The sequence below is a fragment of the Chlorocebus sabaeus genome, chromosome 7 (genome assembly GCF_047675955.1).
Source record: "Chlorocebus sabaeus isolate Y175 chromosome 7, mChlSab1.0.hap1, whole genome shotgun sequence".
In the NCBI taxonomy this organism is placed as follows: domain Eukaryota; kingdom Metazoa; phylum Chordata; class Mammalia; order Primates; family Cercopithecidae; genus Chlorocebus; species Chlorocebus sabaeus.
The window spans coordinates 14882406-14954494 of NC_132910.1; the positions used below are offsets into that span (position 1 = coordinate 14882406).

General features: G+C 41.9%; 1 long non-coding RNA gene across 1 annotated transcript; it reads right to left on the minus strand.

Moving 5' to 3' along the window:
• Positions 1 to 24828: 24828 nt before the first annotated feature.
• LOC140712067 (uncharacterized) lies at positions 24829 to 54379 on the minus strand. The gene is made up of 2 exons (XR_012093528.1): positions 54339 to 54379; positions 24829 to 25409 (listed from the first exon to the last, which is right to left on the minus strand). It is a non-coding gene; the product is annotated as an uncharacterized lncRNA (long non-coding RNA).
• Between the last annotated feature and the right edge of the window lie 17710 nt (positions 54380 to 72089).

The following is a 72089-nucleotide window of genomic DNA, read 5'->3' on the forward strand; positions in this document are numbered from 1 at the left end:
ATTTATAGCACTAAATGCCCACAAGAGAAAGCAGGAAAGATCTAAAATTGACACTCTAACATCGCAATTAAAAGAACTAGAGAAGCAAGAGCAAACACATTCGAAAGCTAGCAGAAGGCAAGAAATAACTAAGATCAGAGCAGAACTGAAGGAGATAGAGACACAAAAAACCCTCCAAAAAATCAATGAATCCATGAGTTGGTTTTTTGAAAAGATCAACAAAATTGACAGACCACTAGCAAGACTAATAAAGAAGAAAAGAGAGAAGAATCAAATCGACGCAATTAAAAATGATAAAGGGGATATCACCACCGACCCCACAGAAATACAAACTACCATCAGAGAATACTATAAACACCTCTACGCAAATAAACTGGAAAATCTAGAAGAAATGGATAATTTCCTGGACACTTACACTCTTCCAAGACTAAACCAGGAAGAAGTTGAATCCCTGAATAGACCAATAGCAGGCTCTGAAATTGAGGCAATAATTAATAGCCTACCAACCAAAAAAAGTCCAGGACCAGATGGATTCACAGCTGAATTCTACCAGAGGTACAAGGAGGAGCTGGTACCATTCCTTCTGAAACTATTCCAATCAATAGAAAAAGAGGGAATCCTCCCTAACTCATTTTATGAGGCCAACATCATCCTGATACCAAAGCCTGGCAGAGACACAACAAAAAAAGAGAATTTTAGACCAATATCCCTGATGAACATCGATGCAAAAATCCTCAATAAAATACTGGCAAACCGGATTCAGCAACACATCAAAAAGCTTATCCACCATGATCAAGTGGGCTTCATCCCTGGGATGCAAGGCTGGTTCAACATTTGCAAATCAATAAACATAATCCAGCATATAAACAGAACCAAAGACAAGAACCACATCATTATCTCAATAGATGCAGAAAAGGCTTTTGACAAAATTCAACAGCCCTTCATGCTAAAAATGCTCAATAAATTTGGTATTGATGGAACGTACCTCAAAATAATAAGAGCTATTTATGACAAACCCACAGCCAATATCATACTGAATGGGCAAAAACTGGAAAAATTCCCTTTGAAAACTGGCACAAGACAGGGATGCCCTCTCTCACCACTCCTATTCAACATAGTGTTGGAAGTTCTGGCTAGGGCAATCAGGCAAGAGAAAGAAATCAAGGGGATTCAGTTAGGAAAAGAAGAAGTCAAGTTGTCCCTGTTTGCAGATGACATGATTGTATATTTAGAAAACCCCATTGTCTCAGCCCAAAATCTCCTTAAGCTGATAAGCAACTTCAGCAAAGTCTCAGGATACAAAATCAATGTGCAAAAATCACAAGCATTCTTATACACCAGTAACAGTCAAACAGAGAGCCAAATCAGGAATGAACTTCCATTCACAATTGCTTCAAAGAGAATAAAATACCTAGGAATCCAACTTACAAGGGATGTAAAGGACCTCTTCAAGGAGAACTACAAACCACTGCTCAGTGAAATCAAAGAGGACACAAACAAATGGAAGAACATACCATGCTCATGGATAGGAAGAATCAATATCGTGAAAATGGCCATACTGCCCAAGGTAATTTATAGATTCAATGCCATCCCCATCAAGCTACCAATGAGCTTCTTCACAGAATTGGAAAAAACTGCTTTAAAGTTCATATGGAACCAAAAAAGAGCCCGCATCTCCAAGACAATCCTAAGTCAAAAGAACAAAGCTGGAGGCATCACGCTACCTGACTTCCAACTATACTACAAGGCTACAGTAACCAAAACAGCATGGTACTGGTACCAAAACAGAGATATAGCCCAATGGAACAGAACAGAGTCCTCAGAAATAATACCACACATCTACAGCCATCTGATCTTTGACAAACCTGAGAGAAACAAGAAATGGGGAAAGGATTCCCTATTTAATAAATGGTGCTGGGAAAATTGGCTAGCCATAAGTAGAAAGCTGAAACTGGATCCTTTCCTTACTCCTTATACGAAAATTAATTGAAGATGGATTAGAGACTTAAATGTTAGACCTAATACCATAAAAATCCTAGAGGAAAACCTAGGTAGTACCATTCAGGACATAGGCATGGGCAAAGACTTCATGTCTAAAACACCAAAAGCAACGGCAGCAAAAGCCAAAATTGACAAATGGGATCTCATTAAACTAAAGAGCTTCTGCACAGCAAAAGAAACTACCATCAGAGTGAACAGGCAACCTACAGAATGGGAGAAAATTTTTGCAATCTACTCATCTGACAAAGGGCTAATATCCAGAACCTACAAAGAACTCAAACAAATTTACAAGAAAAAAACAAACAACCCCATCAAAAAGTGGGCAAAGGATATGAACAGACATTTCTCAAAAGAAGACATTCATACAGCCAACAGACACATGAAAAAATGCTCATCATCACTGGCCATCAGAGAAATGCAAATCAAAACCACAATGAGATACCATCTCACACCAGTTAGAATGGCGATCATTCAAAAGTCAGGAAACAACAGGTGCTGGAGAGGATGTGGAGAAATAGGAACACTTTTACACTGTTGGTGGGATTGTAAACCAGTTCAACCATTATGGAAAACAGTATGGCGATTCCTCAAGGATCTAGAACTAGATGTACCATATGACCCAGCCATCCCATTACTGGGTATATACCCAAAGGATTATAAATTATGCTGCTATAAAGACACATGCACACGTATGTTTATTGCAGCACTATTCACAATAGCAAAGACTTGGAATCAACCCAAATGTCCATCAGTGACAGATTGGATTAAGAAAATGTGGCACATATACATCATGGAATACTATGCAGCCATAAAAAAGGATGAGTTTGTGTCCTTTGTAGGGACATGGATGCAGCTGGAAACCATCATTCTTAGCAAACTATCACAAGAACAGAAAACCAAACACCGCATGTTCTCACTCATAGGCGGGAACTGAACAATGAGATCACTTGGACTCGGGAAGGGGAACATCACACACCGGGGCCTATCATGGGGAGGGGGGAGGGGGGAGGGATTGCATTGGGAGTTATACCTGATGTAAATGACGAGTTGATGGGTGCAGCACACCAACATGGCACAAGTATACATATGTAGCAAACCTGCACGTTGTGCACATGTACCCTACAACTTAAAGTTTAATAATAATAAATAAATTAAAAAGTAAATAAATAAATAAATAAATAAATAAATAAATAAATAGTCGATTTACTAGGAATCTAAGGATATTGAAAGAAAATGCATCATGGGGGGGCGGGAAATAAGAATATACAACGTGGCAGGGTCAACCAAAGAAGAACTTCTGGATGGAAAGTTTGGGGAAGGGAATGCAATGGAGAACAGAAGGGATGGGTGTGGTCTCTCTCTAGCCTTGGTAAGTGTCATGAGGCAGAGTGGCGTATACCCATGCTGGGATCATCCAAATTATCCCAGAGTCTACAGCTTCTTGCCCACGTAGGCAGGGAGCAAAAGTCGACCATGGAAGCACTTCAGCAATTCACAGCCTTCCTATGATGCATGTCCTGAGCTTACAGGTTCTGGATGAGAGTTGAGGATTTCCTGTAATCATTGGGATTGTCTCTACTGCTGCAAGGACTGTGCTTAGAATGACACTGCCTGCAACCTTGGAAATGTCTCCTTCATCTGTGAGTAATAGCCAAACCCAAAAGGGTCATTCAAGCCATGTACACACTTATATTTTTCTATAGAAAAGAAAACAAAAGATAGACACATGAGTCAGACAGATGGGGATCCCTGATCCAAAGCTATGCTGGAGGATGTGGCCCCAGTGTCTGACCAAGTGGGTCAGCTAATGGACTCTGCTTCCTTGAATTCAACCAATGCACCAGCCATGGGTAGTGATGGGGCACTCAGTATCCTTTACATGGACAGGACTTGCTTTGCCACACTTTCCTGTGGCTGTGCATGCATAGTTGAGTGTACCTGCTCAGCAGGCAGATGGAGCCCAAGAGAGAAGAGCCTGTTCCCAGACTCACCACTCACATGGAGCAGAGAGGAGTTAGGTCTGCTATTCGAGGAAAACAGTATCCTCGAGTCAGTGTTGTTTCCACTTCCACGAGGTGGTGCCCCAGTAACCACCTACCACTGCTCCTTTAGGGACCCTCCTAGGTCTACAGGTGAAAGTGCAGATTTACGCACCGCAAGGTTCACAAGTAGATCTAACTTGCACGTGAATCAAAATCCCAAATAGACCATTAATCTAAGGCTGAAAATTCACTCTCTCTTGTGTTTTCCATACCAAAATATGTCATCCAATACGGCTCATCAGAGGTTCTGAAATTAGATTTACTGACAACATGAACATATTCCAATAATAAAAATGATTCTTTATTATTAAATTCTTGAGGAAAAATTTAAGCCCGAGGACTAAATCCTCTTGTAAATGAAAGTCGAAAGGAAACAAATTTTTAAAACAAATGAAGTTGCCTAAAACAAATGAAGTTTGCCAAGTCCAAAATTCTTAAGTCGAAATTAGAGAGTTCTTGATTCAAAAAACAAAAACACGGGTGAGGGGCAGGGAGGGGATTCAGGTTCTCTCTGCAGCGATCCCACCTTCCTCTCATTGGGATGGATACAGTTTCTTCAAGCCTTGAAGTCTCACATAAATGCTCTCTTTTTAGAGAATCCAAAGATGTAATATGACATATAGTTATTATAGCACAGGCTTCCTACCCACAAAATTTGGAAAACAAAAGCACTCTCAGGGATTCCTGGAAAAAAATTAGGTTCCTAGAATTAGTGTGTCATGTTGGCAAAGACGATAGCAGAGACTTGGGGGGTATCCGAGAGGAAAAAAAAATTGCAGTTAGTCTTCCCAGGATCTGCACTAAAGGCCCAGAGCTGGAATTTAAGCTCAGCTGAGATATGCTTCCATGCAGGGTATAATGGTGACACAGCTCATTCACCACGTCTAGGGAGGAAGTATCTCCACTCTGAGCGAGGCCTTGTTAGAAATGTGCAGTGGTGGTGGTAGCCTTAGGCACTGGGTCTTATTTGAGAAATTTCTTTTCCTTCCAGCATGTCTCAAATTTTCATTTCCCTTTGAGTGCTGTGTTTCTGACATCTCAGACATGAATGGAGTGTAGGCTCTTAGGGACACTGAGCCCTAGATTCTTTCTGAACAGTGAGTAGGGAGTTAGTACTGGACCACAATGGTGCTTCACATGTCTCTCACTACAGAACTGCTGAGGCCAGAAAATCTGCTTCCCAGGAGATCCCATTCACCTTTATGTTTGCCAGAGTTGAGACTTGGACTAGGGGATTCCTGCCCCTAATAGCTCAGGGATGTATCAACTCTGTGGACCTAGGATTTAACCAGATGACCTCTGAGATCTCCTCAAGAACCAATGATTCTATGGCTGCCAAAGTAACAGGTCCCTTCTGTTTTGCTCTCCAGGCTTGAGCTATTTCCAAGTCTCAACTTTTGCCAGGTAATTCCTAAAGCTCCAAAGGCCCCTATCCAACCAGCTTCCATTCAGAAAACTTCACACCTTCCACCTCTAACTCCTGTTGCTGGCCATCCCATGGTAACTCAGCCTCACTCGTTTTTCACTGACTCCTTACTGCCTTTCCTCACCTTTCACAGGCGTCTCTGGCCTCTGGAGCCTGGTCTCCTTTTAACTTGAAATCCTGGCAATCTCAGATCCTACTGCTCCACTTCAGGAGCCCCTATTGCTTCCCCATCCCTTCCTCGGGTCACATAAACATCACAGAGCATCTCCAGGCCTCAGGACAGAAAAGGGATTAACCAAAATCCACATATTACACATGCCACTCATAGAAAGACATTTCTTTTTAATCCATAAGCCTGCCTAACACTGCTTTGTCCCCTCTCTGATGGCTTGCCCTGGGGATAAAACTGCCAGCTTTTCCAGTGAGGGCAGTTAAACTTTAAAGATCCTTTCATCTGCAGTGGCGTTGTGACCTGGAGGAAGCTATTATTATTTAACATGAATCAGGGGCCTTCAGCTCCCTCATGCTTCCCACTGATCTCACTCTCACTAGTTACAGGCTTTGTACATCCCCTGCTGGCATTTCTGTATGATATCGCTGCCATACAGATGCTGATAAATGCTATATAAAAGTCTATTAAATTAATCTAATGGCTGCCATGCTGGTCCCCTAATGACACAGCAGATAGGAGGGTCTTTAAATGTAAGTGCTTCTAGGAAGGCTCAAAATTGTTTCCTCCACTGGACAGTGGTTTAAATAAGCAACGTATAGCTCTTAAGGGGATTTGCTCAAAACTTCAATTTTCTCTGCCCAAACTAGAGGCTCCATGTAGGAAACCACTTTGCCAGGTTCCTGAAGACAAGCTTGAAAAATATTCAGATTTATTAGTTAAATTTTCCCTTTTATGGTTTTTCATCCCCCCTCACTGTGTCCTTCTCACCTGTGTCATTTTCTCCTTCTATTCTGCCTTTTTATTAATCTACTTTCTGACTCTATAGATTTGCCTATTCTGGACATTTCATATATGTGGAATCATACAATATATGGTCTTTTGTGCCTGGCTTCTTCCACTTCATATATTTTCAAGGTCAAGCCATGTTGTAGCATATATCAATGCTTTATTCCTTTTAATTTCTGTATAATATCTCACTGTATAATTATACCATATTTTATCTATCCACTTTTCAGTTGATGGACATTCAGATTGTTACCATTTTTGGCTATTATGAATAATGTAGCTATGAACATTTCTGTACAACTGCTTGTGTAGACATCTGTTTGTGTACAACTGCTTGTGTAGACATCTGTTTGTGTACAACTGCTTGTTTAGACATCTGTTTTCATTTCTCTGCAGTGTATACCTAGGAGCAGAATTGCTGAGTCATGTGGCAACTCAATGTTGAACATTTTGAGGCACTGCCAGATGGCTTTCCAAAGTGGCTGCATCATTACACACTCTCACCAGCAGTGTTTGAGGGTTCTAATTTCTCCCTGTCCTCACCAACACTTGTCATAATCTGTCCTTTCGGTTCTACCCATCCAGTGGTTATGAAGTGATCGCTCATTGTGGTTTCGAATTGTATTTCCCTGATGGTTAATGATGTTGAGCATCTTTCCTCGTGCTCATTAGCCATTTGCATAGTTTCTTTGAAGAAATGTCTACTCAGATCCTTTGACCATTTTGCAATTGTCTTTTTTTTTTCTTTGATGCAGGGTTTCACTCTGTCACCCAGGCTGGAGTGTAGTGGCACAGTCTCGGCTCACTGCAACCTCTCCCTCCCGGATTCAAGCAATTGTCCTGCCTCAGCCCCTGGAGTTGCTGGGACTACAGGTGTGTGCCACGACGCCTGGCTAATTTTTGTGTTCTTAGTAGAGACAGGGTTTCACCATGTTGGTCAGGCAGGTCTCAAACTCCTGATCTCAGGTGATCCACCTGCCTCAGCCTCCCAAAGTGCTGGGATTACAGGCATAAGCCACTGTGCCCGGTCTGCAGTTATCTTTTTAGCTAACCTCTTGAGTCCATCCATCTCTTTTCATCTTCCTAGTCAAAGATGCTATCATGTTTTTGCTGGACCACTGCATAAGCAACCCAAATGACCTTCCTGTGCCTACTCCTGCTCCCTTCCAACCTACTCTTCATATAGCAGTCAGAATGTTATTTTTAAACTACAAATCTGATCTCATCACTTTTTATTTAACACCTTTTGGTCAGTTCCCATGGCTCTTGAAATAGAGCCCCAAATCCTTCATGTGGCTCACAAGGCCCAGGGTAACTTTTCCATCCTATTTTGAACTTCTCAACTCCCTATTCTGTGCTCACAAACAATGACCTCCTTTTAGGCTCTCAAATGCTCCAAATTCCTTCTGAGCTTCCACACATGTACATTCAATAGGTTTTAACTGAGACCTCACATGTTCCAGGCACTACTAGGATGGACACTGAACATGTTACAGTAACCGAGTCCAATACACCCCCCGACCTCTTGGAGTGGGTAGTCTGGATGGGGAGAGAGAGAATCAACAAGTAATTAAATAAATGGCAACATAATGCCAGGTACAAAAGGTACCAGGAAGGAAGAGTACAGTGCATTGCTCCCGCTGCTGAAAATGCTCTTCTTTCCCACCCTGTCCTGCGTAACTCTTCAGCTAATGCGTCACATCTTCAGAAAATGCCGCCATGATTTCTAGCTTAGGTCAGTTTCCTATCTAATGCACTTTGTAACTCTTCTTCACAGCATATATCAGAAACATAAATCAATTATTGTACTTTTTATAATCATTTAACATCCTTCTGCCCCACTGCATCATAAGTCTTTTTCCCTACTGTGTCCACAGTACTTAGCACAGTCTCTGGAATGAATGTTAAAGCTTTTGAACAGATATGGGTTGAATGAATAAATGAATGCAATAACAGAATAAGTGAATGACAGCTAGAACCCTAAGTGCCCAACAACCCTCCAACAGGACATCTGTTGTCTTAGACCCCCCTGCTTCTTTCACTGCCACTGCTCAAGTTCTGGAAAGTGCCTTCTTTAACTTAGTCACTGTAATTCAGATTGTTCCTTTTTATTCTCTCATTCCTAATATGTGCCCAAGGCAGAACAGTTCATCTGCCCTTTCGGAGATGACTCAATAGTAACATCACACTCAGACATCCATTGGAGTGTAGGATCAAGGACAGCACTGCCAGACTGGGACAGACACTATGTATAGCATTAATTGCAGTTGGAGATCCCAGTATGTTCCAGGGACAGTCATGAACGTGCCCTGGGCTTCCATCAGCCTGGCTGGCCAACGGGTCATTAGCCTCTTAATCTCTTATTTCCCCTTTATTCTAGGTCCAACCCAGAACCCACTGTTGGCAACTATGTAAATAAAAAAGCTGAGATCCTTCCTGCCTAGGTGTCCAGGCATAATTCTTAGGCCAAGACAAACTGGAACCTGAGTACTTATGACCTTCTCTAGGTTCTCCCATCCTCATGCCCTGAATCCTTCCTGTAGCAGCTCTTCCCAGGCCTTCACCATCCTAACCCATTTAAGGCCACCATGTAATGCCCCTAGCTGGAGCCTCCCCATCCACTTATCCCCGACTAACCCCCAGTTCCTCTTGTTCCCATTTCTCTGTTTCTTCATGGCTTCTCTCACTCCATTTTTGGGATTTCAGAGTCATCAATCTTTCATTAAATTTTTTTGATAAACCTTACTGGGCTACTTTTGATGAATATTTTGGTGAGTTTTAGCATACAAGAAAAATGAGATCGGGCAAAAATAGATACCCGAGATATGAATATATTTTTTCATTGGGCACTGACTGCATACCTGTTCTTCCTACAACCTGTCATTGTCATCCCAACTTTTGCTGGTTCCTAGAGTTGGTTTTGGTTTTTCTTTGCTGATTCCTAAAGAGGCTGTATTTAGTCTCTGCTCCCCAGTGCCAAGCTCAGTGCCTGCAGGTGGTAGATACTTAGTGCAGGTTTAAGGGAGGATAGACAGAGGAAGGGAGAGATGAAGGGGAGAGGAAGGGGGAAGGGACAGTCTTAAGCTTATATATAAGAATTCTACTTCTTTAGTACACTGTCTTGAAACAGTGTAGCTAGTATAGCTATCCAATGTGGTGGCCACTAGCCACATGTGGCTATTAATATTAAAATTAATTGAAATAAAAATTCCATTTATCATCAGTCGTATTTCAAATGCTCAATAGCCACAAGTGGCAAGGGCTACTGTGTTAGACAAAGCAGATGTAGAACATTTCCATCATTGCAGCAGGTTCTATTGGGCAGACCCTAGAAACTTCCTTAATGCCCATAAAAGTTTTGTTTTGGGGTAATAGGGAGGTGCTTGGTGGTCGTTTTGTTAAGCATGTGGTGAGAAAATGAAGACCCCAGATCTTAGACCCTGAATATAATATAAGCAATTCTCTTTATTTCTTTGAGAGGATAAGATTTTTGAAAAGAAAAACAAACAGAGAAATAGTGGGCTTATCTAAATTTAAGAAGGTAAAATAAACTTATGATTTCATGGACCTACGGCACAAACTTGAAAAAAAGGTAAGCAAAAAAGAAAAAAAAAAAACCCTTATGATTAATTACTCCTATTACTCTTAATTTTAACCTGTGTTTGAAATACCATCCCCCTGCAGCAGAGACCATATCTGTTAGGCAAATTAGCAAGCCCTGTAACAACAAGGGAGCATCAGGCATAAAACCTCATTGATCTTAATCCACTAACACAGACTTTGTGAAATTGCAATTTTTTTTAATGTACCAATTTAGTTAATTATATAGGAACTCTAAAGGAAATTCTGTTTTTAGGCAATCTTTAAAAAGCACTTAATGTACACATATTATATATTTTTTACACTTATTAAAGTGTATTCCAGCAGAACTTCTGCTTAAATAATTTTTATTAGCTTAGTTTTTGTTGTATTTACTCAAAAGAAATAAAGTAAAAACAAAATTCTTTAGTGCAGAATTTTTATTAATTAAGTCAGGGCCTCTCTCGCTACCTCCTGACCCCTCTCTCCTGCAAGCTACATTGTGAAATAGTGAGATTTTTGGCTGGGCATGGTGCTCACACCTGTAAACCCAGCACTTTGGGAGGCTAAGGCAGGAGAATCGCTTGAGTCCAGGAGTTCAAGGTGGCAGTGAGCTGTGATCACACCACTGCACTCCAGCCTGGGTGACAGACCCTGTCAGAGAGAAGGAGAAAAGGAGAGAGAGAGAGAGAGAGAGAGAGGAGAAGGGAGAAGGAAGAGGAGGAGGAGGAAGAAGAAGAAGAAGAGGAAGAAGAAGAAGAAGAAAGAAGAAGAGGAAGAAGAAGAAGAAGAGAGAAAGGAGAAAGGAGAAGGGAGAAGGGAGGGAGGGGAGGGGAGGGAAGGGAAGAGAAGAGAGAAGAGAAGAGAAGAGAAGAGAAGAGAGAAGAGAAGAGAAGAGAAGAGAAGAGAAGAGAAGAGAAGAGAAGAGGAGAGAAGAGGAGAAGAGAGCAGAAGAGATAGATTTTATTGTTTTCCCAGACATTGAAAAAATCTGCTCATTCAATTGGAAAGCAGTGCGCCATTTTCTTTTAGTCAGTATCTTCAACAATAGTGAAGTAAGAAGAGCCTCCGCTGAAATTTTAGGAAGAGAGGAGCAGCGGAAACCACACACCAAATAGACAGAAACACATTCCCTGCAGAATAGCAAGAGGATCTGTGAGGAGGAAACCAAGAGAACAGTCTTAACAACATATTCCAAACTTCCTGCAGTTGTTTATATCTTCAGACAGAGGAGAAGTTTCTATATATAGCTGTGCTTTAGCAAAATACTTTTCAGCTCCGGCTCTATCCAAAGAATGATAGGTAAAGCACAATGGACTTTTTGCAAATGAAGAAAATGGGTTTTTGTTGTTTTTTTTTTTTTCAGTTTGATAAATCAGGTATGCAAGTCATTTAAGTGTTAGTTTATTCTCCAAACTATGCCTTCCTCTTCCATGGGGTGAAATCAAACATTGAATAATTAAAGCAAATATGAAATCATAAATAATTCCATACAGACCCAAGGCTGTGGACATCAGAAACTTGGCTCCAGCCCATTGCTTTGATTCTAAAGGTCCAGAGACATCCTGTTGACCTCTCTAATAGGAAGAATCTAAAGTGCAGGGTAACCACTGACCCTCATTGAGATAAGACATACATAACCCTGAGTCTCAAACCTGAGAAGACATGACTGCCTAGAATATATCTGTGGCCCCAAGGCCCTCAGAAGTCTTGGCAATGCTTCCTTTCCCTATTGTCATTAAAATACCATTTATATCTCCATGAACTTAGCCATTAGCTCCTTCCTGCCTTTTCTGAAATTACATAAGCAATGTGATACATATACTGAACTCCAGTCCAGAACTCTCATATGAACTCCAGGCTGCCCTGCCCTCAACCTTGTTCCACCAATGGTCTTCCCCATCTCAGTCAGTGAAAGCTCAATCCTTTCCCTCACTCGGGCCAAAAACCTTGAAGTCATCCTTGATTCCTCTCACATCCCTCATGCATAAACTCAACAAATCCTGAATCTGATCACTTCTTACATTTTAACTGCTATCACCCTAGTCCACTTGTTCTCAATCCCATTTGACAATTTTGCATCTCAGTGGACATTTGGCAATATCTGGAGGCATTTTGGTTTGTCACATGGAGAGGGTTCTACTGGCATCTGGTAGAGGTTCTACTGGCATCTAGCAGATAGAGGTCAAGGATGCTGCCAAACATTGTGCAATGCACAGGACAGCACCCTGCAACAAGGAATTAGCCAACATAAACTATTAATAGTGGTGGAGAACTTGCCCTGGTCCAAGTCACTTTCTCTTCCCTGGATTATGTCTGTAGCCTTCTAACAGTTCTCTTTGCTTCCATTCTTGCTTCCTTCTCCATAATTATTCCCTGCATAGCAATAAGAGTTATCCTGTTAAATAAGTCAGGTTTGGGGGAGTGGTAGGAATCTCCATAAATGAAGGAGTGTTGAGGTGCCTAGGGGTTCAGTACTAAGTACTACCAGGCTTCTTAGAGTCTCTCTCATGCAATCCCACCCAATCATGCACCTAGAGCTCTAGTCCCCAAACCCAATCCTAGACTCAGGTACCTTGGCTATTGGAGCCAAACATCATAGCCCCCCCAATCCCAACCATCTGCTCAGAGGAGAAGAAAGAGTCAGATGGTCAGAGAGACTGAAGGGATTGAAGAAGTGACTCTCCTTTAATACTGCTTCATCTTGAATCACTGGGGACCAGGTGAAGCTGGAATGCCCTGAGAATAGAACACTAGAAAGGCCGGGGCACCAAGTCTTCCCCTTCACCCACTACCCCTAGTGCAGACTTGCTAGAGACACTCCAGACAATGTGTTTGCTGCCAGCAAGGCTCTTTAGCTGTCTCTATGAAGAATGTAAAATGGAACATTTCCATTTCCATATCTATCTCTCTACAATTTGCACGCCCTCTTAGGATTATTAAATTTCTTTGAGTTCCTTCAAAATAAAAATGAAAGTCATAGTGTGCATTTGGGGAGTCACTGGAAAATTAGGGAGACCCCTGTAAATGCTGCCACCCTCAGGCAAGTTATAAGAAACACCCAGTAATTACTTATAATAACAAATGCTTGATAAATCTCCCAACTGTTGCATTTTAAAATAGCTTGGAAGAAAAGTAAAAGGGTCCTTTATAAGCTGCTAATGAGTTATTGGCATCTTTCTTAGAGATATTCCCTGGGCAAGTTAACACCCAAATTAAATAGTGAGCTGAGGTAGATGCATAGTAGCCACTCCATCAATATTTTAATTATAAATAATGAGAACAGATGAACTTTCCCATCAACAGGACTTTGAACAAACAAATGAAGAAATCTGCATTCATGGCCCTTCTCTCAGCCTCAGCAAGACCTGGACTTAACATGGTTTGGAGGCTCTGGGCTGCTTTCTCCTTTTCTCCATTTTCCCTCCATGAGCAAGAAATGGAAAAAGAGAAAAAGACACTACCTTCTTCCCCACTCCTGGCCTTTGAGGTGACAATGGGTGTGGCACTCCTGCCACACAATGGTAGAATGATCCTTTTCAGGATTTGCTACCGGAAGGAGCTGACCAACTGCCCACAGCAGCCCAGGGCTCCAGCTGGAGGCAAGGTCCTGAGCCTTCCTTCAGGGAGGCAGTCTGTGCCTCTCCTTAGGTCTTGGAGTGACTGATCCGTAGGGCTCACTTTTTTCCCCAATTCTCATTTTGCTATATGCTTTCTCCTTCCCTTGTCCCAAATGTTATTTGCCAATGCTTGAAGTACATACTTTATATTGTTCATTTTTTTCTCAACGTGTAGGTATAACGAGGGGCTGAGTTACTGTTATTATTACTAATAATAAAAAAACAGCTAACTCTTTTGAACTTTCTCTAAGTGCTAAGCCCTGTTCTAAAGACTCATTGAATCCTTTTACCAATGCTATGAAGTTGGAATGACGTGGTGAGTTTTGAGGAAGTCCAACAATTAACCTCCCTGTTCCCACTGGAGTTGAGAACTAATTGAGAGATAGACATGAGTATCTGGAAAATGAGATCAAAATATCCTTTATTACAATGTAGCCAATAAGGAGAACATGGATTAAGGCTTAGGCTTTCTAATGCTGCAGCCCAGTATTGGACTCCTCACCAAAGCCCCAGCAATAGGGAGTTATCACAGAATTGCTTCCAGATGCCTGGCCCCATAAAACTTAGAGCAGAGCTGAATGTGTCCTTCCTGTGAGCAGCCAGGTTAGGAGCAGGCAGGGGGATGAATGAATAGCGGGCAGAAAGAGGACAGAATTACCTGCTTCATGGAAACTCAAGGCCTGAGTAAAAAACATCCCAACGCTATTGCTATTTCCAGGGCCATATAGCTGATATACTACATGCAATGCACTTTTCCTGGCCAAACGCCATCCTTCCTGAGCCACAAGGGGAATCCGCACTCTCAGTTGCATGGGAGATGAATTAGGATGGTGCCTCCCTACTCTCACCCATCTGGGTGAGAAGCCCTGGGACTTCTGGGCCTGCTCCTGGTCTATGCAAGTCCATAAACATTAAGTACCTCCTGTCATTCTGGAACTGTGTTGCTCGATATTTCAGTCATACTTTTATGAAAGAATGAATCTCATGGAACTCATCATTTCTGTTCCTTCAGTTTTTCTCATTTATTTCAGCACCCTCTGTGCCAAATCTTGTTACCACCGGACTCTGTCTTTGTTGAAGAGCACACCGGGAATACCAGGACTTGCGTGAAATGGAAATGAGAGGAAAGCAACTGAGGCAGCAGCAGAAAGCAAACCTTTCCGGCAGCCCAGATTCAAGGCCAAGGGGTGCAACGAACTCAATTCTGATGTAGTGTAGGACTCAGGTCTGAGCCAAGGGTGCGGGGCATGGAGAGGGCTTCTGGCAAAAATGTGAGTGCTTCATATTTAGCATTGTAAGTCAAGGAAGGATCAGAAAGCTGGGTCCAGCCCTAGGGAAAACAGGCTGAAAGAAGATGAGAAGGTCAAGGCGCCAGCTGACCAGTGGTCTGAGACACCTGGGAGTCCTAGAGGAATTTGGAATGGAACCAGGGACATGAGGATGGACTGAAAGCTAAACAAGTGGGCAAGCCAAGCACTCTGCTAGGGTAGGGAGGGAGGCAGGCTGCAGTGAATTAATGGGAAAGGGGTGCCCCTCTCTGGCCCTCTGAGTGTCCCGCTCTCCTGCATAAATAGGGATGAAGCCAGCTCCTGACCCTGCAGTCTTGGATATCATTGACTTAGAAGATTCCGAGCTCAGGAAGTGATCCCAGCAAGCAGAAGTGAGGGAGTAGAGGAAGTGATTTGGGAAGAGAAAAGTCCATGAAGGGCATATTAATGAGTGAGCTGCTGCTGTGAGCCAGTGGGCTCCATCCCCCAAGGGCTCCCTGGGGGAGCTTCTGCAGCCTTCACAGAGTCACCTATTGACTCTGAAGATTCTTCTTCTTATTCTTTTTTTTTTTTTTTTTTGTTAGTTTTTTTGAGACAGAATCTAGCTCTGTCGACCAGGCTGGAGTGCAGTGGTGCGATCTTGGCTCACTGTATCCTCTGCCTCTGGGTTCAAGCAATTCTCTTGCTTCAGCCTCCCGAGTAGCTGGGATTATAGGCACATACCACCACGCCCAAATAATTTTTGAATTTTTAGTAGAGATAGAGTTTCACCATGTTGGCTAGGCTGGTCTTGAACTCCTGAGCTAAAGTTATCCACTTGCCTTGGCCTCCCAAAGTGCTGGTATTACAGGTATGAGCCACTGCGCCTGACCAGCTTCGAAGATTCTTGGTTCAGGACAGAGGTGGACACAAAACACACGTGCAACAAGCTCTTGGTGATGGGAGTGGGAATGCAAGTGGGTGGGTGTGGTCAGTTATTGTCTAATGGCATTGTGACAATTTTTTGTCCAAAGCAGAACTCTTTGGAGAATGGAGGTGTCATTAATAATTACTAAAACTAATAACTAAAGATAATGACCTTTCTTGCCTCTTCCAAAAATAAATTGTCAAGCCTGCCTCAAAGAGACTGACTCCAGGAGCAGATATTTTTCAATGAAAAACAATGATTTTGTGCTTCCTTCCCCTCCCAATCCCAGAGGCTGGGGTAGCAGAGCCCCTTGCTGCCCAACCCCACCACATTTCGAGTTGCCTGTGTCCACCTGCATCTACCCGCATTCACCTGCGGCAGAGGTGGACAGCTAGCTTCAGCCTGCTGACAGCTTCCCATCTCTGGCCTGTCGCACTCTCTGCTTCTCTGCCTGAGGGCTCCTCACATCCCGGAGCTTGCTCTGATGTCAGGAACAAGCCAGAAGTGTGGCAAATTAAGTCCCCAGGGAGGCAACCTTGTTTATTTATTTATTTATTTATTTATTTATTTTATTTTTGCAACCTTTAACCAATGGGAATGGAGCTGGTGAATTTGCCCAGTCTCCCTGTGTTCTGGTGGGTGACTGTGGAGGCTGCACAACCTTCCCCAGGAACACCTTGACAGGACTGAGCCCACTGGCCCACAGCAGTAACTCACGCAATAACATGCACTTCGTGGACTTTTCTCTCTTCCCAATATCACTTCCTCTACTTCTGCTTCTTGGGATCACATCCTGAACAAGCAACCTGCACCCAAGTCTTGTCCTAGGATCTGCTTTGAGGAGAATCCAAGCTAAGACACTGGATAGCAATGGAAACCCCATTCAACCTTACACTGATTGAGGTCCTGCTTGTGCTGGACTCTGGGGATGCAAAGTCCCTGCTCTCTAGAGAAAAAGGGGGCAGCCAAAGCAAATACACGTGCCAGGACCCAGTCACCAGAGCTGGGTCTCCCAGATGGCCTACAGATGGTCCTGCTCTCGTTTTCTTATCAAAGGGTAGTTATGGTTACAGATGACACTCTTGCTGCTAAGACCCAGCTGCTGTGGGCATCCTTCAGTCCACTTCCTCGGGGAATGCTGGGCAGGTCGTCCATCCACAGGGTGTTCATCACACTCCCACCATGCACAAACAACACTGCTGGCATACAGAGAAAGACAAAACCCAGTCCTGCCTGCAGAGCTCCAGCAGTTAAACACACAAAACAGGTGAAGCCAGTTTGAGCCCAGGCCTCAAGCATGTCTGATGCATGTATGTGCATGAGCCGATTTGCACGGCAGCAGGGGTCTGCTTGGAGGAGATTAAGGATTGGAGAAGACAGCAAGGGGCCCATTTCCCAACCCAGACTCACAAACTATCAAAATCAATGAAAGACTAAGTCTTTTAACAAAATAGGACTTGCAATTGTATGTACCCTAATCACAGCAGTGATGTCCCATCACCTTTGCCATATTCTATTGGTTAAAAGCAAATTCCAGACCAGGTGTAGTGGCTCAGGCCTGCAATCCCAGCACTTTGGGAGGCTGAGGCAGGTGGATCACTTGATCTCAGGAGTTCAAGACCAGTCTGGGCAATGTGGCAAAACTCTCTCTCTACAAAAAAAAAAAAAAAAAAAAAAAAAAAAGCCAGGTGTGCTTATGTGCATCTGTAGTCCTAGCTACTAGCGGGGCTGAGGTGAGAGGATCGCTTGAACCTGGGAGGTCAAGGCTGCAGTGAGCTGAGATCGCGCCACTGCACTTCAACCTGAATGACAAAGTGAGACCCTGCCTCAGAAAAAAAAAAAAAAAAAAGCCAATTCTACATCCCCCACATCCTGCCCACACTCAAAGAGAGGGATTACACCAGAAGACAGCACCAGGAATCATTGGGGTCATTCTACAATCCACCTGCTATGAGGGGTAGGGAGGTAGTGCCTGGGATTTTTACTTATAAATGGTGCCATTTATCAAAAGAGTGAATTAGGCTAGGTGCAGTGGCTCACACCTACAAACCCAGCACTTTGGGAGGCTGAGGCAGGAGGACTGCTTGAGGCCAGAAGGTCTAGACTACAATGAGCTATGATTATGCCATTTCACTCCAGCCTGGGTGACAGGCCAAGACCCTGTCTCTGAATAAATTGATGAATTAATTAATTTATTTATTTTTTTAAAAAGAGGGTCCAATTTGAGGGGCAAAGAGTGCGGTGGTGAATCTTAGAGTCAATGGAGATCAAAATAGGATCTGCAGAGAATTTTGGAATTTATCTCAGTTTAACTGTGGAAAAAGAGACTAGGCTGTGGAAAATGAGACTTGGGTTTCTGGGACAGAGGACAAGAGGAGGCCTCAGGGACTCTGAAGATAGTTCTACTGATTCTGTTCATTTGTTAGAAAAACCAAGTGATAAAATAGACCTGTGATCAAATCTCTGTAGCAAGGATGAAGGGGAGGAAAACACAGTTGTATTTTCAAGAGCAGGAACTGTGTATTTTAATGGATGCATTTCCACGTTTATTGAAAGCAAGAAGCAGACCAATTGTCTCAAGTTCTGAATTTATTCCCTGAAGAAAAGACTTCAGCTTCTTCTGAGAGAAAATGGATAATCACAGGAGGCTTCAGAGGGCATACAAGTGAGGGCTTTGGGTTCAGAGACAAGGCAGCTGGAGCGCTGAGCAGGGTGAGGGGTGAGAGACGCACTGAGATAGGAGAACAGGGAGCCACTGTCCAGTCCCAGCCATGCGGTGTCTTAGCTCTGTGACACCCAGCCTATGACCTGGCCTCCTCCAGCCTCCATCTCTGGGCCTATCCCATGGAAATGTCATGGAATGCTTATTTTTCTGAGCTGTCCTGAGGACCAAACAAGAGCATTCATCCCACAGAATTTTAGAAGTAGCTGCCAAGAGAAATATGACTAAGTCCCATCTTCCTTCAGCTCACAGGCCTGTTGATTTGTGTGAATCAGTTTTATCAACCAGAGTGTGGCCAAAACACATGAGATGTTCCCAAAAGACTACCTGTTCCATAGCACTGATACCATTTCCTACCTTGATACCCAAAGCAGGAGGGGGTGGAAAGTTAACTGAGGTGACCACAGGAGTTCTCTTTACTAGGACAGAGTCTAAAGTGTTCTAACATGACTGCTTTTTTTTTTTTTTTTTTCCAGTACTACCCATTCATTTCACAGATATGTCCTGATATAATTTTTTAAATTGATCTCGCCGTGTGCGGTGGCTCACGCCTGTAATCCAAGCACTTTGGGTAACCAAGACGGGCAAATTACCTGGAGTCGGGAGTGCAAGACCAGCCTGACCATGGAGAAACCTAGTCTCTACTAAAAATACAAAATTAGCCGGGCACGGTGGCACATGCCTGTAATCCTGGCTACTCGGGAGGCTGAGGCAGGAGAATCGCTTGAACCCAGGAGGCGGAGGTTGTGGTGAGCCGAGATCACGCCATTGCACTCCAGACTGGGCAACAAGAGCGAAACTCTGTCCCAAAAAAAAAAAAAAATTGATCTCAATATCATGGAATTAGAGATAGCAGAGAATCACCTATCACTGATGTGTCCTCAAATCATACCCATAATCTCCTTGCATCTCAGTTTTTTCATCTATAAATTGAAAATAATAACAATAATACAATAAGTATCCACCTCAAATGGAGGCTCAAAGGAGAGAATGGCTATACCGTTGTTTCCTAAACTGAAATAAGTATACAAGCAGGAGCGAAGTGTGCTCTCTGCTGTGTGTGTTTCAACTCAGTCTGAGGATCCTGAAGATCCTAGCACCACGCAGCTGTAGTTGACATTTGCAGAGAACTTCATGATTGTTAAAAGTTATTCTTTCCCCCAAATACTGTGGCACCCTGCTCCTTCTGGCCTTAATAATGGAAATGGAATTGGAAGCATGAATGCTGAGGTAATTGAAGTTAGAGTTTATCAATGTGAGAGCTGGAATTAGGAAGCCTAAGGCCTGGCACCCTGGTGCAGATGCTTCACCTGTGACTGTACAACTTTCCATGCAACCACAGACACCATCAAAGGAGCACATGATCCGCATCAGCTTTCAGTTTCTGCACTGACCCTAAAGATGGCCGAGGGTCACAAGGACCTCCTGAGCTGCAACATCTTGTTTCTGAGTTTCAGACAAACTTCAACTGAGTTCTAAAGCAACCTGGATCCAATTATGGAATTATTAGATGGATACAAATGTATGAAACAATTAAAAATACAATATGGGCATGATATTGTTTATCCTTAGTTTTGTTGGATGACATCCATCTTTTTTAATGGTAGGGGGAAAAAGTATGTAGTCACTATTTACTCAAAACCCACCACCTGCAGGCTCAGAGGAAGCGCTGGGCATCTGTCAGCAGTTGCTTTTCTCTAGTGGCCATTGGCTTGCCCCAAGCCAGCCGGACATACCCTCATCTAATTCCATTCAGACCAAGAGTGTTAAGAAGTCTGCTGCCCCCGCCCCACCCCCATATCTTTGGTGCTTTTCTTCCTTTTAGTGATAGACCTCCAGTTACTAAGTTTTCACAGAGCCTATGGCCACTCAGTTGAAGATAAAATTTTGCAAATGCCCCTGGAGCCAGGTGCAGTCACATGACTAAGTTTGTACCAAAAGATTAAAAGTAGAAGCAGTTAATGCAACTTCTTTTTTTTTTTTTTTTTTTTTTGAGATGGAGTGTTGCTCTTGTTGCCCAGGCTAGAGTGCAATGGCATAATCTCGGCTCACCGCAACCTCTGCCTCCTGGATTCAAGCGATTCTCCTGCCTCAGCCTCCCGAGTAGCTGGGATTACAGGCATGCACCATCACACTAGGTTACTTTTTTGTGTTTTTAGTAGAGACAGGGTTTCTCCATGTTGGTCAGGCTGGTCTTGAACTCCCAACCTCAGATGATCCACCTGCCTCGGCCTCCCAAAGTGCTGGGATTACATGCATGAGCCACCATGCCCAGCTGATGCAACTTCTTTAAAAGGAAAGGATAAGCTTTGGACTTCCTCTCTCTCCCCTCAGACTACAATGCAGATATACTGGTGTTGCTCTCCTTTGGATAGTGTGGACAGAAGTGTCAACCTAGGGAATAGTGGAGCAACAAGAAAGAAGGAACCTGGGCCTCTGGATATCCTTCTAGATCAGAGCCACAAATTCCGCCCAGCCAGCTTTTCCCAGATTATTATGTAAGAAGACATAAACTCCGGCCGGGCGCGGTGGCTCTAGCCTGTAATCCCAGCACTTAGGGAGGCCGAGACGGGCGGATCACGTGGTCAGGAGATCGAGACCATCCTGGCTAACACGGTGAAACCCCGTCTCTACTAAAAATACAAAAAAACTAGCCGGGCGAGGTGGCGGGCGCCTGTAGTCCCAGCTACTCCGGAGGCTGAGGCAGGAGAATGGCGTGAACCCGGGAGGTGGAGCTTGCAGTGAGCTGAGATCCGGCCACTGCACTCCAGCCCGGGCTACAGAGCAAGACTCCGTCTCAAAAAAAAAAAAAAAAAAGAAGACATAAACTCCTATTACTAAGCTACTGTGTTTGGGAGTATTTTTGTTACAGCAGCTGAGCCTAGACTTTGACTAACACACCTGTGCATTGGTGAAGAAATGGGCTGAATTATAGTGTGACTCCTATACAAGAAAAATATTAATTGATGCACTCTTATGGATGTTAAAACTGTGACCAGGACATTGAACATCAAAGAACATAATAAATGAGAGTGAACTCAAAGATCATAGGCTTTATTTTCACAGTCCTCACAATTTCCAGGCAAGTATTAATCTTGTAGACCACTAAGTACATGAAAACTACCTTTCATAATGGCAGGTGTGGAGGAGGGCTGAGGAAGAAGAAAAATGTTGAACATCCATAGAGCATTTACTATGTACTAAAGACTCTACTCCACATGTTGTATCCTGTCAATAGTGAAGGTAGGTATTATTCCCTCATTCCCACTGCCCCATCCACATCTTAAATGAGAACATGGGCTCAGAAAGGCTTGATTTGCCCAAAGTCAGCAAGTTTGGGAGCCAGAATTTGAACCCAAATCTACTGGTGTCAAACTTCTTCTCAAGAATAAAGAATCAATAAGAATAAAAGTGGGTTGCCATCTCATGACAATTATGACCCTTCAAATAATAAGCACTTTACACTCATTTTAAAGCTCTAATAATACCAGAGAAGTACAATTTTGAGCAGGTGAAAGGACCTGTATTTTTTTCTCCAAAGTGTTGGTGAATGCTACCTTCTTGTCTCTGTCACCTCTGCTTCAGGATGGGGACCAGGGCTATAGCTTTGTGTTCCTAGCACCCCATCCATATGCCATTCTGTGTGGTCACACATCTCATCCAACTTCCTAGGACTCTCCATTCCCACCGTGGTCAGTCTGGCACTTCAGTGAGACAGAGGACTGACTTGGAGAAACCAAATCTAGAACCAGACCCTCTCACTGAGACAAGTAACAGGAGGCCAAACTGCCCGCAGGTGTTGGGATCCTAGATAAAGCCCTGACTCTCCTCAAGCCGGTGTTTAGTGGGGAGAGAGAGACAATAAACAAAACCATATACGCAGCGAAGAAATTACACGGGTATGGGGACAGAGACTGGGCTAGAAGGTAACTACTTTACATCGGAAGGTTAGGGAGTGCCTCTCTGAGGACACCAAGGATGTTTCACCTGAGCGAAATGCGGAAGTAATTTGTGCAAAGTCAACAAGTTCAAAGTTACCTGAGGTAAAGGTGTGTGGTTTGGGAGACATCAGGAAGACCGCCTTAGCACCAGGGCTGAAGGAAGAGCTCCTGGATTCCCTGTTCCAGTCTCTCTTCTTCATGGTCCTGTAGTCCCCGCAGGGTATGAACTGGGAGCACTCTCTAGCCCAGATCAGGATTCCACGACAGGTCCCCATTCCCAGGTGGCAGCTGGGAGAGACGAGGCTATAGAGCTGGTTACCAAGACAGGGAATGAGGTTGGGACACCAACACCAGACCTGAGGGCAGGGTGGGGAGTGGGGCTCAGGAACCAACAGGTAAGCCAATTAGTAGACCTGGGACATCAGTGCCAACAAACAGCAGAGCAAACAAACTGCAGTGTCTGGATGTGGAATTTCCAAGGAAATGTATGACTATTTCAGCACAGTTCACACGTCCCTCACTCCCACACAAAATGTGCATTCCCTCTGTCTTTGCCTCTTGCTTCTCTCCCTTTTGTTTACTCTATTCTAGGCACACTTGCCACCTGGCCCGACTCACGTCTGCCTCTAATGCTTGAACTTGCTATTCCCTCTTTCTGGAATTCCCTTCCCTCAGATGCCCTCAGGGCTCATGCTCTTACCTACTTCAGTCTTTGCACAAATGTCACCCTCTCAGGCCCATGCTGGCCACCCTCTTCCAAATTGCAAACACAAGATGGAGGAAGAAGCTCCCTGGCTAAAGGAGAGGAACCCTGTGAGGGAACCTGGCTCAGCCAAGGACAGAAACAATATGTCACTTAGGTGAACGTCAGGCAGCTGTGGAACCCATCCTGGCACACAGCATTCCCTTCTAATTGTCTGGGGAGAGTTGAGGAACCAAACTAGAACTCCACCATTGATATACCACTAACACTGGGGTCCGGGCACATGAGTTTTGGTTTTACTGTGTTTGTGTGTTTTTTAGGGGAATATAGACAATACATTACCAAAAAGGTTCAAAATTTAAAACATACCAAGGGACACTCAGTGAAAACCCCTCCTGTTCCTCTTGCCTTTTAACTACCTGCTCCCGCCACCAAAAGCCATAAATCTTATCAGTGTCTGGTGTATCTTTCCAGAAATATTTTATAGATAAACAACCAAAGATGTTTCTATTCCCCCCTGCCCTTTATCCAAATGGTGGCATCCTATACACATCCTCTTCGCTTTTTTCACTTAAATGTCTTAAGATATCTCCCTCTCAGCTTCTTCACTCCTGTCACAGCAGCTTAGTAATCTCTTTAGGTATGCTATCATGTTTTATTTAAGCAGTTCCCTTTTGATGAACATGTGGGCTATTTCTAATCCTTTGTTGTCAAAAACAGTACTGCAGAGAATAACCTTAAACACAGATCATTTCACCATGGGTAATTCCATTGGGATTGCTGTACCCAGGGTGTGAGCATTTTCAATTTTGACCAACAGCACCAATCTGTCCTTCCTAAGGAAAACCCCCTATATGAGCAGGCAACCGAAATATGACTATTTCAGCACAAAACCCACACTTCAGTGCTCAGGGCTTGGCCCATAGTTGGAGCTTAATAAATGTTTGTTAGGCGAGTATATGGGAGGATGAGAGGATGACTAGATGGGAGGTTGGGTAGATGGATATACAAACTAATGATGAAATTCAAGACAGTGCAAGTACTGCCTCCTTCCAGAAGGTCTCTCTGAAAACCAGCCTACACTTATTCCTCTCTTTTTTGTTTCCAGGGCCACAGAGTTTAAGACTTAATTGTTGTTCTTCATATGTATCCCTTTTGTGTCCTTAAATTAAGGGTAAATTCCTGGAGGGTCAGGACGACAGAGACTGGCAGGAAACAGCAGAGCAGATGGAATCCCAGCTCTACCATGTACTAGCTGTAGGACTCTGGGCAAGTTGCTAAATCGACCTGGCACCAGCTGCCTTGTATGTCAAGTGGGGGTGATTACACTTGTACCTACCTACCCCGTAGGTGGTGCTGAGAGAATTACACATGCTAACGAGAGTAATGAGCTTAGAACGGGCCGGCCAACAGCAAGCCCTCAACAAATGTTTGCTGCTGATCATGATCGTGTTTCTGTTGTATCTCTTCCATTGCTTACAGTAGTGGTGGGCACACGAAGAGATATTCTGCCAGTATTTCACCGCTGATTCCATACACTTTCATAAACAATCAGTTTTAGTTGAACCCTGCCATTCTTCCAGCATGCACATTGCTTTTGAATGCTGTTGAATATCTCTGACCTTATCTGCCTAGCTTGAGTCAACACAAGTATACATTAACTTATTCCATGAAAATTTAATATTATCAACCAGGAGCCAAGATTGGAGCCATGAACAAGACAGCAAAATCTTTGCCTTCATGGGGGCTTCATTTTAGTGAAGGAGACACAGCCAAAGGAGCTAAGTGAAAGAGGCAGCCACTCTGGGGAATTCACTGCATGAAATGACTTTGTTTTGAAAGTTTCAGAGGCAGAATTATCCAGATTGTCTGTCGGCATATCCCAAATGTACCTGGCTGTTTGCTTTGCTCTCGAGTTCATTCATTTTAGCTATGAAGCTTTTACCCAAGTGCTCGGAATTTCCTTTCTTGAACATCCCTTTAATCAGATCCATTCCCCTCCTCACCTCCTTGATCATTCTTCTCCAGCATAGTTGCTAATGATGTGTGCATGTGCCAGACTTGCACAAATGTTGGGCTGCCAACCACTCTGCGCCTGTTAATTTCATTCTCAGCTCAAGTCGGGATCCTTGAGTTACAACAGATGCTGCTTCCCTGGGGCTTCAGTGCCCACCGATCAGCTTTGTTGACGAGGAAGGAAAGTTTCCTCCTTGACTGCCATTTGAATATAATTTATTGTGTTCTGAAAGAAAAGTGGAAAGACGAAAATGTATGGATGGGCAATAATACAAATGAATTGTGATGGATGACACTCAGATTTCAGTTTCAAAGGAATATGCTTTTAAGTCGATAAATGATTGCAGTGGTGAGACGAAGTCTCCACAGCTGTGCCAAATGGGCCCTTCTAAATGGTCAGTGTGCCTGTTGGAGTCCACGAGGGAGTGAGATGGACAATTATAATAAAGAAAATAATAAAATAAGCACATGGTGTTTAAGAGCAACGACACCATAAACAATCTGTGGATTTTAATCCAAGCTCCAATCTTGAGCAAGTTACTTAATGGTTCTGTGCCTCATTTCCTCAAGTGTAAAATGGGAATTCTAATACCTGCTTCTAGTGGGATTTCTGGGAGGATTAAATGAGTTAAAATACAGGAAGTCATTAGAACAGTGTCTGGCATGTAGTAAGCACTAGATTGATATTTGCTCTTTTTGTTGTGATTAATGGTGAATGTTGTACTCTACCAGGTCCTGAGCTAAGCCTGTTTGTCCACGACTTCACTATTCACCACCACTCTCCCTGTGACCATCATTGTGCTTACCCTTTACAGGGGGAAATGGGTGGAGAGCTATGCACTTGTCTTCCAAACACAGAAGAATTTCTGACTTTGCTCTTATCCTCACTTAGGTTTTTGTTGTTGTTTTGTTTTGTTTCGTTTTGTTTTTGGAGATGAAGTTTCACTCTTGTCGCTCAGGCTGGAGTGCAATGCTGTGATCATGGCTCACTGCAACTCCCACCTCCTGAGTTCAAGCGATTCTACTGCCTCAGCCTCCCAAGTAGCTGGGATTACAGGCGCACACCACCACGCTAGCTAATTTTTGTATTGTTTTAGTAGAGACGGGGTTTCACCATGTTTCCCACGCTGGCCTCAAACTTCTGACCTCAGGTGATCTGCCCTCCTCGGCCTCCCAAAGTTCTGGGATTACAGGTGAGAGCCACCATGCCCAGTCTCTCACTTAGGTTTATATGAGTGTCTTCTGTTTATGTATTTGCAGTTCCAATTAGGTATAGGAAAAAATTTTAAACACTGGAAATAAATATTCCAAGCTGTTCATAGTGATTGTTTCGGGGTGATAGGATTATGAGGGACTAGATTTCTTCCTTCTATCTTTCTGTATTTTGATAATTTCTAAAACTAGTTGTGTGTGTATATGTATACATGTTTATTTACAATAAAATGTATAAAATGAATGTTTAAATATGAAAGAAGGGCAGATTTAGTTCACCTCTTTCTTTTCCTGAAATAACTCAATCAACTTCCTCATCAGAGCACATTAATTAAGAAATCAGGAACTCAGTGTCACATACAGGACCAAGACTAGCTGATACTGGGCCTGGTCGTTGAAGAATTGTTGCTATTTCTGGGGACTTTCTTGGTCTATGAGATACCTAAGCCCATACAACGACATAATTTTATATGATGAATTATGTAGTTACATACATGCTGTACTAAGAAATGCTACATCTGAGATAAAGGTATGAATTTTAAATATCATAAATAATTTAAAATTAGAATGAAAATAAATAACAACAAAAGCAACAGCATATTTCCTATGTGAAGAGGAATTGCTTACATTTCAGGTGGTTTGTGAGTTCCTTTTGAATTGAGCACTTCTATTATCTGAGTCCTGGCCTGAATCTGAGGTTAATTAGATGTTACCTTACAGCTGTAGAGACCGTTTCTCCTTTAACAATACCACTCAACTTTTCATTTATCTTTCCTGGTTTCCTGCTCACCTGAAAATCTGTTGAGAATACATTACAGGTTTGATAGATTGGATTAAAAGGGGAAAAAATAAAATAAAGGTAGTCCTACTTCACACTAATCTTATTTAAGAAAGCAGCATGAGAGCTCTAAGGTCGACTGTCTGAGCTCAAGAATTCAAGGGCAGGGGCAGTTAGAAGTCCTCCTCATTCAATCTACAGCCTCAAAAAATCTTAGGCCTCTCATGGAATATAAGTAGTGGTAATGGGAGTAAGGCATGTTCTCTCTCTCTATGGCCCCCCCCCCTCAATTTTGCAACAGTAGGAACCCAAGAGGAAAAAAATAATTGTCCAAAATGTGTTAGAACCTTTTATTAATATGTATTTCCAAAATACTGCTGTACAGTAAATCACCCAACTACTTAGTCACTTAACAAAAAACAACAACTGTTGACAAGGATGCAGAGAAAAGAGAACACTTTACACTGTTGGTGAGAATGTAAATCAGTACAGCCTCTATGGAAAACAGTATGGAGGTTTCTCAAAGAACTAAAAATAGAAATGCCATAAAATCCAGCAATTCCACTACTTAAAATCTACCCCCCAAAAAATTATTATATTTAAAAAAGACACCTGAACGCACACGTTTATAGCAACACTATCTACAACAGCAAAGTCATGGAATCAACCTAAGTGTCCATCAGTGGATGACTGGATAAAGAAAATGTAGTATGTCTACAGAATGGAATACTACTCAGCCATAAAAAAAATGAGATTGTTTGTTTTATTTTGTTTGCAGCAACATGGATGAAACTGGAGGCCATGATCTTAAGAGAAACAACTCAGACACAGAAAGACAAATACTGTATGTTCTCTTTTGTAAGTGGAGCTAAATAATGTGTACACATGAACTTAGAATGTGGAATGATAGACAATGGAGACTCAGAAGGGTGGGAAGGTGGGAGGGGATTGGTGATGAGAAATTAATGGGTATAATGTACATTGTTTGATTGATACCCTAAAAGCCTTGACTTTACCACTATGCAATATATCCGTATAACCAAAATTAGAATTGTACCCCATAAATTTGTACAAATAAAATAAATAGAAACAAATAAATAAATGCACATAACCTATTTAACCACTTTAGCCTGTTTCTAGTATTTTGCTATCATAAACAGTGCACCAAAGTCATTGTACTTTGTCATGTCACATATGTAATGTATACATATTTGTCATGTATACATGTGGCATTGCTGGGTCAAAGGGCATATGCATTAAATGTGTTTCATTAACAAAAAATGGAAAATGAATAAATAGTTTTTAAAAACAATGTAGGCTGAGCGCAGTGGTTCACACCTGTAATAGCCACACTTTGAGAGGCCGAGGTAGGCAGATCACTTGAGCCCAGAAGTTCAAGACCAGCCTCGGCAACATGGCAAAACCTTGCCTCTACAAAAAATATAAAATTTAGCGGGGCATGTAGTACCCTGTAGTAGTACACACCTGTAGTCCCAGCTACTTAGGAGGCTGAGGCAGGAGGATGGTTTGAGCCTGGGAGGCAGAGGTTTCAGTGAGCTGAGGTTGTACTATTGCACTCCAGCATGGGTGACAGAGTGAGACTCTGTCTTAAACAACAGCAACAACAACAACAACAAAAAACACCTACTTGCTTAAATAGCAATTAGGTATGATTTCTCAGCTAGACAGTTCTGCTTACTGTACTGGGCTTAGCTAAATTTGACTGGGCTCCCCCGGGGCATGTGTGGTCAGCAGGTTTGGGGTCTGGGCCTCAGTTGGGTTGACTTGTTCCTAATCCGCATGATTCTCCCACAGGCTAACACACTCTAGTGGACATGGCAGCTAGATAGTGTTCCACCAAGGAGTGAGGATGTGGGCACAATCTCTTAAATTCTAAACTCAGATCTGATCCTCCATGACTTCTACTGCATTCCACTGGCCAAAGCATAACACAGGCCAGCCCAGATTCCAGATGGGGAATAGTTGCAAACTCATGCTGCAAAGGGTATGGATACAAGAAGCAGGGAAAATTGGGGCCACGTTTGTGATCAACCTACCACAAACTGGAAACATAATGGTACAGGAAATAAGCAACAATTATGAAATAAGTTTCATTGTTGTAATTATCCTGAAACAGTGTAGATCATAGGATTTTCACCAAGATGAAAACCAAAAAGTACTCAAAATTTTAATTAAGGACCATCTGAGAAGACACGAGAGACACCCATCAGATCCTGTCCCTGACCCACCCCCTAAGAGGCATTTCTCGCTCTGAAAGAAGAGTCCTTTGATCCCTGATGATTCTATGGAAGATTATTCCAAGTCTGGGGCCCCTTCAGAATGAAATCACTGCAGGCCTGTGAAGGGTTTGTTAGGTACCCAAGGTGATCAATTATTTCTGCAGTCCTGAAGGAGCACAGAGCAGTGAGATCATTGAAGTTGTTTCAGATGTCTTAACAAGGTCTCCTGATCTCAGGCTTTGTTTGACACAGTCAAGTTTTGACAAAAGGTAGAAACGTAAAATTATGCTGTAGCCTGAAAAAATTCTCTTTTAAATGAAACCCTAAATTTATGTTCAAAATTGTACGCATACTGCAATTGAAACCATGTAAAGCTATGTACATAAAAAGACAAAAGTAGACCAGGAACACACAAAAGGGAAAATAATTATATTCAGATGATGCAGTGGTCGTGTTTTTCTCATTTTTCAAAATGTTCTTTAATGCTGGGGTTATACTGTCTTACCATAAAAGGGTGGGGGAGCTGTAAATAAATTGAAAGCAAAGGTTAACAAGCATTTATCTTCAATAGTAGGCACATTGCAGAACAGCAAAAACTCAGTATTGTCTTTATTTTATAATCTTAAGTCTGACAATGAAATATTCAAATGCCAAGAAATACAAAAGCAGTTCAGAATTATACTTTAGGAAGAGTTATGTGACTCCACTATCATTACTTAATTCATACAAAGTGCCTTAAATAAGTGGTTTTATCTTTATCTTGTGATTTTTTATTTGGTAGATTTCTATGAATTTGTCTAATGATGACAGGCCAGCAGGGCCCATGTGCTGAAGCATATCTAACAATGCAATCACAGTAATTTGAAAAAATAACAAAAGAATAATCACGGCTATATATTCTCTGGCTGGTTTTGAATGCAAATGCAAAAATGTGGGTAAATGTTCAAAATTAATGTATCTAAAGCCAGAAAGAAAAACCTGGCTCGGTAGGAAACATTTTAACTTAGAGTGTCAAATAATAAAGTTAACTCAATGTAAAAGCAAAGGAAACATGTTTTGTGTTTTGTTTTCCAAGGCTGAACACAAAGCTTTTAACATTAGTCAGAAGTTTGATTAAAGGATGCAGCACTATCTGAATCAGAAAAGTAGTTTTTGCTCTTCAGTAGTTTGCTATGGAGTAGTTTGTAAGGAATGAGTTGATGATTCCAGACTATTCTTAGATCCCTCCCCTGCCTCCTGCTTCCCTACAGAAACCAGAAATAACCACAATAGGAACATTTTCTATCCATGCCATACTGGTTCCTTTCAAGTTATTTTTATATACATTTTCTCATTTAAGATTCTTCCAGACCAGTGGACTAAATAGCACAGACATTATCATCCCCATTTACAAATAAGAAACCAAGACCACTCCCCAAAATAAGTAACTTTGAGATTACAAATATGTTATGTTCCCTGATCTGATCACTGTACATTATGTGTATTGAAGCATCACTGTGTACTCCATGAATATGTACAACTGTTTGCCCATTTAAAAATAAAAATTTTAAATTTTGAAAAGTTAAAAAAAATGTAAGTAGTTCAAAGACATACAACTGGTAAGTGGCAGATTAGGTTCACCCTTATGAGTAGCAGAAAAGGAGGTCTCTTAAAGATGTTGCCTATCATTAAGAAAAGATGTATGATATTAGAGAGAAATTTAAAATATAAAAGCAAAAAAAAATGCCCATAATTCCACTTATCAGAGAGAGCCACTTTTAACACCTTGACATAGCTCCTTCCAGCTATAATGGTCTAGCTTTGTATATCACTGAACAAACTGAATCAGTAAAAAAGCAACTTTCACATTCTCCCCCACCGGTCTACCAACCCCACATCTGTGTCTATATACCCTGCCTTCCCTTCTGGTACAAGGGATGAACTGACCGTGTTCCTACTGTTTATTCTGCACTTGATTTTATTTTCTTTTACCTACTCAGAGATTCATTCTGCAATTAGCTACTAATCAGTGGTTCCCCCATGCCAAACAATTTCTATCCATAAGCAAATATACTGTAATCTCTCCCATCCAGAACAAAGAAACAAACAATGAACAACTCTTTGTGGCCCCCACATCCTTCTCTCCTTCTCTCACGGCAGCCCTGTTTCTCTGCTCTCCTTTTTAGCACACAGTCTTCAAAGTTGTCTAGACTCCCTGGCTCCTATTGTGCCTTGAACACACTCCACGCAGGCTTGCATTCCTGCCACTCCATTAAAACTGCTTTTGTCCAGGCCAGTGACCTCCCCATGTCCAAATCCAGTGGTCAGTCCTCAGGGCTCTTCTTAATCCTGCAGGAGCACTTGACATCTATCCCACTTTCTTTGAAACACGTTCTTCTTTTGGTTCCCAGCACACCATCCTCTCTTGGTTTTAGTCCTATCTCCACCACCACTTCTCACTTTTGCGGTTCTTCCTCTCCCCAACCCTCAGATTGGCCCAGTGCCCAACCTTTTCACTTCTTTTTCTCTATACCAACTTGCTTAGTGATCTCATCAGTCCCATGCCTTAAATTACCACCTGTATGTTGATAATCCCCACATTTTATCTCCAGTCCTGATATAAATTTCTCCCCGGAACTCCAGAACTACATATCTCCACTTGGACTAATGCCTCTAATAGGCATTCCTGGTAGGCTCCAATATAGCCTTACTGTTTGTTTATAAGTGGTATCAGTTTTGATTCATTGAGAATCCCTTCTGATTAACCAGCCTGTTAGACACCAGTTGACACTTTCATTTTGACGAAGGCATCTCAACTTTAAAATGGCCACACTGAAATCTTGATTCCAGCCCCCTAGTGCTCCATCTTCTCACAGTCTTTCCCATTTCTGTAAACATTCTTGGACTTACAGTTCCCTCTGCCTGGAAATCTGTTCCCCCAGATACCTGCTTGACTTGCTCCTTCACTTCGTTCAAGTTTCTATTCAAACAGCAGCTGCGAAATCCTCCCTCAGCACCTACTTAAAAAAGGGGCTCCCCATTCCCCTCACTGTGCTTCATCCTTGGCCTTTTCTGTTTTGCTGTGTTGCTCTTTTCATTAAAGCACATGCAAGATGATAAAATCTGGAAGGAGGTTATATATGATATGGCAGATTTGCTCATTCGGTTGTCTGTTTACACTCTTCTCCCACTGAAAATTAAGCCTCAGGCAGACAGGGACGTATTTTAGATTTGGGTTTGGTGTTTGATACTCAGGACCTAGAAACATGTTTTATGCACAATAGGCTTTTTGTCTTCTCGGAGGGGACAGAAATTGAACAAATGGCTGGGCAAATGTATCCTATTATTTGTTATATAATTGAATGATTTCAGCTAAGAAGAAAAAAGAAGCAGGGAAGGGACTAGAGAATGAGAGAGACATGGGGGTCTATGTACATGCACACATACAACACATGATTTAGAAAAATAGTACCAAAAAGGCCATTTGGTAACCTGCTTCTTTTAAAACAGTATATATAGATATTTTGGCCAGGTGTGGTGGCTCACACCTATAATGCCAGCACTTTGGGAGCCTGAGGCAGGTGGATCACTTGAGGTCAGGAGTTGGAGACCAGCCTGGACAACATGGTAAAACCCTGTCTCTACAAAAAATACAAAAATTGGCTGGACATGGTGGTGCATGCCTGTGATCCCAACTACTCAGGAGTACCACTTGAACCTGGGACGTGGAGGTCGCAGTGAGCCGAGATCATGCCACTGTACTCTAGCCTGGGCAACAATTGAGACACTTTCTCAAACAAACAAAAAACCAGTATTTTTAATGATAACATAAGGTTCTATTGTATAGATTATTGTTTATTTAACCAATCCAGTATTGTCAATTATTTAAACGGGTTCCTTTTTTCACCTCTATAAATAATTAGTTAGGTTTATTTTTTTGAATTTATGTTAATTTTATTTTATTAATTTTTTTTTATTTTTCCATAAGTTATTGGGGTACAGGTCATATTTGGTTACATGAGTAAGTTCTTTTGTGGTGATTCGTGAGATTTTGGTGCAACCATCACCCGAGCAGTATACACTGCACCATATTTACATTCTTGTATCCGTTGCTCCCCTCCCACTGTTCCCCCCAAGTCACCAAAGTCCATTGTATCATTCTTATGCCTTTGCATCTTCACAGCTTAGCTCCCACATATCAATGAGAACATACAATATTTGGTTTTCCATTCTTGAGTTACTTCACTTAGAATAATAGTCTCCAATCTTACCCAGGTCACTGCAAATGCTGTTAATTCATTCATTTTTATGGCTGCGTAGTATTCCTTTGTGTATATATACCACAATTTACCCACTCGTTGATTGATGGGCATTTGGTTTGGTTCTACATTTTTGCTATTGTGAATTGTGCTACTATATACATGTGTATGCAATTATCTTTTTCTTATAATGGCTACTTTTCCTCTGGGTAGATACCCAGTAGTAGGATTGCTAGATCAAATGGTAATTCTGCTTTTAGTTCTTTAAGGAATCTCCACACCATTTTCCACAGTGGTTGTAGTAGTTTACATGCCCATCAGCAGTGTAGAAATCTTCCATGTTCACTATATCCACGCCAACATCGACTGGTTTTTTTTCTTTCTTTCTTTATTATGGCCATTCTTTCAGGAGTAAGGTGGTATTGCATTGTGATTTTGATTTGCATTTCACTAATCATTAGTGATGTTGAGCATTTTTTCATATGTTTGTTGGTCATTTGTATATTTTGTTTTGAGAATTGTCTATGCATGTCCTTAGCCCATTTTTTGATGGGATTGTTAGCTTTTATCTTGCTGATTTGTTTGAGTTGGTTGTAGATTCTGGATATTAGTCCTTTGCCAGATGTATAGATTGAGAAGATTTTCTCCCACTCTGTGGGTTGTATGTTTACTCTGCTGACTGTTCCTTTTGCCATACAAAAGCTCTTTAGTTTAATTAGGTCCCAGCTATTTATCTTTGTTTTTATTGCATTTGCTTTTGGGTTCTTAGTCAGGAAATCCTTGCCTAAGCCAATGTCTAGAAGGAATTTTCCAGTGTTATCTTCTAGAATTTTTACAGTTTCAGGTCTTCACTTTAAGTCCTTAATCCATCTTGAGTTGATTTTTATATAAGGTGAGAGATGAGGATCCAGTTTTATTCTCTTACATGTGGCTAGCCAATTATCCCAGCACCATTTGCTGAAAAGAGTGTCCTTTCCCCAGTTTATGTTTTTGTTTGCTTTGTCAAAGATCAGTTGGCTGTAAGTATTTGGGTTTATTTTTGGGTTCTCTATTCTGTTCCATTGTTCTATGTGCCTATTTTTGTACCAGTACCATGCTGTTTTGGTGACTATGGCCTTATAGTAAAGTTTGAAATCAGGTAGTGTGATGCACCAGATTTGTTCTTTTTGCTTAGTCTTGCTTGGGCTATGCAGGCTCTTTTTTGGTTCCATATGAGCTTTAGAATTGTTTTTTCTAATTCTGTGAAGAATGATTGGAGGTATCCTGATGGGGATTGTGTTGAATTTGTAGATTGCTTTTGGTACTATGGTCATTTTCACAATATTGATTCTGCTCATCCATGAGTATGGGATGTGTTTCCATTTGTTTGTGCCATCTATGATTTCTTTCTCATTGTTTTGTAATTTTCCTTATAGAGGTCTTTTACCTCCTTCGTTAGATATATTCCTAAGTATTTCATTTTTTTTCAGTTATTGTAAAAGAGGTTGAGTTCTTGATTTGATTCTCTGCTTGGTAGCTGTTGGTGTATAGAAGAGCTACTGATTTGCATGCATTAATCTTGTATCTGGAAAATTTGCTGAATTCTTTTTTTTTTTAAGCTGATGTATTTGCTTTATTATCACAAGACATTTCATCATTTAACATATTCCAGAGTTTCCTTAAACCAACTGTATACTGGAAATGCCTTCTAAAATGTTAAAATAAAAATGCTTTCCATACCACCTTTTAAAATCATTAAAATTATTTGAAAGGCTCTGCTGTTTTAAACACCTTTTAAGTAAGTAAGCCTATGGTCACTTGTCTCAGAGGCATTCTTAGGCAAGGCAAGAATAAAACTGGAAAAATTCCATGTCAATTCCAAAGAAAATCCTAGTAAAAAATAATGTTTTCTGCTGGATATGAATTAAAGAGTGTAAATTTGCTGAAAGATGTATGCAAAGTATTTAGCTATCACCTTTAAGTGGAAAGAGTGCCAGTTTGCACCATAGAAGAAGGGGAGTTTTGCTCCAGGATGGGCATTCATTATCTCCATGATTTATACTGTGTCACTTCTGTGTGTCTTTCTTTTTTTTTTTTTTTTATACTTTAAGTTCTAGGGTACATGTGCACAACGTGCAGGTTTATTACATATGTATACGTGTGTCATGTTGGTGTGCTGCGCCCATTAACATTAGGTATATCTCCTAATTAGGTCATTTACATTAGGTCATTTACATTAGGTATATCTCCTAATGCTGTCCCTTTCCCTACCCCCACCCCACAATAGGACCCGGTGTGTGATGTTCCCCTTCCTGTGTCCAAGTGATCTCATTGTTCAGTTTCCACCTATGAGTGAGAACATGCGGTATTTGGTTTTCTGCTCTTGTGATATTTTGCTGAGAATGATGGTTTCCAGCTGCATCCATGTCCCTACAAAGGACATGAACTCATCCTTTTTCATAGCTGCATAGTATTCCATGGTGTATATGTGCCACATTTTCTTAATCCAGTCTGTCACTGATGGACATTTGGGTTGATTCCAAGTCTTTGCTATTGTGAATAGTGCTGCAATAAACATACGTGTGCATGTGTCTTTATAGCAACACGACTTATAATCCTTTGAGTATATACCAAGTAATGGGATGGCTGGGTCAAATGGTATTTCTAGTTCTAGATCCTTGAGGAATCGCCACACTGTTTTCCGCAGTGGTTGAACTAGTTTACAGTTCCGCCAACAGTGTAAAAGTGTTCCTATTTCTCCACATCCTCTCCAGCACCTGTTGTTTCCTGACTTTTTAAAGATTCCTATTCTAACTGGTGTGAGATGGCATCTCATTGTGGTTTTGATTTGCAATTCTCTGATGGCGAGTGATGATGAGCATTTTTTCATGTGTCTGTTGGCTGTATGAATGTCTTCTTTTGAGAAGTGTCTGTTCATATCCTTTGCCCACTTTTTGATGGGGTTGCTTGTTTTTTTCTTGTAAATTTGATTGAGTTCTTAGTAGGCTCTGGATATTAGCCCTTTGTCAGATGAGTAGATTGCAAAAATTTTCTCCCATTCTGTAGGTTGCCTGTTCACTCTGATGGTAGTTTCTTTTGCTGTGCAGAAGCTCTTTAATTTAATTAGATCCCATTTGTCAATTTTGACTTCTGTTGCTGTTGCTTTTGGTGTTTTAGACATGAAGTCCTTTCCCATGCCTATGTCCTGAATGGTATTACCTAGGTTTCCTTCTAGGGTTTTTATGGTTTTAGGTCCAACATTTAAGTCTCTAATCCATCTTGAATTAATTTTCGTATAAGGAGTAAGGAAAGGATCCAGTTTCAGCTTTCTACTTATGGCTAGCCAATTTTCCCAGCACCATTTATTAAATAAGGAATCCTTTCCCCATTTCTTGTTTTTCTCAGGTTTGTCAAAGATCAGATGGTTGTAGATGTGTGGTATTATTTCTGAGGGCTCTATTCTGTTCCATTGGTCTATATATCTGTTTTGGTACCAGCACCATGCTGTTTTGGTTACTGTAGCCTTGTAGTATAGTTTGAAGTCAGGTAGCATGATGCCTCCAGCTTTGTTCTTTTGGCTTAGGATTGTCTTGGCAATGTGGGGTCTTTTTTGGTTCCATATGAACTTTAAAGCAGTTTTTTCCAATTCTGTAAAGAAAGTCATTGGTAGCTTAATGGGGATGGCATTGAATCTATAAATTACCTTGGGCAGTATGGCCATTTTCACAATATTGATTCTTCCTATCCATGAGCATGGTATGTTCTTGCATTTCTTTGTGTCCCCCTTTATTTCACTGAACAGTGGTTTGTAGTTCTCCTTGAAGAGGTCCTTTACATCCCTTGTAAGTTGGATTCCTTATTCTCTTTGAAACTATTGTGAATGGAAGTTCATTCATGATTTGGCTCTCTGTTTGTCTGTTATTGGTGTATAAGAATGCTTGTGATTTTTGCACATTGATTTTGTATCCCGAGACTTTGCTGAAGTTGCTTATCAGCTTAAGGAGATTTTGGGCTAAGACCATGGGGCTTTCTAAATATACAATCATGTCATCTGCAAACAGGGACAGTTTGACTTCTTTTCCTAACTGAATCCCCTTTATTTCTTTCTCTTGCCTGATTGCCCTAGCCAGAACTTCCAACACTATGTTGAATAGGAGGGGTGACAGAGGGTATCCCTGTCTTGTGCCAGTTTTCAAAGGGAATGCTTCCAGTTTTTGCCCATTCAGTATGATATTGGCTGTGGGTTTGTCATAAATAGCTCTTATTATTTTGAGGTACGTTCCATCAATACCGAATTTATTGAGTGTTTTAGCATGAAGGGCTGTTGAATTTGTCAAAGGCCTTTTCTGCATCTATTGAGATAATCATGTGGTTTTTGTCTTTGGTTCTGTTTATATGCTGGATTATGTTTATTGATTTGCATATGTAGAACCAGCCTTGCATCCCAGGAATGAAGCCCACTTGATCATGGTGGATAAGCTTTTTGATGTTCTGCTGGATTCGATTTGCCAGTATTTTATTGAGGATTTTTGCATCGATGTTCATCAGGGATAGTGGTCTAAAATTCTCTTTTTTTGTTGTATCTCTGCCAGGTTTTGGTATCAGGATCATGTTGTCCTCATAAAATGAGTTAGGGAGGATTCCCTCTTTTTCTATTGATTGGAATAGTTTCAGAAGGAATGGTACCAACCCCTCCTTGTACCTCTGATAGAATTTGGCTGTGAATTTGTCTGGTCCTGGACTTTTTTTGGTTGGTAGGCTATTAATTATTGCCTCAATTTCAGTTCCTGCTATTGGTCTATTCAGGGATTCAACTTCTTCCTGGTTTAGTCTTGGGAGAGTGTAAGTGTCCAGGAAATTATCCATTTCTTCTAGGTTTTCTAGTTTATTTGCTTAGAGATGTTTATAGTATTCTCTGATGGTAGTTTGTATTTCTGTGGGGTCGGTAGTGATATCCCCTTTATCATTTTTTATTGTGTCTATTTGATTCTTCTTTATTAGTCTATTTGATTCTTCTTTATTAGTCTTATTATCGGTCTATCAATTTTGTTGATCTTTTCAAAAAACCAGCTCCTGGATTCCTTGATTTTTTGGAGGGTTTTGTGTGTCTCTATCTCCTTCAGTTCTGCTCTGATCTTTGTTATTTCTTGCCTTCTGCTGGCTTTTGAATGTGTTTGCTCTTGCTTCTCTAGTTCTTTTAATTGTGATGTTAGGGTGTCAATTTCAGATCTTTCCTGCTTTCTCTTGTGGGCATTTAGTGCTATAAATTTCCCTCTACACACTGCTTTAAATGTGTCCCAGAGATCCTGGTATGTTGTATCTTTGTTCTCATTGGTTTCAAAGAACATCTTTATTTCTGCCTTCATTTCGTTATGTACCCAGTAGTCATTCAGGAGCAGGTTGTTCAGTTTCCATGTAGTTGAGCAGTTTTGATTGAGTTTCTTAGTCCTGAGTTCTAGTTTGATTGCATTGTGGTCTGAGAGACAGTTTGTTATAATTTCTGTTCTTTTACATTTGCTGAGGAGTGCTTTACTTTCAACTATGTGGTCAATTTTGGACTAAGTGCGATGTGGTGCTGAGAAGAATGTATATTCTGTTGCTTTTGGGTGGAGAGTTCTGTAGATGTCTATTAGGTCCTCTTGGTACAGAGTTTAGTTCAATTCCTGGATATCCTTGTTAACTTTCTGTCTTGTTGATCTGTCTAATCTTGACAGTGGGGTGTTAAAGTCTCCCATTATTATTGTATGGGAGTCTAAGTCTCTTTGTAAGTCTCTAAGGACATGCTTTATTAATCTGGGTGCTCCTGTATTGGGTGCATATATATTTAGGATAGTTAGGTCTTCCTGATGAATTGATCCCTTTACCATTATGTAATGGCCTTCTTTGTCTCTTTTGATCTTTGATGGTTTAACATCTGTTTAACAGAGACTAGGATTGCAACCCCTGCTTTTTTTTGTTGTTTTCCATTTGCTTGGTAGATCTTCCTCCATCCCTTTATTTTGAATCTAGTGTGTGTCTCTGCATGTGAGATGGGTCTCTTGAATACAGCAAACTGATGGGTCCAATTTGCCAGTCTGTGCCTTTTAATTGGACCATTTAGTCCATTTACATTTAAGGTTTATATTGTTGTATGTGAACTTGATCCTGTCATTGTGATATTAACTGGTTATTTTGCTCCTTAGTTGATGCAGTTTCTTCCTAGCATTGATGGACTTTACATTTTGGCATGTTTTTGCAGTGTCTGGTACCTGTTGTTCCTTTCCATGTTTAGTGCTTCCTTCAGGATCTCTTGTAGGGCAGGCCTGTGGTGACAAAATCTCTAAGCATTTGCTTGTCTGTAAAGGATTTAATTTCTCCTTCACTTATGAAACTTAGTTTGGCTAGATATGAAATTCTGGGTTGAAAATTCTTTTCTTTAAGATTGTTGAATATTGGCCCCCAATTTCTTCTGGCTTCGACAGTTTCTGCTGAGAGATCGGCTGTTAGTCTGATGGACTCCCCTTTGTGTGTAACCCAACCTTTCTCTCTGGCTGCCCTTAACATTTTTTCCTTCATTTCAACTTTGGTGAATCTGACAATTACGTGTCTTGGAGTTGCTCTTCTTGAGGAGTATCTTTGTGGTGTTCTCTGTATTTCCTGAATTTGAATGTTGGCCTGCCTTACTAGGTTTGGGAAGTGTCCTGGATGATATCCTGCAGAGTGTTTTCCAACTTGGTTCCATTTTCTCCCTCACTTTCAGGCACACCAGTCAGACATAGATTTGGTCTTTTCACACAATCCCATATTTCTTGGAGGTTTTGTTCATTTCTTTTTACTCTTTTTTCTCTACACTTCTCTTCTCACTTCATTTCATTCATTTGATCTTCAGTCACTGATACTCTTTCTTCCAGTTGATTGAGTCAGTTACTGAAGCTTGTGCATTTGTCACATTGTTCTCATGTTATGGTTTTCATCTCTGTCAGTTCTTTAAAGGACTTCTCTACATTGGTAATTCTAGTTATCCATTTGTCAAATCTTTTTTCAAGGTCTTTAGTTTCTTTGCACTGGTTACATAGTTCCTCCTTTAGCTCTGAGAAGCTTGATTGACTGAAGCCTTCTTCTCTCAACTCGTCAAAGTCATTCTCCATCCAGCTTTGTTCCGTTGCTGGCAATGAGCTGCGTTCTTTTGGAGGGGGTGATGCGCCCTGATTTTTTGAATTTCCAGCTTTTCTGCACTGCTTTTTCCCCATCTTTGTGGTTTTATCTGCCTTTGGTCGTGGATGATGATGGTGACGTACTGATGGGATTTTGGTGTGGGTGTCCTTTCTATTTGTTAGTTTTCCTTCTAACAGTCAGGACCCTCAGCTGTAGGTCTGTTGGAGTTTGCTTGAGGTCCACTCCAGACCCTGTTTACCTGGGTATCAGCAGTGGAGACTGCAGAAGATAGAATATTGCAGAACAGTGAGTGTTGCTGTCTGATTCTTGCTCTGGAAGCTTCATCTAACGGGGTGTACCAAACCATGTGAGGTGTGAGGTGTCGGTCTGCACCTAGTGGGGGATGTCTCCCAGTTAGGCTACTCAGGAGTCAGGGACCCACTTAAGCAGACAGTCTGTCTGTTCTCAGATCTCAACCTCCGTGCTGGGAGATCCACTGCTCTATTCAAAGCTGTCAGACAGGAACATTTACCTCTGCCGAGGTTTCTGCTGCTTTTTGTTTAGCTATGCCCTGTCCCCAGAGGTGGAGTCTACAAAGGCAGGCAGGCCTCCTTGAGCTGTGGTGGGCTGCACCCAATTCGAGCTTCCCAGTGGCTTCGTTTACCTACTTAAGCCTTAGCAATGGTGGGCGTCCATCCCCCAGCCTCGCTGCCACCTTGCAGTTAGGTCTCAGACTGCTGTGCTAGCAATGAGGGAGGTTCTGTGGACATGAGACCCTCTGGGCCAGGTGTGAGATATAATCTCCTGGTGTGCTGTTTGCTAAGACCCTTGGTAAAGTGCAGTATTAGTGTGGGAGTTACCTGATTTTCCAGGTGTTGTGTGTCTCAATTTCCTTTGGCTAGGAAATGAATTCCCTTCCCCCTTGTGCTTCCCAGGTGAGGCAATGCCTCGCCCTGCTTCAGCTCTTGCTGCTCAGGCTGCACCTGCGGACCAGCACCAACTGTCCGACACTCCCCAGTGAGATGAGCCCGGTACCTCAGTTGAAAATGCAGAAATCACCTGTCTTCTGTGTCACTCACGCTGGGAGCTGGAGGCTGGAGCTGTTCCTATTCGGCCATCTTGGGCGCACCTCTCTTGCTGAATTCTTTTATCAGTTCTAAGAGCTTTCTGGAGGAGTCCTTAGGGTTTTCAAGATAGATGATCATACCATCATCAAACAGTGACAGTTTGACTTCCTCTTTACTGATTTGGGTGACCTTTATTTGTTTCTCTTATCTAATTGCTCTGACTAGGACTTCCAGTACTATGGAGAGGAGTGGTGAGAGTGGGCATCCTTGTCTTGTTCCAGTTCTCAAAGGGAATGCTTTCAACTTTTCCTCATTCAGTATTATTTTGGATGTGGGTTTGTCATTGATGGTTTTTATTACATTAAGGCATGTCCCTTTATGCTGATTTTACTGAGAGTTTTAATCATAAAGCAATGCTGGATTTTGTCAAATGCTTTTTCTGCATCTGCATTTTCATGATCTATTGAGGATTATGTGATTTTTGTTTTTAATTCTGTTTATGTAGTGTATCGCATTTATTGACTTGCATATATTAAATGATCCCTGCATCCCTGGTATGAAACCCACTTGACCATAGTGGATTATCTTTTTGATATGTTGTTGGATTCAGTTAGCTAGTATTTTGTTAAGAATTTTAGCATCTATGTTAACCAAGGATTTCAGTCTCTAGCTTTCTTTCTTGGACACGTCCTTTTGTGGTTTTGGTATTAGGGTGATGTTGGCTTTATAGAATGAATCAAGGAGGGTTCCTTCTTTCTCTATTTTGTGGAATAGTGTCAAAAAGATTAGTACCAATTCTTCTTTGAATGTCTGGTAGGATTCTGCTGTGAATCCATCTGGTCCTAGACATTTTTTTTTGTTGTTGGTGGTGGTAATTTCTTAATTACCATTCCAATCTTGCTGCTTGTTATTGGTCTGTTCAGAATATCCAGTGCTTCCTGATTTAGGCTAGGAGGGTTGTATTTTTACAAGAATTTATCTAACTCTTCTAGATTTTCTAGTTTATATATGTAAAGGTATTCATTGTAGCCTTGAATTATGTTTTGTATTTCAGCGGCTTCACTTGTAATATCTCCTGTTTAATTTCTTAGTGTCGTCATTTTGATTTTATCTCTTCTTTTCTTGGTTAATCTTGCTAATGGTCTATCTACTTAATTTATCTTTTCAAAGAATCAGCCTTTTGTCTCATTTATCATTTGTATGTTTTTGTTTGTTTCAATTTCATTTAGTTCTGCTCTGACCTTGGTTATTTCCTTTCTTCTGCTGGGTTTTGGTTTGGTTTGTTTTTGTTTCTCTAATTCCTTGAGGTGTGACCTTAGATTGTCAGTTTGTGCTCTTTCGGACTTTTTGATGTAGGCAATTACGGCTTTGAACTTTCCTCTTAGCACTGTGTTTGCTGTATCCCAGAGATTTTGATAGGTTGTGCTATTATTATCATTCAGTTCAAAGAATTTTTAAATTTCTACCTTGATTTTGTTTTTGACCCAATGCTCATTCAGGAGCAGGTTATTTAATTTCCATGTATTTGCATGATTTTGAAGGTTCCTTTTGGAGTTGATTTCCCATTTTATTCTACTGTGGTCTGAGAGAATGCTTGATATGATTTCAATTCTCTTAAATTTATTGAAGCTCATTTTATGGCCTATCATATGGTCTATCTTGGAGAAAATTCCATGCACTTTTGAATGTGTACTCTGCGATTGTTGGATAAAATGTTCTGTACATATTTGTTAGGTCCATTTGTTCCAAGAAACAATCCAATGTTTCTTTGTTAACTTTCTGTCTTGATGACCTGTCTAGTGCTATCAGTGGAGTATTGAAGTCCCCCACTATTATGTTGCTCTCTGTCTCATTTCTTAGGTATATTAGTATTGTTTCATAAATTTGGGATCTCCAGGGTTAGGCACATGTATGTTTAGGATTGTGACATTTTCTTGTTGGACAAGGCCTTTTATCATTATATAACGTCCCTCTTTGTCTCTTTTTACCATTGTTGCTTTCAAGTTTGTTATGTGTGTACTTTGGGTTTTTTTGGTTTTTGCTTTTGCTTTATAACTTGTATTTTTGTTTTATAGGTCCTGTGTGATTTATGCTTTAAAGAGGTTCTGTTTTGACTTGTTTCCAGGATTTGTTTCAAGATTTAGGGCTCCTTTTAGCAGTTCTTGTAGTGGTAGTAATGGCAAATTCTCTCAAATTTGGTAATGGCAAATTATCTCAGCATTTGTTTGTCTGAAAACAACTATATCTTTCCTTCATATATGATGCTTAGTTTCACTGGATACAAGATTCTTGACTGATAATTGTTTTGTTTGAGGAGGCTGAAGATAGGCCCCAAATCCCTTCTAGCTTGTAGGGTTTCTGCTGAGAACTCTGCTGTTAATTTGATAGGTGTTCCTTTATAGGTTACCTGGTGCTTCTGTCTCACAGCTCTTAAGATTCTTTCCTTCATCTTAACTTTGGATAACCTTATGACAATGTGACTAGGTGAAGATATTTTTTAAGTGAATTTCCCAGGTGTTCTTTGTGCTTCTTTTATTTAGTTGTCTAAGTCTCTCACAAGGCCAGGGAAGTTTTCCTCAATGAGTCCCCCAAATATGTTTTCTAGGCTTTTAAAATTCTCTTCTTTTTCAGGAACATTGATTATTCTTAGGTTTGATTGTTTAACATAATCCCAGACGTCTTGGAGCCTTTGTTCATATTTTGTTATTCTTTTTTCTTTGTCTTTGTTGGATTGGGTTAATTCAAAGACTTTGTCTTCGAGCTCTGAATTTCTTTCTTCCACTTGTTCAGTTCTATTGCAGAGACTTTCCACAGCATTTCACATTTCTAAAAGTGTGTCCAAAGTTTCCTGAACTTCTGATTGTTTTGTCTTTAAGCTATCTATTTCCTTGAATATATCTCCCTTTGCTTCTTCTATCATTCTTGGATTTCCTGGCATTGTGCTTTGTCTTTCTCTGGTACCTCCCTGATTACCCTAATAACTAACCTCCTGAATTCTTTTTCAGGTAAATCAGAGATTTCTTCTTGGTTTGCAGCCATTGCTGGTGAACTACTGTGATTATTTGGAGGTGTTGTAGAGCCTTGTTTTGTCATATTACCAGGGTTGGTTTTCTGATTCCTTCTCATTTGGGTAGACTGTGTCAGAGGGAAGGTCTAGGGCTGAAGGCTGTTGTTCAAGATTCTTTTGTCTCACAGGGTGTTCCTTTGATGTACTACTCTCCCCCTTTTCCTATGGATGTGGCTTCCTGTGAACCGGACTTCAGTGACTGTTGTGTCTCTTCTGAATCTAGCCACCCAGTAAGTCTACCTGGCTCTGGGCTGCTACCAGGGGTTATCTGCACAGAATCCAGTGATGTGAACCATCTGTGGGTCTCAGCCATGGATACCAGAACCTGTTCCAGTGCAGGTGGTGGAGGGTGCAATGAACTCTGTGAGGGTCCTTAGCTTTGGTGGTCTAATGATCTCTTTTTGTGCTGGTTGACCTCCTGCCAGGAGGTGGTGCTTTCCAGAAAGCATCAACTGCAGTAGTGTGGAGAGGAACCGGCGGTGAGCTGGGCCCTAGATTCCCAAGATTATATGTCCTTTGTCTTACACTACCAGAGTGGATAGGTAAGAACCATCAGTTTGGGGGAGGGCTGGGTGTGTCTGAGCTCAGACTCTCCTTGAGTGGGTCTTACTGTACCTGCTGTCAGGGATGAAGGTGAGATTCCCAGGTCACTGGAGTTGTGTACCTAGGAGGATTATGGCTGCCTCTGCTGAGTCATGCAGGTTGTCAAGGAAGTGAGGTAAAGCCAGCAGTCACAGGCCTCACCCAGCTCTCATGCAAACTGAACGGCCAGTCTCACTTCCACCGTGACCCCCCACCAACATCCCTGAGTATGTTTCCAGGCAGAGGGCAAGAAGGGCTTGAAAACTTGCCCGAGGCTGTCTCCCAGCTGTGGGAAAAAAAAGGGGGGGCTTTAGTTCTTCCCCTGCCTGTGAAGTCTGTACTCCAGATTTGTGCCCTCCCCTGAGTTCTGGCTAGGAGGCTTCCTGCCCCATTCCAATTGTTACAAAGTTCAGCTAGACAATTCTTTCTCCCTGTGGAGTTTTACCCCCTGCCCCTCTGGCCACCCTCCCGATGGATCCCTGTGGTGCTGGGCAGGAATGGACTGCTTGGGGACCCAGCGAGCTCCCAAGGCCTTTCTGCTGCTTCCTCTACCCCTGTATTTTGCTCGGCTCTCTAACTTGACTCAGCTCCAGGTAAAGTCGGAAACTTCTCCATCAAACAAACCTTCAGCTTCTCCGGTGGGGGTGTGCATTCAGGAGAGGAGGGTCTCCCTTTCCCACTTCTGCAGTTGGGGCACTCACGGTGTTTGGGGTGTCTCCCTGGTCCTGCAGGGGCAGTCCACTTCCATCAGAGGGTCTGTGGGTCCTCTCGGGATTGCTGGTTTGTTCTTGCAGTCGATCTGGAGCTAAAATTCACAAGCCTCCACATGCTGCTCTCTCTGGAGGTGCAGTCTAGTCCTGCCTCCCGTCCACCATGATCCTCTAGTTCCAATTTCTATTTAGGTTTATTTTAGAGTCCAGACCTGGTATTCAATATGTAGCCATAGCCCCACAAGGTTACCAAGCACCTGAAATGTGGCCAGTCCAAATTAAGATGTGTTATAAATGTAAGATGCACACCAGATTTCCAAGACTTGATGCCAAAAAAGGAATATAAACTATCTCATTAATAATTCATTATGTCTATTATATGATAAAGTGATATTTTTGATATGTTGGGTTAAATAACATGTTATTAATTACATATAATACAAAATTTGTTTCACCTATTTCTTCTTACTTTTTAAATGTGCCTATTTAAAAAAATTTAAATTTTATAGGTACTTTTATTATATTTCTATTGGACTAGTGAGGGTCTAGACTCTTAAGGGAGGACACAGAATTTCCATTAATTATTTGCTAGTTTGAGCTAACAAGCCATTCTTTCAGAAATCAACACAATTCAAAGCTCTAGTTCTTTCCAGTTACCTGGGGGAAATAAGATTTTTATACTGGTATATACTAAAAGTAGTTTTTGTGTTTCATGTGCCTATTCTGATGCTGTTTGATCTCTTGGCACCTCCAATCTACAGTCCTGTGGTCCTCTCCAGACAAGCTGGGTGCTCCCTGTATTGATCATTCAGGAAGAGGTAGGTGGGTGGACAGGAGGATGAAATTTGGAATATGGGCCTTGTGGGTAGATTGGGAGACTTGGATGTTTCTCACTCCCAAAGATACTCTCCTATCAGAGGCTTAACTATGCCCCTTGCCCATGACCAGGGTCAGAGACAGAGGCATCTCCTTATGGAGTCACAGCTGAATATGAATAACCTGCAGGTCACAGGCCAGCCTGTCTAGTTCTTATTACTCTGTATGTTTATATTTTTCATTTTCTCTAAACCGATAATATGGTCCAGTCAAATGCTAGAGCTGTATCTTAGCTCTACCGTGGGGTAGCAAGGGAAGAATAAAGTAGCCCAGCTTGAACAAGAGTATATGCTGGTTCTTTGCACTTTAAAAATATATCTTCAGCATTTCCTTGTTATTATATATTTTTCCCAAAGAGTGATTTGTAATGGCTGCATAATGTTCCATTGTATAAAAATACCAGTTTTTTAAATCCCCTACTGGATTTCCTGTCTTCTTTTTTTCTTTTCTATTTTGTAGGTATAACTACAATGGTCATCCTTATCTGGAGTTCAACAACCCTGAACTGGGCTTAAGCAATACATTCACTTCAGCCTTCCGAGTAGCTGGGACTATGGACACATGCCACTGCACCAGGCTAATTTTTATTTTTTGTGGAGATGGTGTTTTCCTACATTTCCCAGGCTGGTCTCAAATGCCTGGCCTCAAGCAATCCCACCACCTAAGCCTTCCAAAGTTCTGGGATTACATGAATGAGCCACTGCACCTGGCCTCATGCATGATCTTGATTATCTATTTTCCTTGAAGAATTGTGGAATTCTAAGATAAAAAGATTTTTTAGTCTCTTACTACATTTTGGAAAATTGACATTCTGAAATACCAATTTATTCTGCCACTGATATCCCTATTTTATTATAATTTTAGGATTTGGAAGAATTGGACCCATATCAAACCCATATCAGCAAATGGAGGAAGTATATGTGGGCCCTATTGGGCCACTGTTTGCTCAGTGCTTGGTGTACCTGAGAGCCCCCAATAACAGCTTGTTGACATCTCTTGACTTGAACCTGCATTTTTGGTGCAGTAGAAATTATGTGGGCTTTGGAACCACTGAGAACTGCAGAAGGAATCCTAACACATACATTTGTGAACTGTGTCACTATGGGCACAGTATTGAACCACTTGCACCTTTGATCTTCTCATCTTTCACATGGGGATAGCCCTACCTACCTACAGGACTATGGTAAGGTTGAGATGAAATCACACGTATAAAGCACCTGGGAGGAAGCTTGTCCTTAACCAGTATTAATTTTCCACCCAGCACCCCACCCGAACCCCCTTCTCCATTCCACCAGTTCCTCCATCTCATCCCCACCCCCACCTCATCAATGACAGCAGTGGCTTCTCTAACATCTAGGATTGTGAGTTTGAATAAATTACTAATGTTTTTATTTGATTTGATGTTCAAAGTCTCTGACCAAAAGTGAACAATTTAATTATTTTGTTTTATTCTATTTTATTTGAGACAATTTCTCCCTCTGTTGCCTGGGCTGAAGCTCAGTGGCGCAATTATGGCTCACTGCAGCCTTGAGCAATCCTCAGGCTCAAGCAATCCTCCCACCCCAGCCTCCCAATTAGCGGAGACTACAGGCACACACCACCATGCTTGGCTAATTTTTTAAAAAAAATTTTAGAGATGGGGTCTCACTATGTTGCATTATGTTGTCTCACTAGGCTGGTTTTGAACTCCTAGACTCTAACAATCCTCCCACCTCAGCCTTCCGAAGTGCAGGGATTATAGACATGAGCCACCACACTCAGCCTGAAGGTGAGCAGTTTACAAATAAAGAAGAGAAATTGTCCTTTCTGTGATGTTGCCAGACTCCCCCTGACTGGAGGTTACTATATCAGCCCTGTGAGTGATAACCAGGCTGTTTGGGCCAAAAGTCTCTCAAATGAAACTTGTCTCTGGTTTGAAAAGAGCCTTTCTGGGAGAAATGCCCACATGAATATGTGATTTTCTGTACTGAACATCTATCAACAACAGTGAAATTAAGTCAGGAAATTTTTAGCCATTTACAAAGTGATAACTGAAATTTGTGTTACCGTTCCTTTCTATTTGCAGTCATTTAATGCATGATTTCGTGATGAAGTTATGACCAAATACTACTTGAATTCATGATTTGTCTGGACTGCAGGGGGCAGATTTTGCTCAACATTTATTACAGTATTCATTCAGTGAGATTTTATTTAGCACTTGCTGCATGCCAGGTGATGAAACAAGTACTACAGATTAGGGCTGATTAAGGAAGACATGGTTTTAGATTCAGAAGCTTCCAGTCTACAGTAAAGACAAACAAGAAACAAAAGATGATAAACAAAAATGCTACATAGATTACTGTATAGTGTGAAATTATGATAAGAGCCACAAAGGAGGAGAGGATTGCCTTGATTGTATTTGTGTCTGGGGTAACTAACCTAGGGAAATGCGTGAAATTTAAACTAGATTCTCAGAAATGACTAGTTTAAAATGGAGTGGCAGATTGTATTTCCAAAACTAGTCACTACCATATGTCTGCCCCACATGCCCTTCTGGAACCTGTCCCTCCTCCATCAAGTGTTAGAGTCCATGTCCTCTCCTTCTGTCCCTGGACAGGTCTTTGTGACTGCTTTAACCAAGAAAGCATATCTGAAATGATGTCATATAACTTTGGAGGTACGTCATAAAAGGTGATGCAGCTTCCAATCAGCCTCCTCTCTTAGAAGCTCACCCTTGGTACCCAGCCACATGGAGAGGCCTCTGTGGGGATGAACTGAGACCCCAGGCCTCAGCCGTGGCTGAGTTGACAGCAGCAGATTTTCAGCCACATGAGGGCACCACGTTGGGGGGATGCTGCGACCCTTAGTCAAACCACCCTAGGTGATGCTGCATGAAGCAGACGAACCTTCTCTCCAATGCCTGCAAATTGCCGCTGTGTGAACAAAATAAATGATTACAGTTGTTTTCCAACACTAAGTTTGGGGTGGTCATTTACATAGCAATAGATAACCAGAAGACAGAGTATACAATGAGGGTAACAGACTGGAGGCAGGAAGAGCTTCACCTGTCCAAGGACATGAAAAGAAGCCAGTGTGACTGGAGCACAATGAGCAAGGGAAGGTGTGGAGTAAAAGGAGACAGAAGGGGCTGGAGCGGGCAGGCCAAGGCATCCTTGGAGGCAGGCTACCAGTCAGCTAATGTACAATGGGCTGGATGTATACCATGCAAAAATATCAGTTCCTGTCACTCTCACAACACAGGTCAGCTCCTCCAGCCTTGCGCCGCTCTTGTCACACCCATCACCAGCCCCACCATGTCCCTCCTGAGGTGCCAGGACCAGCAGGCAGGAGTCCTTTCTCTGAGTTGCTACTTTCTGGCCCCACCTCTTCCCTTTTAATTGCTTCAGTCCTAGGAATGGTAGCTGCTTCCCGAAGTTATTCATATCCGGGCATCTGTGTGACAAATTTCCTGATTACTCCTGTGTTTGAAATACCTAGGGTGTTTCAACACATTCGGTTTGCTAAACTGAATGCTGACAACAAATAGGATGACACTTCCCCACTCCCTGCTGCTGTGGCCCTTCCCAGAAACCCCCTGGACTCCCTGGGATCAAAGAGGTGACAGCAGCACCACAGGCACCCATCTCCAAATCTTGCTCCAGCGCTGAAATTAACATCAGTTCTAATTTGTTTGTGCTTCTGCTGTATAGAGGAGTAAATATTTTGAATATCATCCCCCTGTAGAATATGGAAATAATTTTAGACTTGATTCTAAATCCAATGAGAGGCCACTAGAAGATTGTAGACAGTGGCCTGACATCATCAAATGTATATTTTAAAGGATTACTTTGACTACTGTATGCTGAATATATTGGAAAGAGGGCAAAAATGAATGCTAAGAGGCTAGTTAGGAGGTTATTATACTTGACAAGGTGAAAAATAATAGTGGCCTAGACTAGGCTGATGATGTGGGCATAAGAATACAGGTTCTGTTAATCCAGTTTAGGTCATCAATAACCTTGCTTTTTTCTCTCTGTCTCTCTCCCCTGCATGAAATATAAGGATTGATCTACAAAAGCTATAAACTGTCAAAGCATAAGAAAAAAATATTTAAACAGAGACATTGGGTGACTATCACCACACAGGGCAATTAAAATGGAAACAGCTCTCACAGGCTCCCTAGTTTTTATCGACTAGCTGGCTTCACACACCAGAAGGCATTCCAAGGAATGTCAAGGTACTTCCTTCCCCACTCTTCCTCCTAGGAACTTTGTCCAGCATGTCAGTGGCCAGGTCTTGCTCTACAGGGTGACAACCATCGCTGCCCAGGCCAATGTTAGTAATTCTCCATATTTGCAATATCTTCAGAGCCTGATTTTCTCCTTCTTTCATGGAATAACTACTGTCCGAATTGCCTGGATGATTCTCCAGGCTCCATTGTTCACCCATCTCCTGTCCCCTCCTTTTAGAGTTCCTGCACAGCTCTGGCATTTACTTCTAATCCAGAAGCTTCCAGAAACGTCTTTGTGAACTACTAGGACCTTCTTGAGAACCTGGGACCCTGAGTTCTTTATGGAGGGCCTTCAAGGGTAGATATCAAAATGTGCTGAAAAGAACAAAAGGCTTAAAAGAATAGCTATGTTATGCTAGGAGAGTAACAGACCTCTCTGAGCCTCTGTTTTCTCACCTGAAAATAGAGAAAACCATCCATACCTGCTTGGGCTTTTAGGCAGTTCAAATACCTTTACCAAAGCTGTACCTAGCTCACATTAGTTGCCCAGTAAATAAGTCATTGCATTAAAAAAAAAAAAAGAATACAGGTTCTGGACAGATTTAGGAGGTAAAGCAGACAGTATCTGGGGACTCACTGTATGTGGGAATGAGAAGGAGGCTCCCATCAAGAAGAACCCTAAGGTTTCGGGTGTGAGAAACTTGGGGCATGAAGTTCATTTGCTGATAGGAAACTCAAAAGAAGCAGGCGGAGGAATGGGTCATAAGTTCCATCTGGGCCATATTTGGGTAAATGACTATGAGTCATCCAAGGGCAAATGTTGAGTAGATGCTTTGATATATAGATTTGAAGTTCAGAAGACAGAGATCTTTGCAAGAAATAAAAATTTCCAAGTTATCAGACTGTAGAGATGGTATGTAGAGCCTTAGAAATGGGTAAAATAATCTAGGAAGTGATTGTGGAGAAAGAGAGGAGTCCAGGTCCAGGATTATGCTATGAGGAAGACCCAGGAAAAAGGAAGGAAGGAAGGAAGGAAGGAAGGAAGGAAGGAAGGAAGGAAGGAAGGAAGGAAGGAAGGAAGGAAAGGAAGGACAGGAAGTGTGGTGTGGAAGGAAGGTAGGATTTGTTTTTCCTTTTATCTTTTTTGTAGAGACAGGGTCTCGCTGTTGCCCAGGCTGGTATTGGAACTCCTGACCCCAACTGATCCTTCTGCCTCTGTCTCCCACACTGTCAAGACAACAGGCATGAGCCGCAGCACCTGGAGAGTAGGATTTTCAATTGGAAATTTCAGGCAGGTATTGGGATTGCTGCACTATCCCTGGCCCATATTTTCAGTCTCATTCTTGCCTTAGTCCACAGTATTCTAAAGGTTGAAATGGTAGGGAAAATGGTGACATGGAGAGAACTCTCTGGATCAGACAGCCCTGACCTGGGAACAAGGCGCAGCTGCTCTCCCACCGTGTGACCAAGGTAAGCCTTCTGTTTTCCCACTTTCAGCCTCTATTCTCTTTTCTCTCTCTCTTTAACAAATAAAACGGTTGTAGAGATGGGGGTCTCACCATTTTGCCCAGGCTGGTCTCAAACTCCTGGCTTTAGGTAATCCTCCTGCCGGGGCCTCCCAAAGTGCTGGGATTACAGACATGAGCCACTGTGCTCAGCCCATTTTCTTTTCTGTTTATCAGTGTTAAAAGAGTGTTGTAAAAATAAAACAACTGGATGTGTATAGATATATTGATATACATTCAGATATATATCTGAAATATATATAGCTATATATCTGATATACATAAAACATATATAAATTGCTATCTATCTATAGATATACCTATATCCACAAACATATATATACATCCATATATACATACATATCTATAGATAGATGGCAATTATATACAAGATTTGCATAAAGTTCTCAGCATATGGCAGATACTATACAAATGTTGGCCCATCACACACACACATAGGCACACACACTCCTGACCACCCTCCTTCTTTCACACTTAAGAAAATAAGAACCAACTGATTTAAAAGATAATCCTCCACCAACGCTCTCGCCTGAAGAATTGATACTTTCAGAGCCCGGGAAGCCTTCTCAGCCAGCCAGAAGACAGAATCCGCACTGTGAGGCTCCCCAGCACATGGCTTGCATCATGCAGATGCCCACAAACCCTTCATTCAGAGATTGCTGAGGCTGGGGCTGGGCAGCCGCACAGGCAGCAAAGAGCTGGGTCTTGCGTGTACTGAGACTCTAGAGAGAATTTCTGTAGGTTTTATTGTTGTTTTGTCCTCTGGGAAGGCTGCTCTTGACTTTCTGGCAATAAATAGAGAAATATAGATAGAAGATGATAGATAGATAGATAGATAGATAGATAGATAGATAGATAGATAGATAGATAGATAAGCAGATATCAATTGAGAACATATATTGTCCCCAGGTTTCCCCAGTGGATATCCAAATTGGCCTCACTGCATCTGTAATTTAGAAATGATGTTACTCCTAAGGCACTGGGCGCAGCAGCTAGGAGGCCAGATACCTCCACTCCAAATACTCTGTCCTGGCAGTCCCCCTATTTCAAATGTCCTGTAAGGCTGTGTATTAGGCTCTGTGTCTTGCCTTGGGGCTTTGAACATATGGTCACCATTTAAAGATACAGGCAAAAGAAAGACATTCTTTTTTTCCCTCCAACTTAAAAGGAAATCATTTTTTACAAAAACAACATTATAACAAGCAACATGACCAGACATTTTATGGAAAGAAAAATTTAACCCTGAACCCTGACATACCAAGAAATCAAAATGTTTTCTTTTTTGTCATGCCCTTCACCATTCCTAATTTGTGAAATATTTACGATTGTAGCATTAAACACAAACAAAAACAAAACAGGCAGTGCCAAAGCTGTGTGAGCTCCCAGACCTGCACTCTCCCACCATCTTTTCCGACTCCTCTACCCAGATACGTAGAAGCAAACTGTGGGAGGCCTTCTCCTGCTACCCAGCCCACCTGCAGATGGTCCAAATGAAACCCCCCAAACCCTCAATCAATCAAATTTTCCAAACATTACCTACTGCGTGTTCAGCTCTCTTCTAGACACAGAGCAGAGTGGGGAGGAGGGATGCAGAAAAGAAATAGAAGACCTAGTCCTTACTCTCTGGGGCGTTGCCATGGCAACGGGAGGGGGGCTACAGAGGGGGTGGAAAAAGGGCACAATTACCGAGAGAGGCCAGGGCCTAACTGGGGTTCTTGCCCCGTTTCATGTGTGCAGGATGCAGCTGCCTTCTTTGTCCTTTGTGAATGAAGCCACTGATTGTAGCTTCTGAGGCAGTTTCCCAAAAGTGTGTCATGAGAAAGAGGCAAGATGTTAATGTGCTAAGCAGAAAAAAACAATTCCATGGCCAGATGAGTTGGGGATGCGAGGGTTAAAGAAAAACAAACAGGTTTCTTTCTCCAGATCTCAAAGCATTTACTCTACTCACAGGCGTTGTGAATCTCAACGAGGGCGCAGAATCCTGCTGCGTTTCCCAAGCTTGCGTGGGTACGGGGAAAACACCTTGAGGATCCAGCATCTAAGAAACACACTTTGGAAAATGCAGCTCCAGAATATTCTCTTTTTGTGTCTGCTCAAGGACCATATAACAGGTTCTCCCAGATATTTCTAGGCCAAAGGAAGTCATTCCCTCCCCTTCCTTCTCATACCTGGAGAGTGGTAGAATTGAAGGGAAACCCATGGTTGGGCTGGAGGGCTCCCTGTACAGAGAGGCAAGGGTGGGGGTGGGGAGCTTGATGCAGGGAAGGGAGAGAAGGCAAAGGATCCAATGAGAGACACCAATTACAGAGCACTTTTGCTGCTTCCAGCACTGGACTTTTGAGGGAGTTATTGAGTAACAGCTGCTGTTGTAACCTAGATGGAGGTCAGCTCCTAAACAGAAGGCTGCACGATTCAGTTTCATGGTCACCTTCCTGACATGCAATAGAAATCCCAGGCTTTTCCTGTTTCCTTTTCCTTGTGAATCCCTTCTCCACAGTGTCTATGGGAGTGAGGCGGATGAAGTCACAGAGCCTCTGAGGTTCAGCCTTCTAGGATTACTTAGGCTGTTCCAGGCCCCTCCACTTCCTCCCCAAGCTTCCTTCTCTAATTTCCTTAAGCCACTCCATTCTTTCACCCTCTAGTGCAGTGGTTCCCAACCTTGGCTGCACATTAGAATTATCTGGAGGTTTTCTGTGTGTGGTGTTTTTAATCTCAATGGCCAAACCTCATCTCAAATGAATGGAATCAGAAAGTCTAGAAGTGAGACTCAGGCACCAGCATTTTTATGGCTTCCCAGGTTATTCCAATTTGCAACTTTAAAAACCACTGACAGTTCAAGGATAGAATTCTCTCATTTAGTAACATTGATCTCCCAGGAAGCAGGTTCCTTTTCATCTGAAACCCAACTCATTCTTTTTTTAAGCCAAAACTCTTCCCTCCAGAGAACCCAAATTCTAATTTACTGGTATCTCTCAATTATGGTGTCTCTTATTTGCCACCAGATAATTTTCTGGAATCATCATGTTCTGTGCTCTAGGGGATCCAGTCTCACTTCAATTTCTCTGAGTATCTCCACAGTCCAGTCGATACATTACTGTGTGTAGTTCAAAGGCAGAACACAGTGCCTACTTCCAACAGGCTAACTGCTAATGAGCATTGGCTCTCAATCATTCTTGCCAATTCCCATGTTCTTTTACTACCCCCAATTTCACCATCTTGGTACCATTAACGCACATTTCTGCTAGGCTAGGAGTAACTCTCCCTGCCCACTCCAGACACTCATCTCCTACCATTTCTCTTCTCAGAGAAGCCTAAGTCCATAACATAACTCTCATGCAAGGTTTCAGTCAGTGCTTAGAAGGCTGCAGTGGGCTTCTCTCTGGAATCTTGGGAGGTAAACAAAAAATGTCACCTCAGCTAAAATTGAAACTAACGGAATCAATATAAAACAGATGAGATAGCCTTTCTGCTCTCTTCTAAATAACCTTCCTTAAAAGATAGGCTTCTAAGGCTGGTACAAATGAAAGTAAACCCAACCAAAAGATCAGATGGTTAAAATATAACTGTAGACCTGAGATGGATTTAATGCAAGAACAACAACAACAACAAAATGCAAAACAGGGATCCTTAAATGGGGAGGACAAGACAATTTGTTTTTTTATTTATTTGTAGAAATATCCATCATTTGTTGACTTTTGGAAAAAAATTTAACATATAAATTAATATACAAATAAATTTTAGTGCATGTATATAATTCATAAATAAATATATATGGGATTAGCACTCCCCAAAATGTTTTTGGATATTACTGTTCTAAATAATTGCGTTCTAAAATTTCAGCCTACATAAAAGGCTAGTGTTCAACTTGGAATGAGAAGAAGGAGATGGTGAAAATGGCAAGAGGTGGTCAGTGTTTACCCAGTACTATTGAGAAGCAGTGTCATGACCAGAAGAAAGCTTATCAGGCATATATGGAAGCATGTTCAAATGTTATGGCTTAAATGTCAATTATTTAAAGTTATCCAGTCCCCTATGCCTGCACTGCGAGGCAACTATCTGATAGTAACCTGACATCTCCTGTACTCTTTCCTACAGGAAGGTCATATGTAAATCAGCCAACTCTGGCCTCCAGGTCTGTTTGGAAATATTGTAAAATCATAAATTAGCGTCCTGGTTTATAAAGTGGTTTGGCTTTAGGTTGGGGTTTCAGTTGAATTTGTGTGAGTCAGGCCTCCTGAGCCTGATCACCTCTGAGGGAATGTAAGACTCTGAACCTCTCAGGTTCTGCCTGGATCACCATCATTACAAACCACTACAAGGTACTCTCTAAGTCTCTCTCTTTGGCATTACCACAAGTGTCACTCAACACATATATAATTTGATTTGTCTGAATTCCAGAGGGAACAGGGTTTCTTAGTCCACCTATGTTTTCAGAAAAGGGAAGTAGATCGTTGTTAGGAGCTTAGTAGTAAACCCCAGATACTAGGGGACACACAAAATGTAGTATAGGAGGAAACAATCCAAATGTTCATATCTGATAAATGGATAAACAAAATGTGCCATATTTATACAATGGAATATTATTTGTTCATAAAAAGGAATAAAGTTCTGTTGGATGCTACAACATTGAAATATTTTGCTAAGTGAAAGAATCCAGTCACAAAAGGGTATACATTGTATGATTCCTAAATATAAATTGTCCAGAACAGAAAAATCTATAGAGACAGAAAGTAGGCCAGGCATAATGGCTCATGCCTATAATCCCAGTGCTTTGAGATGCCAATGTGAAAAGATTGCTTGAGCCAAGGAGCCTGAGGCTAGCCTGGGCAATATAACAAGACCCCATCTCTATAATATTTTAAAAAATTAGCTGGGCATGGACCTGGAGTCCCAGCTGCTCAGGAGACTGAGGCAAGAGAATCACTTGAGTCCAGGAGTTTGAAGCTACAGGGAGCTGTGATTGCACCACTGCACTCCAGCCTGGGCAACAGAGGAAGACCCTGTTTCTAAAAAATAAATAAATAAAATAAATAAATAAATATAATTCAATTTAAATAAATAAAGTAGATTATTAGTTGCCTAGGGTTGGGGGAGGTGGGTCAAAGAGAGGAAAAAAATTATAGCTAAAGCATTACAGGGCTCCCTCTGGGTGTTATGAAAACGTTCTGAAGTGATAACTGCACATCTATGAATATACTAAGAAGCATTGAATTGTACCCTTTGGGTGAATTGTATGGTATGTGAATTATATTGCAATAAGACCCTTTTTAAAAATGAAGTATAAGATGAGGCAATGACCAGCAGTTCATATGGGTCTCTCCTTTGGGATTGTCTTCCATTGGTCACTGGTTTTTCTTCCTAGTTACTTTCTCAGCACGAAGAAGGAAACCCAAAGGCTCATGCTGTCAGAGTTCTCACAGAAGTTCACAGAAGTTCACAGAAGTCATCTGCGAAAGCTGACGACCCACCCTCAGCCCACAGTAGAAAAAGGGGTTGTGAGCAGAGGAATACTCATCCTACCTCACACTTCTCTAAAGTGCTTGTAACCATAATCTAACAAACATTTCACAATCAGAGGAAACTCAAAAAAATTTCAGTAAAGCCAGTAATCTAGATTTCCAAAATATGCATCCAATCTGCACAGGAAGATTTATCATCATAGAATTCAGGGCTGAAAGATCACACAAAATTTTAAATGTTAATTTAATTATCTTATTGCATAGGCTCAGGGTGTTTAACGAGCTCCATCCTCATAGAGTTTCAGTCAGGATATGGCATAGACATTTCCTCACTCCTCTCACCCTCAAACCTGCCTAGGGAGTGTCCAATGCTCACCTTCTCCCAGGGTCATTTGCCTTTTCTTGCTCTCCCCTCTCCTCTCCCCACACGCTCTTCTTTCCACTTCAGAAAGTTTAAAATTGCCTTCCTGTGTGGCAGGAAATTGAATTTGTCATATCCTACATTCTTCTAGCTTTTTGGTTTATAGTAAAAAATTTATGCTTGGTCCTCCAAGCTCTGTTACTAAATATTTAAAGAAAAGCTGTTGAAATTTGAAAAATATGCTATTTTTTCTCTCAAGTATCTGGCTCTTGCAATTCAATGTGTGGCTTTCCCAACTACTATTCCTGAAATGGGCATTGAGAGTGAATTCCAGTTGTCAAAATTTTAACATTGACTTCTTAATTCTCTTTGTATCCCAACTATAAAAATCCCAGTCCTCCTTGAGGCACTGTATCTCTGGTTGAATATGTGAAAATAATGTACAAATAAAAACATAGTACCATTTACACATCTAAAAACTGACTAACTAAAGCTTTCTAGTTCAAATGTGCTATGATTCTATGACTTTAATCTAACCAGCCTTGGGTCTTTGGTATTCCTACCATGGGAATAGACCCCTACCACCACCATCTTTTTTCATTCTTCTCATACACCCTGATACTTCTTCCTCCTTTCTCTCTCCCCTATCCATTTTCTACGTGTGGTTAGGTAATGGTCTTCTAATCTCCCAATGGATTGCCAACGATAGAAGAGAATAGTCACATGGCCCCTGAGTTCTGTGGCACAGGATAAATCAAGCCTATACATTCTCTGAAAACATTTGTTTTTGTCTTGAAATTTCATACGTGGTTCCATTCACCTCCACAACTGATCACTGTTCCTTTTAAATGTTACGAATAAGCTTTAAATTAGAAATCAAGCCAGGAGTGGTGACTCATACCTGTAATCCCAGCACTTTGGGAGGCAGAGGTGGAGAATCGCTTGAGCCCAGGAGTTCAAGACCAGCCTGAGCAACAGGGTGAAACTGTTTCTGGAAAAAAAAAAAAAAAAAAATTAGTCGGGTGTGGTGGTACACCTGTAATCCCAGCTATTCAAGAGGCTGACGTGAGATGATTGCTTGAGCCTGGGAGGTTGAGGCTGCAGTGAGCCATGATCATGCCACTGTACTGTACTGTACTGTAGCCTGGGCAACAGAGCAAGATCCCATCTCAAAAAAAAATAATAAAATGAATTACAAATCAAAAGTACTTAACTTTTTCTAACAATCTTCAAATAAAATTGACCCTCTGGTTTAAAGTGTTGCTTTGATTCTGTTGCTTCTAACTGGCCTTAACACATAGCCTAGTGGCCCCTGGTAATGGACACACATTTCACAAATATGAGTAGATGATTTGTCAATACTAAGTCTGTGTTGACAACCAGTAACAGAAAGTCGAGACAATATTTGTGAAGTAAATTAATTTGGAATAGACAATATTAGTGAAATAAATAAATTTGGAATAGTAGGTTTGAACACCTACTCAGAAAATGTCAAGGAGTAAAATTTGTTTTGCTCCTTGTTCAGACCACCAGCTTGCAGCATTTGCTGTGATCATAAATAACATTTGCATCTTCATAACGTGTAAGGGAGATAGTATTTGGGGAATGGTAAACCACCATATTAATCCTCAGTTGTCTTCAATTCCAAGTCATGCTAGCGTACTCAGAGCACAGTCATTTTACACCTGGAGGTCTCAAATCATGTACATCCTTGGAATTGTTGAGAAAAGACTCTTCCCACATGGCAGTAAGATGACAGGTCTGGCTGTACTAAGGAAGGAAAAGTCTGCCTGTCCAATTGGAAGGATTGTAGGGAAGGAGAAGAGAGAAAGGAGTTGGGGAGAAAGAAAGATGTAAAGGTGCTTCTTCTTCCCATCTACCCAAAGGAGGGGCAATGTGTTTGTTTTCTATACCATGTAACAAATTATCATAAACTTAGTGGCTTAACACAACACACGTTTATTATCTCACAGTTTCCATGGGTCAGGAGACTGCATGTTTCAGTTGGACCCTCAGCTGAGGGAAGAAGGCAGAAGAAGGTGTCAACAGGCTGTATTTCCATCTGGTGGACCAAGTAGAGAAAGGTTCACTTTCAAGTACATTCCAGTTGTTAGCAGAATTCTGGAATTCCTTTCCTGGCCATTGTGGGACCGATGTCTTGCTGGCTTTTGTGCAGGGATGGCTCTCGACTGCTAGAGGATGCCCTCAGCTCCTTGCCATGTGGCCCCTCCCTCTGGCTGTTTCACACTTCCAATCTCTCTGACTTATTTGTTCCTAACCTCTGAACATGTATTTAAAGGGCACATGTGACTGGGTCTGTGCCACCTGGGTAATCTCCTTCTTTTAGGATCAACTGATTTGGGATTTTAATCACATCCACAAAAGCCCTTCACCACACACAGCACCTACGTGAGTGTTTGAATACTGGGAGAAGGTGTGTGCACCAGGGGCCTGGAATCCTGGGGGTCATCTTCAACTTCTGCCCAGCACAAGCCATCACTTGTACCCAGTGATGTGTGGGGAAGGCTGGAGACATGTTTGTAGTGCTCATGGCCCCAGGCATTCTGGGGAGGCCGCAAGCCTTCGGGAAAAGCCCGAAGCACTTCCAGAGGCCCAAGGCCTCCCCATGGTGAGCAGATGATTCAGAAGTGTACAGGTGGAGGGAGCGGCCCTGGTAGGCATGAGGGCTGCTGGCCTGGCCAGAGGGCAGAGTTAAGGGGATGGAGTTGGTGGAGACTGAGATCAAAGAGCAAAAGCCACAGACTCTAGCAGTGGGTCCCAGCATGGGAGCTCATGAAGTCTGCAAAGCCAGTCCTGCCACCCTCAAGAGAGGCAGAAAGGGTTCAGCGTATTGCACAGGGACCCAAAGGTCTGGGCTCTTCTTTCCTGCTGAGAGTCCGGGAGCCACGCCTTTCCGCCATTACACCTAGAGTCTTTTTAGAGAAGAAATGAACATGGGGAGGGGATCAGAGAGCCTGAGGAGACTTGAGTTGAGTTTTGGTTTGCCTGGGACTGAGGGAGGTTCCAGGGCCCAGGACTTTGGGTATTAAAACTGAAAAAGTCCTGGAAAACAGGAAGGTTGGCACCATAGCCTTAAAAGGCTATTTCAATTATTAAGTTGAGCCAAGATTTAAACTAAGTTATGCCAGGCTGAATCTCACACATACACACACACATGCACCCCACCTCAGGAAGGTCATGACCATCTACAGTAATATTCAGCTGCATTTTTTTTTTTTTTTTTGCTTGCCTGAGTTGTAGGTCTTGTACATTTGCAATACCTCATCACCAGTTTCATATTCTCTTGCTTCATCCTCACAGCAGCACTGTGATAAAGACAGAAAGGGGAATGCTACCATGTGACAGATGAGGCCAAAAGATGACCTGAAAAGTCCACGACCAGTGACTGCATCACAGGGCCCATGTTGGAACCAGACTGTTCAATTCCCAGTTTTCAGCATATGATGAATCTTCAGATCTAAGAATTTTGCCACTTACACTTATCTTTTCCAGTGCTCTGCTTAATTTCATTAATAATTTAAATCCTGAATATTCATCACATGTCGATTACTATTCATCTTGTGTTCATTGGTTTCATGACTGTATTCAAGACACCAGGTGGGCATGGTCTCAGCTGAACCACAGCCGTCTGCAGTGGCTCCTCCTCACCTGCCTTCCTGGCCCAGATAACAATAGGAAAGTCAGAGCAAACAGCAGATCGGTCAGAACACTCTCTCTGTGTGATGCTTCCCCCTTGTGGCCAACTTGCCGCTTTGGACAGGAAGTAAAGAATTCTCCAGAAGGTCTTCCCCTTTCAGGGATTACCACCTAGGCAGGTAAGATGCCTGGGCTGGGGCCTGAGCCTGGGTGGGCTCTCCCATGCCCCAGGCTCAGAGATTTCACCTGAAGAAATCTAGGTTCTTCATCCACTCTCTACTCCTTCGTGGGCAAGGCAGGTGGAGGACAGATTGGCCCACAAGAAATCTGGGTGTTTGAAGATTAGGGCCCCCAAAATAGTCTCTGATCTCCAAATTCCAGCCACGAAACTTAACATTGTTCACCGGCTGATGCTCTAAGACACATCAGTGCTTGACTGTCAACATATGTTCAGTGCATCTTGAGGGTGTTAATAGACTGAAAGCAATGGCCAATTGTCCAGGATGACTGGACAATATGGGTGGTTAACCGTCCTATAATCTTCATCAAAGCTGCCCTCAGGCCTTCCTTAGTGTTCCTATTCTTTCCTTTCGTATGTATAAATACAATTTATAAATTTCATATGTGTATTTCAGTATATATATATACACACACTAGAATATATAAATATGTATTTTAGTGTATATATACTGGAATATATAAATACATATTTTATATTATATATATATATACTGAATAGAAATATACTTTTACATTCTAAAACTATATTGACCCAATTTGGGAGTCTGAGCAATGATGAAGCAGGGAAGATTTAGCTTGGCACATGGAGTCCTGTTCTACACTGACTCCAAGATGAACAGAGCCAGCCTATGATGGACACAGTGTCTGAGAGTAGAAAAATAATCAGAAAAATGGTGGTGGGCAAGGTAGAAGAATTAGTGGCAGAACCTTCCTGGATTATTTTTCTGAAGTCAAAAGCTCCAAGGAGGCAGCACTAATGGCAATTAATTGGTTAAAAAAATATTTCAACTAAACTTGTCTCACACTGAGTTTATGTAACTTGGTCTAGTGTAAGGTTCGGGGTGAAAATGGAGATGAAAATTAGAGTTGAGATGGCAGAAAATCTACCCATTCATGTTCTTGATAGATAATCCACCTTCCACCCTCCTTGCACCTCCTGTGTCCTGTTTACATCTTTCATAATGCCTTCTCTTTCTGCTTGCAGTCCTGATTTTGACTCTAATAAAGAAACTATTTGGGTAATTATTTTACCAAGTCTTTCTCCAGTACCAAACCAGAAATGCGGACAGAGATGACAATAAATGTCTTTGAGTGAATGAGTGATTGAATGAAGGGCTGTATTACTGAATGAATAGGTGTTCAGTGGCTGTGTTGGGCACAGGGGATCCAGAGAGGAATAGACAGAGGATGCCTGGCCTCAAGGATCTTACAGTGGGGCAAGTAATTAGAAGGCTGAGGAATGCTTCAAGGCACAAGGGCAGTGACCTATGAGAGTCTCTAGCAACCTGGCATGGTTTGGGGGTACATGGACTTAACGCCTCAAAAAATGCTTTGTTTAATGCACTAAACAAAGAGATGGAGATCTGAGGAAAATGAGTGCCAGGCAGACAGAACTGTGTATGCCAAGGCCCGAGGCAGGGAAGGCATTAGCTCATTAGCAAGAGAGAAAGAAAATCACTGTGGCTGGGCCAGAGAAAAGGGGAGAATGGCATGGAGTGAGGGGGCAGGGGCCAGATCACACAGGGCCTTCAGTCCTTACTGAGCTGGGCTTTTCTCTAAGGGTAGTAAGAAGCCATTGATGCGTAGTAAGCCATGCAGTGATATAATCAAGTTTGTTCTTTTTTTAAAAAATATTAATTTCTCTGACTGCTGTGTGGAGAATGGATTGGCGAGAGGGAAAAATAAAGAAGGTGCGACCCGTCAAGAGGCTGTGGTGGCAGTCCAGGTGAAAGGTGATGCAGGCTTGATTTTGGTGGCAGTCCTAGAAATGAGGAGGACAGGGAGGATCCGGGAGTAATTTAGGAAGAATTTGTAAAGTATACGAGTCAGAAGAAGGAGTCAGGGATAACACCCAAGTTTGCGGTTTGGGCAGTTGATGCATGGGCACTAAGAGAAGGAGCCAGTTCCTTGCTCATTTGGGAGCATCTTGAATTTAGTGTCCTGTGAGGTGCCATATGGTCAGTAATTGCTATGCGAGTCTGGAGACTGAGAGAGGGTAGTGCTGGAAATAGAGAGAGCGTGAATGGTAAATGAACAGGACAGGTCCAGGTAAGAGGATCTTGAGGGAGTCCACCGACCGGTTAGTGGCTAGGCCGCCATGACTGTCTAGGGCAATGCAGCAACTCTGTGTGGCAACTCCTCCTGCATTTTGTTTTCTAGTCTGCATTTTCCTGGGTATCAGATAATTAAATTCTCATATGTGGTAGAGGCTATGGTTGCTTACCCCATACCTATTCTCTCCTCTGCCTTAGCAACCGACTCCTCTATTGTCAAAAGTCTCAATGTGCCCAGCTAGAAAACTAGCCCTCCTGGCATCCTTTGCAGATAGGAATGGCTAGTGGGGTATAAATGGAAATTGTTGAATGAGACTTTTAAAAAATGTCCTAAGGGGGCTGACTCAGCAAGGAGGCATATAACCTTTGACTCTTCTATTATTCTTTATTTCCTCCCTGGAACTTGGACCTGACAGCTGGGGCTCCACTGGCCGTCTTGGACCATGAAGTAAACTTGAGGATGGAAGCTACACACTAAGGGTGGAAGAATGAGCAGAAAAATAGTTTCCGGGTCTCTGATGACTGTGAAGGTAACCATACCGTCTGGGTGACTTCCAGGTTTCTGTGACATGAAATTAAAAATAAGTTTCTGCATTGTATAAGCCACTGATATTTGGATTGTGTGATTTATGCAGTCAAACTTAATCTAACTGATAGGTACAATAATCAAACATGACATGAATTCAAGAGACTGTATAGGAATACACAAGAAAGGATAACACAGCTTGGGTTGCTGCATGAAAGAAGAAAATGTTCTGTCTTATATCATCAGGGAAATTGTCCACATTTCTTTCAATGTCTTGAACTGGGAGTGCAACAACCAAAGCAGAACGTCCCAAGTACCTCCCCTTGGGAGTCTATTAGTAACTGCATCTTTGAAATCACAAGGGCATGTCAATTCCGTATACTGAAAGCAAATACAAAAATTGTGCTCAATGTGATTAAGACCTAACAACTGTAATTGAATAATTGCAAAGTTTGTTTCAGACAATTTAGAAAGTGCAGGTATCTCAACTGCTTGGGATGCATACCCATTCTGTACAAAGTTTACTTGCAATATTTCCAGAAAATTATATATATATATATACACATATGTGTGTGTGTGTGTGTGTGTGTATTTTGTGTATATATGTGTATATATATAACACACACATATATATGTATATATAATGTGATTCTCAGTTCCTGTTAGTCCACTAATTCTTCTAGAAGTTGGTCTCCAGGTTGCCTGACAAAAGAAGTAAGTGAAGGCCAAAATCCAACCGGGTCTTTCTGCCCGAAGACTACCTAGGGGTAGGGCCAGTGTGGCCTGGAGGCAGCAGTACTTTTTACAATTTGTCCCCCTTAAGAGGCATCCTTTGGCAATTGACACTGAGATGCTAATGCGCTAACAAGTCCCCTGGTAGATACATGCACTCATCTTGCTCCTCTAAATGGCATTCAGGAAGCTGAGACATGGGAAGGCATATCCATTCAAGCTGAGGCATGGGAAGGCTTATCAAGAGTCCCTCCAAACAGCCGAGAAGGTAGATGCGCACTTTGAGGGATTGGTATACAGAAATTTATTACAAGTAGACAGGTATGGGTAACCTGTGACAGAGCTGTAGCCACTAATATAACTCCAAAAAGAGGAAAGCAATTTACTTCCTACCAAGACTAAGGAAATGAGGATGTGACCAAAAGGGGAAATTTTAAAGAAATTTCTCTGGCGCTTCTGTTGCTCTCTAGCAGCCCCTTGTGGTACTTGAAACAATCTGCAGCCTAGTGCCTCTTCCAGGGCCTGCTCTTAGCTGTAAGAGGTTTGAACGCTAAGAAACTGATACCTCAGATGCATTAGAATCCCTCTTCTAGGCACAAGAATCTCATAGAGCTTTCAAGAAAAAGTTCACAGTAGCCAAAAAGAAACTAGCAATGCATCCATTTTCTGCACAGTAGTGAGGCTCATTCTGTAAGAGAACCAACTGAGTTAAGAATCTCTCTCTCTGTCTCCCCAGTTCTCCAAACGTTTCATAAAATCTGTGCTCAGGTAAATCAATGGACACAATACCACAGTTTTGTAAGATAGATAGTCAGGAAGTAGGCAAAGGTCAGCTCATGAAGGGCTCTTTGTGTTCTGCTGAGAAATTTCAAGGCAATAGGGAGGTATGTAAGATGTAAGGAAGGAGGTGACACGATCAAACCTATCATTTACAAAAGATCGTCCTGGAAACAGGGTGCAGCTTGGTTGTGCTGGAGGAGAAGGATGGATTAGGACACTGTGATGTCAAGACAGTCTGACCCAAGGCAAGGAGGGAGGCATAAAAAAAGAAAAAGAGAGCTTGAAGAGACAAGTGTGACGAGAACTGAAGGGCTTAGCAAATGGCCAGATTTCCAACTAAAGCAACTCAGTGGCTTTAGTTGGAATTGGATGAGTTTAGATGGTTTCTTGGAAAGAGCTTTGCCTCTGGAGTAAGGCTCCTGCCCTGATGCCACTTTGTTCTGTTTTCTATTTGGCATCCATTAATCAGAGGGCCACACTAATGACCAAAGTTGTTAACATCTCCCCAGAAATCCAGTTTTCACAGGTGCATGAAAATCATTTACAAACCTTCCAACCAGTCCTCAGTTCCTACCCCAAATCACTTCCCCTATCAAACTCACACACCCAAGGGCCAAGCACCAGATGACTAGGGACGGTCCCAATGCCCCAAAGCCTGCTAGAAGGTTGCAGATTAGCCAGTCCTACACTGTTTACCCTGCCCTGCCTTTCCTGCAGAAATCCCAGTCCAGGCTGTGGCCTATGCTTTCCCCTTCTACCTCTTGACCTCTAATACTTCCCCACGTGACCCTGTGTGACATGACATGCCTTCTCCTCTTGGGAAATGTAATAAAAATCTTTCAATGGCATTAACTTCTGTGTGACACCACTCAATTCCTTTTGTTTATCTTGTTTTTATAGACAAGGTCTCAGTCTGTCACCTATGCTGAAATGCAGTCGTGCTATCACAGCTCACTGCAGCCTCAACCTCCCAGACTCAAGCGCTCCTCTTGCCACAACCTCCTAAGTAGCTGGGACTATAGGTATACACCAACAACACCAAAACTAGTTAATTTTTTTTTTTTTTTTTTTTTGTAAAGACGGGCGTCTCACCAGCTCAGGCTGGTCTGGAACGCCTGACCTCAAGCAATCCTCCTGCCTCAGCCTCCCAAGTCATTGGGATTACAGGCTTGAGCCACCATGCTCGGCCTCAATTTGCTTTAAAAAGTAAGACCTGAGCACAAATCACACCTTTTCCTTTGTAATTCTAGATGTGTTACTACCTTCGTTGAATTTTCTTTTGCTCACCTAAAATAGATGAGTAATAAAAAGAATTTATTTGATTGTCATGAGGCTTATTTAAAATATACAATACAGGACGGGTGTAGTGGCTCATGCCTGTAATCTCAGCACTTTGGAAGGCCAAAATGAAAGGATCACTTAAGACCAGGAGTTTGAGACCAGCCTGGTCAACATAAAGAGACACCCATCTCTTTTTTTTTCCTTTTCTTTTTTTTTTTTTTTTCTTTTGAGACAGAGTCTTGCTCTGTCACCTAGGCTGGAGTGCAGTAGCATGATCTTGGCTCACTGCAACCTCCGCCTCCCAAGTTCAAGCAATTCTTCTGCCTCAGCCTCCTGAGTAGCTGGGACTACAGGCACGTACCACCATGCCCGACTAACTTTGGTATTTTTAGTAGAGATGGGGTTTCACCACATTGGCCAGGCTGGTCTCAAACTTCTGTCCTTGTGATCCACCCACCTTGGCTTCCCAAAGTGCTGGGATTACAGGTGTGAACCATCATACCCGGCCCCCATCTCTTAAAAAAAAAAAAGTGATAACAGTCTTTGCACATTAATCATGAACATAATCATGTTCATTATTATCACTAACTCTCAAGAATGTGATCTGCTAGTGCCTTTTTCCCAGCAAACTCAGCTTCTTACAGGCACAATATAGTCAATGAATCCATGTTCATGAAACTTCACCCCTGTCCAGGTGCAGGGTATCCTATAACCCAGGTAAATCCACTGTGATCTGACCAAGCAACAGATATAGAGCTATGAGAAACTGGATTGCATACAAAACGAATGCATACAAAACTAATGCATACAAAACTCTTCACTTAAAAAAGAAAAATTAGTAAAAAGGACTCCCCTAGTATACTTTTTAAAAAGGCTATCTTTATGATCATTCTAGCCAGAAATTTTCAGGAGTCCAACTATTCAGAACTTGACTGTTAAGCGTTTGTTTAAACCCAATTGTTAGTTTATAAAAACTTCCCGCTAGACTCTCAATTATTGTTGTTCTAAACACAATGATTTGAGAACAAAAATGACACAGAAGATGTTTTACAAAGAAAAGAAAGGCAATACATGAAAAAAAAGCAAACAGAAGGAAAATGGCCTTTTCCAGCAGCAAAATACTGTTATTGTTATTCCAAAACATAACAGTAATTCCACAGAGAGCCTCCCACAGTTTCAAGTTGCTAGCAAAGAAAGGCTTGTCCAAGACCAGTCAGAGAGTATCAGAACCAAGATGGTGACTCTCTTTAAAGCAACTCAGCATGAGAAAATTTCTAGATTTCCCATAGCATTTAATGCTAACTCCATGTGGTTCAGAGTGAGAACAGATTACAGCAGGATCACAACCAGGATGAGGCATGTGAGATGCCCGAGGTGCAAAATGTAAGGAGGCACACGGACTCCCAACTCTGTTGAGTGTCCCTGGTCCCCACCCTGTGTTACAGCTACAAGGATAAAGAATTTCCATTCTAACGCCATTAACATAGAGGAGCTCTATCAAGTGGCTAGCCCTCAGTTGTAGCATAATCTAAATACAGACTATTGTGTGCTGTACTCCACGCTGAAGCAGGCCTCTATGGATGGACTGGGTCCTTTGCCAAGCAGCTTTCATAGAAATCTAACGAGAGTCTTGGATTTGAAGAGGAACTGAAACTAAACAACGTTTGCTTATTCAGATCAGAAGTAGAACAAATTCTCAACCTTAGCAAGTCAGTGTTTCTGAGAAATTCACAAGTTCTACAAAAACACATTTTATGAAAGTAGCCACCACCCAGGATCACACATGTATTTAATTCCAGTAGTGCTTGGAATAAAAAATTTCCCTATATCTAGTTCTTCTTCCTTTAGCCTCACTCACTCCAGGCTCGGACAGGTTGCCAGTAAAACTCTGGGTTTTGTCTAAAATCTGCAATACAATTATTCCCATAAGTCTGATGGCAATTGAGTGCATTCTATGGAGTGTTTGGTTTTTCTAGATTTAAGAGAAGCTCTATTTAACTGCAAAGGGTGCTTTTCAGCTGTGTCCCTACTAAAAGCTTCCTATACAGTCACTCTCATGACTGTTGTTCTTTTTTCACTAGAGAAGGCCACAGTCATTGTGCTGTAAGCATTCTGAGTTGATGCGTATGGGAAGGAACTTTGGGGTCAACATTCAATTTGGCTTCAGGAGTTGCCAGATTTGAGTGTTGGTTTCTCAATTAGTCTGCTGCCCTGAAGCTTCCCCATAAATCCTTCTGTGAATGGGTAATTTATTCAATCCTGCAACAAATATTTACTGAGCACTTACTCTGAACCAGTACTGCTCCAAGCACCAGGGATGTATCAGTGAACAAAACATGCAAATTCTGTCATCACATAGCTTACATTCTAGAAGGGGAGACAGAAAATAACCAAGAGCACATCAATAAACTATACAGTAAGTTAGAAGATTATACGTCGTAGGGGAAGAAAGAGAAAGTTGAGCAGGGTAGGTGGGATGGGATGTGCTGGGGACAGGGGGCAGCATAGAGGTGGACATGGTGGGATGGTACCGATGGCGAGGTTAAATAGGACAGTCAAAGTCAGCCTCTTGGAAAAAATAAAATTAAGGAGACACTTTAAGGAAGTGAGAGAATTATCCAAAGACATCTAGGGAAAGAGCATTCCATACAAAGGGAACAGCCAGTTCAAAGGCCATAACAGGGGCGTGTTCTTGTTGTGCTCTAGAAACTGCAATGAGGCCAGTGAGGTTGAAAGGAAGTAAACAAAGAGAACAGAAGAGAACTTTGAAGAGGTGATGAAGGCCAGATCATAACAGACCTTGACAAGTAATTTAAAGAGTTTAATCTTACCCTGGGTAAGATGGAAAGACATTGCAAGGTTTTGAGCAGAAGAGTGATCATGACTTCGCTTTAAAAGGATTCCTCTAGCCGCTGCTTTGAAAGTAGTCTGTTATGGGAGGGAAAAGAGCAAAGTGGGGAGATTTTGAGGAGCCTACTGCAGTCAAACAGGTGAAAGGTGATGGTGGCGTGGCCCAGGATGGTAGCACTAGAGAGAGTGAGAGTGGTCAGATTCTGAATGCATTTCAGGTATGCTTTTAAGGTAGAACCAGAATCTTGGCAGATTAAACGCCGAACATGAGAAAGAGAATTGCCAAGGATGACTCCAAGATTTGGGGCATGAGCAACTGGAAAATTAGAGTCACCATCAACTGAGATGATGGACACTGATGGTGGATCAAGCTTGAGAGAAGGAAGAAGTTAAGTTTCTTGTTTTTTGGGATTTTGTTTTGTTTTGTTTTGCTTTTTGAGATGGGATCTTGTTCTGTCGCCCAGGCTGGAGTGCATGACAGAGTCTCAGCTCATTGTAACATCCGCCTCCTGGATTCAAGTGATTCTCCTGCCTCGTCCTCCTGAGTAGCTGGGATTACAGGTGCGCACCACCATGTCCAGCTAATTTTTGTATTTAGTAGAGATGAGGTTTCACCATGTTAATCAGGCTGGTCTCAAACTCCTGACCTCGTGATCAGCCTGCCTCAGCCTCCCAAAGTGCTGGGATTACAGGCATGAGTCACCACGTTTGGCTCGAAAGTTAATTTTTTCATTTGTTTCATTTTGAGACAGGGTCTCTCTCTAATCGCCCAGTCTGGAGCACAGTGGCGTGATCACAGCTCACTGCAGCCTCGACTTCCTGGGCTCAGGTGATTCTCTCCCACCTCAGTCTCCTGAGTAGCTGGAACTGCAGGCATGGACCACTATGCTTGGCTAATTTTTTTGCATTTTTAGTAGAGACAGGGTTCTGCCACATTGCCCAGGCTGGTCTCAAACTCCTGGGCTCAAGTGATGGAAATTGTTTTGAAGATAAGTGGTCAACTACTTTATATCCTGGCATACCTGCAGTCCCAGCTACTGGGAAGCTGAAGTAGAATGATCTCTTGAGCACAGGATCTCTTTGAGTCCAGCCTGGGCAATGTAGTGAGACCCCATCTCTAAAACAGATACATAGATGATAGATAGATAGATAGATAGATAGATAGATAGATAGATACATAGATACATAGATCAACTTTTTGACATCCAAATGAAGACGTTGAGTAGGCAATTGGACACACAACTCGAGACACACAGAGAGAGAGAGAGAGAGGCCTGGGTTACAAATATACATCTAGGATCTGCCAGCATATAGATAGTATTTGAAGCCCTGAAGTTAGATGAGACC